The sequence below is a fragment of the Spermophilus citellus genome, assembly GCF_964194105.1.
Source record: "Spermophilus citellus genome assembly, chromosome: 5".
NCBI classification, from domain to species: Eukaryota; Metazoa; Chordata; class Mammalia; order Rodentia; family Sciuridae; genus Spermophilus; species Spermophilus citellus.
The window spans coordinates 167,059,768-167,115,972 of NC_138186.1; the positions used below are offsets into that span (position 1 = coordinate 167,059,768).

General features: G+C 50.4%; 1 protein-coding gene across 1 annotated transcript; it reads left to right on the top strand.

Moving 5' to 3' along the window:
• The first annotated feature begins 7,950 nt into the window (after positions 1-7,950).
• On the top strand, positions 7,951-30,821 carry SLC22A1 (solute carrier family 22 member 1). The gene is made up of 11 exons (XM_081295316.1): positions 7,951-8,394; positions 13,181-13,284; positions 13,721-13,875; positions 16,123-16,291; positions 17,532-17,646; positions 17,813-17,919; positions 20,276-20,490; positions 22,057-22,165; positions 26,444-26,556; positions 29,110-29,209; positions 30,586-30,821. The coding sequence occupies exons 1-11, from the start codon at positions 7,984-7,986 to the stop codon at positions 30,650-30,652; spliced, it is 1,665 nt and encodes a 554-aa protein (XP_081151442.1). The 5' UTR covers positions 7,951-7,983; the 3' UTR covers positions 30,653-30,821.
• Positions 30,822-56,205: the final 25,384 nt, after the last annotated feature.

The following is a 56,205-nucleotide window of genomic DNA, read 5'->3' on the forward strand; positions in this document are numbered from 1 at the left end:
TCTGCACGTGGCCACGGGGCCAGCCCCAAAGCCAAGACACGAGCATGGCTGCATCATCACTTGTAAGCCTCAGGTCCCACTCAGGTGACACCAGCTGTCACAGTGCCTGTCTCAGAAAAGGGCCTGGGAGAACTGCTGGGTCCAGTCAGTGTGGCCCTCGAGTTTCCTTCAGTCTGGAAAGTGTCTCTTAATTTCTGTGACCTTGACCTGTCAGGTCATTTTCCCATCCCACTCAGGCTCTAGTGACCCCAATATGCACCCTCCTCACTACCCCCCCCCACCACTGGGAGGAAGCCTGCTTGCTCCACCCCACCTGGTGGCCTTGGGACTTGGTTGGTCAGGAGGGGTCAGGGAGAGGACCCCTGGGTAACTGCAGAATCATACTTGAATCAGAAGTCTTGTGGGCGGAAGGTGTGCGCTCGCGTAGCAGCATCTCCCAAAGGGTGCCCCCTACACGCCTCTTGATCTGTATGATTTTAACGGATGTACAACAAACACAACAACAAAACGGAAAGGACCTGAGCTCAAATGAGTTTGGAAAATGCTCAATGGAAGTGCAAGCCTTTCTTGCTATGAGATCTTTCAAGAGCTTTTAAGAAGCAGCAGCTGCTGAGTGCACATGGAACTTCCATAGAAATGTGCCGGGGGCCTCCCACAAGGAGTAGATATGTGCAGTGCTGGGAAATGCTCCCCTGGGCAGGGCTGGCTGTCACCCAGAGGCCGAAGGGACTCCGCGGGTCCGTGGCTGTCCGCAGGAGAGCACGCTGTGGGTTCACAAATAAGGGCAAACAGGTATAAGGAGAAGCACTCAACCTCACTGACCAGGAAGGAAGTGCAGATCAGAACCACAGTGAGCTACTTCCTCAGCCCTATTGACTTGGAGAGAAAGAAAGGAAGTGAAGTCAGTGTCTCAGGAGAGACCTGCAGGCCAGGTTCACTGCAGCACTATCCACACGGTATCCATCGACAAAGGAATGGGTCAAAAAAAAGGTGTGCGCACCTACAGCAGGTCTATGCAGCCTTTAGAGAGGAGGTTCTGCCATCTGCAGCAATGAACGAATCTAGAGGACACTGTATCAGGTGAAACAAGCCAGACTCAAGACCATGCCCACCACCTCACTGTACACAGAATATTAAAAACTCACAGAGGCAGAGAGCAGGATGGAGAAAATGGGGGATGTGGTCAGAGGCCACAAGGGTCCCCTGTTATGAGGTGTGCAAGTTGTGGCAGCCACCCTAAGGGTGGCAGCCGTAGTTACTGATACTTGATAGTGCGCTTGAAGTTTGCCAGAGGGTGGACCCTGCGTCCTCCCCACACACGGGGAGGTGATTAGGTGCCTGGTGTGTTAACTGGCTCCTCTGGGGACGCGTTTCACAGGGACGCACATCTGAACCATCACATTAGACACCATAAATGTGTCTGATTTTTATCTGTCTGGATGCCTCAGTAAAGCTGGAAAAGCAAGAGACATTGAGGCCTGAGAGAAGATCAGTGCCTGCGGCCTCAGAGCCCCCTTTCCCCAGAAGCCTCCCCTCTGCCCCAAGCTCCCCCTGGGGAGTTCTGTCCCCTGGGTCAAGCTACCCAAGAGTCGACCTTGGCAGCTGCGCTGAAGTCCAACTGGTGCTTCTGACCCCTCCTTCCCATGTTCCCCTGCATCTGAGAGCCAGGTACAGAGATTGCTGCGGGTCAATTGTGTTTCTCTAGTTATCTACTGAAGTCCTAACCTCTAGGACCTCAGAGCGTGACCGTATTTGGAATCAGGGTCTGTGCAGAGATGATCGAGTTGAAGTGAGGACATTAGGCCACTGTGACTGCTGTCCTTGTGGAAGGAGGAGATTTACACAGGGACAGTGTAGAGGGAAGGTAATGTGAAGGGGCCCAGGAAGAAGACAGGCACCCACAGGCCAGGCAGAGAGGCCCGAGCAGGTCCTGCCTTGCAGGTCCTGCCTCGCAGGTCCTGCCTCGCAGGTCCTGCCTCGCAGGTCCTGCCTCACAGCCCCCAAAGATACCAGTCCTGCTGACACCTCCATTTTGGCCTTCCAGCCCCCAGAGCTGGGAGACGGCTCAGTCCTGTTGTTGAGCCCCAGTGGGTGGCACTGCATTGTGGCAGCCTGGGGAAGCAGGTTCCCCAGAGCTCAGCCTGCCTCACACACCGTGGCCCCTGGGTGAGGAGCCCGGGGCAGTGGCCCTTGGTCCAGGCTGCCCCTGCCATGCCCACTCACTGCTCCTCTGTCCCTCGTGGCCTGTAACCGCCCATTTCATTACGATTCAGTGAAAATGAGATAAAGAAAATCATTTCCTTATCCATTCCAAGAGATGGTCCCAAATATCTTTCATCTACCAGGTTGCATGCTAGACTTGTGACAGAGGTGGCTTGGAGCTCTGGCTCAGAGAAATGACAGGATGAAGGAATATAGTTTTGGGCTTCTCGGGATGGAAAACTGTAGGGAGTACGTATGTACGGCAATACCTCTTATTTGTGGTTTTGCTTTCTGATTTCAGTTACCTGAGGTTAACTGAGGGATAAAAATACTAAATGGAAATTCAATATTTTTTCCAGAAATAATTCTTAAGTTTAAAAAATTTTATAACAGCATATTTCCATAATTTTTCTATTTTATTATTGATTTTCTTTTATAATTCAAAACTTTATTATAGGTATATGCAGGAAAAAAGAGTCCCTATAGAGTTTGGTACTATTTGTGCTTTCAGGCATCCCAGAACATCTTGGAAGGTGTCCTCCATCAATAATTGGGGCAACTGCATGGGAAACTCATGGCAGATGAAGGCTAGTTAGTCACGCGTGCTGTGTAGACACCTCTGGTGCCCTCTCCAAGATGAAGAGGGTGGTCTCTAGTGGCCGACCTTTGCCCATCTTAGGGAAGAGAGGAAGAAGGACAACTTTGAAAATGTTTAACCTACTTGAAGGCCCACGAGGAAGAGGAGGCCAGGGAGCGTTCCTTACATCTACTTCTTAATGGCCTTCAGGTCAAAGTAATCCTTAGGCGCAAGTGACGTGTCTTAGGGTGGCATCTTCCGCAGGAGCTGACAGAATCATGACACAGGGTCACATGTACTCTCCAGGGGGCTGAGGCCGTGGGTACCATGTAACTCCTTGTGACTGGCGTTTAGATCCCCTATTGTGCCCGTGTTAGTCTGCCTGGGCTGCAGTAGCTCAAGGCCATCGGCTGGGTGGCTTACCCCACAGACATTTACTCTCTTGGTTCTGGAACTATTCTCTGGGACCCCCGCCCAGCAATGAACCATGTGAATAGGCAGCCTCAGAGCGTTGGAGATGTGGCCGGAGGGCCTCGGAGAGGGGAGCGGGGATTTAACATGAGCCTCTGGATCACCTGTGTGCTCAGCAAGTAGGGACAGGAGCGTCCTGGGAGCGCAAGACAGACTCAGGCCTGTAGATCTGGAGAGGCAAGGGACACAGAGGTCGCCAATTGTCTCAACTTGCGACTGCAGTCTGGCAGGAGTGGCCTGCAGGACAAGGAGGCCTGGGTCACTGTCAGGATTAGTGGGGAAACTGAGGCCTCAGACCAGGAGCAGCTGGGAGCGGACATGTGCTGGGGAAAGGCAGTGCCTTCGAGGCCCTGGCTGAGACCCCTGCTCCCCAGCTTCTCAGCAGCATGTAACAACGGCCCCCCGATGAGCTGGAGGTGAAGACGCTGTGTTAGAAGGTGCTGGGGTTAAGGATGTGCCCACCACGGCGGTCCCCTGGCAGCTGCCCCTCACCCTCAGGATTGCTGGGTGGGCAGCGGGCCCAATTCCCGGGACCAACTGGCTGAGTCACGGCTGACTTCCCAGCTTGTCTGTTTCCTGGCACCCGGCAACAGTCCTTCAGGCAGAGACTGGTCAGCCCCATGGTGCGGATGGCCACTTTACCAGAAGGCCCCCTGGATTCCAGGCAACACCTAGAGTGGCCTAGGAGGCCCATGCCTCCCCGCCACCCCCCACAGATCTGGGCTTGCCCTTGGACCTGGCTTCCTCCTCTCTTTCCAAGTGACCCGGCTTTGAGTGAATTGATTACTGAGACTTGGTCTGAGCCTGCCACATGACATGGGGCAGGTGACCTGCTGTCTTGGTCTGTTCTGGGCTGTTACAACAAAATATCTGAGATTGGGTAATTTATAAAGAAAAGAGGTTTATTTTGGCTCATGGTTCTGAAGGCTGGGGAGCCTAAGAGCATGGTGCTGGTGATGGCCTGGTGGTATCTCAGGTCAGACATCAAAAGTATAATTGGGAACATGTGGAGAAGAGAGGGGACAGAGTGGGCCGGACACTACCTAACATGCTCTTGCAGTAACTCACCTGTTCTCCAGGCACCTACGTTAATCCCTTCGTGACCCAAGTACCTTGTAACGTCCAGCACCTGCCCTCCTGGCCATGGCTTCTCGTGTGCAGCACAGCGGCCCTGGGTCCAGGCTGCCCTGCCATGCCCACTCACTGCTTCTCTGTCCCTCGTGGGGCAGCCTGCTCACAGGAACGGTGAGTTCTTGGGTGGCCACAGGCCCCGCCACTCATCTCCCTTGAAGTGTCACTTGCTGGGGTGCCTGGCCCTCCTTCTGTGGACCTGCACAGGAAAAGGGAGAACCCTGCAGGGACCAGCAAAAGCCAAGGGTCTGAGCCCACTGAGTTGGTGGGAGGAGCAGCTCCTTCCACAGAAGAAGAGAGGAGAGCGTGAGCCCTACCTGTGGGCCCACGCGGAAGAGGAGGCCAGGGAGCGTTCCTGACGTCACTTCTTAATGGCCTTGGTCAAAGTAATCCCAAGGTAGGCCCCAGTGGCGTGTCCGGGGTGGCATACTCAGCAGGAGCTGACAGAATCATGACACAGGCCCCGGAGCTGGGCCGCTGCTTCCCCAGGGAGTAAGGGAGCAGTGGCATTAGGCCTGGCCCGTGGGGCTGGGGCCGGGGCGGCCGGGTTCCTCCCCCGTAGGTTGAAAGTGGGACCTGCAGCCTGGCTGCTTCCCAGGCACACACCGGCACCCTTCTAAGGGGAGTGGGCACTTCGGGGCTTGGCAGAGGGGGCAGGCCTCCAGCTCTGCGTGCATGCCCGGCCTGTCTCTGTGGAGGGCTTTGCCTGTGCCTCCTCCCTCCCAGCAGCAGCCCACAGGCTGAGCACGTCCAAGGAAGAAGACTCCCAGGGAGGGGGGTTTCAGAGCTGTCGCCCACGCCGCGCTTCTGACCAAGCCAGTGTGGATCCCTGGGCTCGAGGTGCCCACGGAGCAAAGAGACAAGAGAAAGGCACTCCCGGAGGCTGAGTGCTAGCTTCGGTCGCTCCTGCGTCACGTGAGGGCCCTGGACCCGCGCCCATGTCAGGTGCCTCTAGGACTGAAGGGGGAGGGCATGTTCTCTGCCTGGTGGTGCCCATCACCTCTCACCAGCAAGTGCAGGCCAAGGCCCAGTGCAGAGCTGGCCTGACCTAGTCTCTCTGGGAACCCAGGCTGTTTCACAAACCGGGCTCCCAGGAGCCTGCCTTGGGGAGGCAGAGGCATCTGCTGAGGCCCACGTGGGCTCCAGAAGGCATAGGTCTGGTGGAGACCGCCAGGTTTCTCTGAGTGCAGTGTGGAGGGGCCTCAGGACCCAGTCGGCCCCCCACATCCAAGGCAGGGAGCACTGATGAGCTGGGATGGGGGGATTCCAGGATGGAGGCCAGAGGACTCGACCGCCTGGTTCTGTTCTGTCCCGCGGTCAACAGACGCAGGCTCTGCATTTCCCTGAGCAGAGCAGGTGGCCCGGGCTGGAACCCTGGCTGGAGGTGGCCAGCCAGCGAGGCTGCCTATGTACCCCCAGCAGGCCAAAGAGCAGAGGGTCGATTGGCCCATGCCAGCCTCCAGCCCTGCCCTGCTGTGGAGGCCCTGGCCTCGGAAACAAGCTGGGCACGTGGAGCGTAAGTACACAGAGTGGACTCTGCAGACAGGGCAGTGGCACCAGCACAGCTGGAGCCCAGCCAAGCCCACCCCTCCAGGCTGCACCTGTGCTCTGCTGCCCAGGACCCAGGGTCTGCCGGTCTGTCACTGTGTGACCACCTGCTCTCAGTGCCAGCCATAGGCCAGCTTCTGTGGGTGGAGAGCATGGCCACCGGGCAGCTGCACCCTGCAGCCAGGGTCCAGCCAGGGCTGTGGCCTCATCACAAAGGCTTGCCTGGAGAAAGACGCACTGCCGAGCCTACGTGATTGTCACAGGACTCAGGGTCTTGGTTTCTCGCTGGTTATCAGCCCGGGTGCCTCAGGACCTTGCCTGGGCCACTTGCTTCCTCAAGCCAAGGGGAGAGAGGCTGCAGAAGATGCAGTTGCAACCTGTGTGTGTGTGTGTGTGTGTGTGTGTGTGTGTCTGTGTGTGCGTTACTGGGGATCGACCCAGGGGTGCTCCACCACTAAGCCACACCCCTCCTTGGTTTTTATTTGAGGTAAGGTTTTCATATGTTGCCCAGGCTGGACTTGAACTTTTGATCCTCCTGTCTCAGCCTCCTGAATAGCTGGGATTACAGGTGTGCATGTGCCACCGGGGATGGCTGGATGTGCAACCTTATGTGACATAATCACAGAGGTGTCACCGTGACATTTGCTGTTTTCATCTGGTGGGAAAGGTTCTGCACACTCAAGGTGTGAGCACTGGGAAGCGGGGGCTGCGGCCACCCGGCAGGGCCTGGTACACCCTGCCTGACTCCCTTCTACCCTTGCTCAGTCTGCTAACTGGTGAGGTCCATGTGGGCAAACGGGCAGTGTTAGGGGGCTCCCTGGCCCTGCTGGCTGCAGTCACTGCTCTGGTGATTGCTCCTTTACAGGTCTGTCTCCCTGACAGATTGTGAGCTGCTTAGAGTTGGGGACTGTCCCAGCTCCGTGGTTCATGGCCTATCATAGCATTGGACATGCTATGATGTAGGGTTAGGGGTAGGGTTAGGGTTAGGGGTAGGGTTAGGGGTAGGGTTAGGGTTAGGGGTAGGGTTAGGGGTAGGGGTAGGGTTAGGGTTAGGGGTAGGGTTAGGGTTAGGGGTAGGGTTAGGGGTAGGGTTAGGGGTAGGGGTAGGGTTAGGGTTAGGGGTAGGGTTAGGGGTAGGGTTAGGGGTAGGGTTAGGGGTAGGGGTAGGGTTAGGGTTAGGGGTAGGGGTAGGGTTAGGGTTAGGGGTAGGGGTAGGGTTAGGGGTAGGGGTAGGGTTAGGGTTGTGGAATGAACCCAGGTCCCAACAAACAGCTGGTGACAGGTCCTCAGGGCAGTGCTGGACTGCAAAGCCCAGATCTCCACTGAGAACTCTGACAGCGCTCTTGAGTGCCCCTGCCTTGCTCTCCAGGTGTGGGGAGGGCCGGGCAACGGCACCGACCCCAAGGCTGTCAAGAGAAGGAGTGTATCGGCACTCGTCTTGGCCTGAGGCTGGTGTTTCTGACCTGGATGGTCACCGAGTGGCCGGTGGTTCTTCATTACCCCCTTTTCCCTGAGTTTCTGGTCCTAAATCCCCTGAGCCCAACAGAGCAGAGGCCTGAGGGCCTGCACCTGTGTGCGAGGCAGGCCCCACGGAGGTGGCTGGGAAGGAGGCTGTGCAGGCCTGTGGCCCCCGTTAGGCCTGCAGGCTGAGATAAAAGGGCAGTCAGCGCGTCACCAGGGCTTATCAGGTTATAGGAATTTCTTTAATAGATAATCTCATTGGAGGGGCCTGGGGGAGGAGGGCTCCTGGCCTGCTCCAGGCCAGGAGCCCTCCTCCCCCTCTGGGTGGACTCCGGTGCCCTCGGGGCCTGCGCTGAGCTGACTGGTTTCCCAGCAGAGCAAACAGTGGCCGTTGGTCGTGTGCTTTCTACCCTTGCCCTCATACCAGCAAGGGGGTAAAAGGTCGTTGCTAGTTGGTGGCTTTCCAGATGTATCATGCCTGGGCAGAAACTGGATTTCAAACCTCTCATTTCAAAGAACTTTAAAAGAGACACTGAATGCGGCCACTGCAGACCGAGCAGGTCTGGCCAAATTGGCAAGTGTGCTGACCAGCCATGCCCACCGTGGACGATGTCTTAGAGCAGGTTGGGGAGTTTGGCTGGTACCAGAAGCGAGTCTTCCTCACACTATGCCTCACCTCGGCAGCCTTAGCCCCCATCTACCTGGGCATCGTCTTCCTGGGCTTTGCCCCCAGCCACCACTGCCGGAGCCCCGGGGTGTCTGAGCTGAGCCAGCGATGCGGCTGGAGCCCAGCGGAGGAGCTAAACTATACCGTGCCCGGCCTGGGGGCTGCGGATGAGGCCTTCCTCAGCCAGTGCATGCAGTATGAGGTGGACTGGAACCAGAGCACCCTCAGCTGCGTGGACCCCCTGGCCAGCCTGGCTGTCAACAGGAGCCACCTGCCACTTGTCCCCTGTCAGCATGGCTGGGTGTACGACACTCCTGGCTCCTCCATCGTCACTGAGGTAGGCCGAGGTTCTGTATTCAGGGTGATGTGGAGACTTCAGGGACAGGAGATGTACAGCAAGCCCGTCTGGCTCAGTTTCTCAACAGACAAGAGGGCAGGGTCCTGGTCCGTGTGCAGGTCGAGGTGTCGGGCTGGGTCTTGGCCTTCTGCATTCTTTGCCACAAACTCTGGGTGTGGGAGGAGGTGGGGCCTCTGGGAGGACAGCTCGCAGACGCGCTGCGTTGTTGGGGTTCACAGGGAGTCTGAGGGCTTCTCCACTCCTGCCCCCCGGCTTTTCCCAGAGCCGACAACTTCACGGCTGCGCTTCCCCATGGTTGGTAATGTGAAACTCCCCCCACCCCAAGTGGTGACAGGTGACCTAAATGACGGCCACTGAGGTGGTGTGGAGTCGCCTTGACTTTGGTTGATCCCAGACATGCTCCTTACTAGCTGAGCATCACTGGGTAAGTTTCTCAGCCTCTCTGAGTCTTCATCATTGAACTGGGATCATAAGACCTTGCCACACGGTGTTCTGGGATTCAGCTGACAACCGTGATTAAGGCATTATGCTGTGTGCTGCTGTGGGGCAGGGCAGTGGTGTCCAAGGGGCCTTGCTTGGATGATTTAATTGGTTCTTTGAGCATTTTGCTTTGAGAATTTTTTAGTAAAAAGTGACACAATATTTTATCCCTTTAAGGACCTTCTGTGGGCACTTGGTCAACTGGAGAAGCCATAGGCCTAGACCCATTCAGAGGCTGTTAGCCATGGCTTGGCTTTGGTGAGGACATCATACACCCAGAACAGGAGGACACCCTCTCACGCCCGCCCCCCACTGTCCATCGCCCCTCCGGCCTGCTCAGGGCTTCTCAGTCTCCTTCCTTCCACCCCTTTCCTCGGTGGCTTCAGTGCCAACATGTTTAGGGCTCTTCCTGGTGGAAAGGCCAGTGTCCCCTCCCCTGACCTGGTCAACACTCAGCCTGCTTACCTGGGGAGAGCAGGTGCTGGGGCAACTGGTTACATGCTGTTGAGTGGACACCACCACCTCCAGTGGTGGCTAAGTTGCCTGGGTCACCTGCCAGGGGTGCTCCACCCTGTGGGACCCAAGCCGGGACCTGCTGTTCTCTGGGCCAAGACACACTGTGCAGGAAAGGACTCCGTGCAGACACTGCCCAGGCACTCGTCCGTCTGTCCATCTCCAATGAACATGTTCTGAGCTCTCCCTCTGTCCTAGCACTGGGGGTGACCCTGCAAGGGGACAGGGGAGTTGCTGTGAAGTTCCCTCATAGAGTCTGCAGGCTCAGGGAGGGTGTGGTAGGAGTGAGACAGTGTCCACTAGTGACAGCCTCAGTGGGGCCTGGGAGGTGCTCTGAGGAGGAGAGCGCTCAGGCCCCGGAGCCTCAGGGTGATTTGACCAGCAAAGGGGAGGCGGTGGGGGTGGGGAGGGTGGGGGGGTAGGTAAGGGCAGTTAGGAAATCCCAGGCCCAGGGAACAGCGTGAGTCAAGTTCAAGAGTCAGCTAACTTGTGCCACCCCAGGGAGTTATGGAGTCCTCAGGGTTACCAGATAACATATAGGGTACCCTGTTAAATTTGAATTTCAAATAATAGAATTTTTAAAAATTTTTGAGTTGGGTTCTTGCTCTGCTGCCCAAACTGGTCTCAAAGTCCTGGATTCAAGTGATCCTCCTGCCTCAGGCTACTGAGGAGCTGGGGCTGCAGGCACGTGACACTGGACCTGGCTAGATAATGTCATTTTGTTGTTTAGGATAATTATATTTTGGATATTGCACAATACTTTATATTGATAACTGTGGTTGGGAGTTCAGATGTTTCATGGAATGTATTTATGCTAAAAAGATTATTGCTTATCTGAAATTCAGATTTAACAGGGCACTCTGTATTTTTATTTGCTACATCTGGCAAACCTACCTTAAAGCTAAATGAAGGGGTTTGGTCTTATTTAGGCAAAGGAGCGAGACAACCCTAACTAGACCCAGTGAATGGGCTGGAAGCAGGTTGGTGGTGGGACCGGAGTCTTCTGAGATAGGGAGACGCAGGAAGAGGTCAAGAAAAGAGCCCAGATGAGAAATGTCAATCAACATGGTTGTCATGGCGATGAAATGCCACCGTGCTGTAAGGGTATGGAAGTTACTGCGGGTCAGGGAGAAGGAGGGGGCTGCGGGTTCTGGCCTGAGGGGAGCAGGCAAAGGGAGCCACTGAGCCCTGGGCTGAGGACCAGGAGCAGCAGCTCGGCCACGTGAAGAGGCGGTGAGCAGGCTGCAGAAACGGGGAGGAGGGGCCAGAGGCAGAAGAGGTTCACAGAAGCGACTGGCTCTGTGTAGTGAAGGGGCTCCAAATGAGCCCCAAAGCGAGAGCTCTGGTGAGGACTTTGGGAGTCCTGGGACTGTGACCAGCAGGGACAGTGAGGGCGAGCCGCTTTCAGGAGGAGTGTCCACAGTGCTGGACTGAGTCTGCGGGTGCTGGGACTTGTGCAGAAGGAAGAACAGCGAGGGGCAGGAGGCAGAGGAAACCGGCCGTAGCTCCCATTTTAATTCTCCCCGCAGCGGCTCTCAGGCTGCCCTCCCCTCCCTCCCTATCCTGAACTGGAGACTATTCTTGAGGATCGACTGCAGTTATCCCTTTCTGTAGAACTAATTTTTAACCGAGGGTTGCCTTGGACATTGGAACTGCTGGAGGAGGAAGATGAACGACCTTGTTTGAACACCAGGTTCAACTCCCTCTCCAAGGCTTGGGGCCTAGGCTCCTGGGGAAGGGATGTGATGTCCCTGGCTCTTGACTCCCCATCAGGAGGGTCTGCTCTGCCGGCCCTGGCTTCAGCCATAGCCCACACCAGCCCAGGTGGCCACTGCTTCCTCTAGGCCTGAGCACAGAGTGAGAGGGGCCATTCCCCAGCAGAGGTGGGGGGAGGTGGTCAGGCCGCTGGATCCCAAGCCTGCCTAGTCCTGCAGGGCCACCTGCATTCCCACTTGTGACCAGAGAATAAGGATTTTAACGGGGACCCTGGGTGGTTCTTGTGGTGAGGCAATGGAGAACAATCCCTGTTGTTTCCTCTACTGTGCTGGAAAGGGCCCAGTGGATGGGCCTAGGACACCTCCTCTGGCCCTCTTTTGTGCCCACCAGCCTCTCTGTGGGACCAGGCCTGTGTCCCCAGGGTGCATACATGAGCCTGCGTGTGGTGGCACTAGGAACTGATCCCCACAGCTTGGCAGTGTCCACCCTTGCGGGCAGTGGGGTTGGAAGTGAGGCTGAAAGAGACTGGCTTCCTCCAGCCCCAGGGAGGGTCTGGCTGTGCATGAAGCCCGGGCAAGGTGGCCACCAGAGCCTGTCAGGAGGGAGACAGGGCAACTGACAGAGGCACAGACTTGCAAAGATGGAATGAAACCAAAGCAGCGGCCAGGAAGGGATGAGTGAGGCCAGGGGTCACAGTCCCACGTCCCTTTCCACCCTGTGACTTCAGTGCTGTAGAGCACTGTCCCTCTTGATATGGGGGAAGTTGAAGCAGACCCTGGCAGTTGGAGACACACCCTGAGACAGCCAGATAACCCCAGGATGAGCTCTCCTCCTGTGTCCCAGTGCCCAAGCCCAGGGTGCAGGAAAGCCTGTAGGTCCACGGCTGCAGAATGGCAGCCTGGAGGGCCACCTGGGAGAGGCTCCACCGGAAGGTGTGCTTCCAGTCACATTTCAAAGGAAATGAACGTTGGGATTGGTGGAGAGAAAGAGTGACACTGAGCTTGTCACTCCATGGGACAGGACGGCTGATGGCAAGGCTTAGGTTTGTTCCTGAAAGTCCGCATAATGCAGAGTCTTCACTCCATTGCAGAAAACACGTCGCTCACGCCGAGGAACGTATCTGTCGATGACACCGGCCAGCTGAGTTCAGCCTGAGACTCTGAATGTCTGACCCCAGGACAACTTTGGACGTGTGGGGAGGGATAATAAAATACTTTTAAAAATCAGACAAAGCCCTTGAGCTCACAGGGTGAGGCAGGACAGGTCCACATGCCTGTTTCAGATGGGGACTGGGGCTCCAAGTCGCCAGGTGACTTACTGCCATCATGCTCCGCAGTGCTGCTTGTTTGATGGAGCCATGAAGCGGAAGCAAGGAAAGAGAGGGACAGGAGGGACAGGAGGGCAGGAAGCCCAGGAAGGGCGGCAGGAGGGGGCAGGAAGCCCAGTTCCTGCCTCCCCGCCTCTGGTCTCCCTGGAGTCCACTCTTCTATGGCTCGTGTCACGTGGGGCCCTCTGAGTCTCCTCCTAGCTGTCAGATGTCACCCTATGAGACTACTGTGCTGGCCGCCCCTAGATGCCACACTGTCTCACTCCAGCCTCTGTCCCCCTCAGGTGCCACTCAGTTGTGACAGAATGTCCACTGTCCCTGGTGGAATTCATCCAATTAAACACATGGAGGATCCTCAACTAACTCTGGAAAACATCTTATGTGTCTTCTGCTACATTTATTTTTGGGAAAGCATGAGGCTCTATTTTTTTCTAGAGAACTGACCTGGCAGCCACGTCTCCTCTGAGGTCTACCTGTTCTTGCTCCTTTTCCAAAGTCACTTTATCCTTTGACAGTCGACTATGAAGGACAAAGCACAGGACCACAGCTGCTTTAGCGAATGTCACTTGGAGGCTGTTAGAGGAGTGTGTTGATGCTCATTGTCTTGTGTCTTAGGAAACCGTGCAAGGGACAACCTGGAGCTCTCCGAGGGGCCTGGCCTTGTCTGGAGGGAGGGTGGAAGGTGTGGTTCTGGCTCATGTACCCTTCTGTTCTGGGTCCCTGGGGCAGTTTAACCTGGTGTGTGCCAACGCCTGGAAGGTGGACCTCTTTCAGTCCTGCGTGAACCTGGGCTTCTTCCTCGGGTCCCTGGGCATCGGCTATATCGCAGACAGGTGAGTGCAGGCTGGTCCTGTCAACTTCCCCACCGCGCCAAGAGAGGGTTGGGGCAGGGGTGGAGGACATGGCCAGTTGGAGCCCGTTGCAGAAGGTGGCAGAGATGGGACGTGGTGGCAGTTTCCAGCTGCTGTGAGGCTGCCTGGGGGAGGAAGGTGAAGCCATGTACAGGTCAGAGGTGGGGCAGGGGCCCAGGGAAAGGGGAGTGAGTCAAGGTGTGTCACAGCCCAGGGGTGGACGGGTCATCGAGAAGAGGGATGCTGGCCAGGCACACTCCTGAGGCAGGGCCCGTGGCGAGGCAGGAGTTCCACCTGAGAGCAGAACTGGGAGCTGTGTGGGCGCGCGCGCGGCCTGCCAGGCCCAGGAGGGGGGTCCATGGGCAGGTGGGGTGACTGGCCCAGGTCCTCAGCCTCCTCCCACCACTTGTCTCTTCAGGTTTGGCCGTAAGCTGTGTCTCCTGGCGACCTCGCTGGTCATGGCCCTGTCCGGTGTGCTGACAGCCGTGTCCCCAGACTACACGTCCATGCTGCTCTTCCGCCTGCTGCAGGGGATGGTCAGCAAGGGCACCTGGATGTCTGGCTACACCCTGAGTAATCACCCAGGGCTGAGGTCTCCCTGGGCCCAGGGAGGGGGCGGTGGGTGGAAGGGGGCGGGGAGGTGCGCTCAGGGTAGAGAGTCGTGGTAGTTAATTGTGTGTCCTGTGCCGGGGCAGGCGCGGGTAGGTGTGGCCTCCTTTTCTCCTCTGTGGCTGTGGGGGGGCTGCAGGAAGCCGAGCCAGGGGTGGGGGGAGTGTTTTAAGTACGAAAGAGCCAGCAACTCCTTAAAAGAAATAGAACTCAGATGGCTTAAATGACAGTCCAGAGCTAGGAGGAAAGGACAGAGGAGTTTTTAAAAACCCAGGAGTCAACCAGGCGAGCAGTCTGCACATGAGCTTTTCTTTATTCTACGAAGGGGGTCAGAACCGAAAACAGGAACTCCCTCCTTGGGGGAGAGCAAATAAAGGAGTCACCTGAGCCCAGGGGTGGGTTCCAGCGGCCCAGGGAAGCCAAGCCACATTTCTGCTCTTTTAAGAAAAAAACAAATAGCCAGACTCTCCTCTAAGACTGGTGTCCTATGGCTTGGCTTTCCGAGGGCAGTCCACGAGGGCCAGGAGAAACCGTGTTCCTGCCTCGAGAACCACGAGCACTTGGTTACGTTTGGTGGTTCAGCTGACGGGAAGTCCCGTGTGCTCCTCGGGCGCTGCTTGGTGCATGGATAGAGGAGCAGCTGGGGTAGATCCATGCTCCAGCACCGAGCAGCTGTGTGATCTGGAGCAAGGGCCATGATCTCTCTGTGCCTCAGAAGCTTCAAGATGGGAATATGATGGTGCCCTCTTTCCTGGGGTTGCTGTAGGAGCCAGTGCTTTGCCCTGGGTGTAGGGTAGGCTCAGACCAATGCCCGCTGTGCCGTCGCCTCTCCAATGGTCACTGGTGCTGCTTGGCAGGCAATGGTAGGGGCTGGGGTGCTGAGATAGATAAGGTGTCCTCCTCCTTTGGGAGCTCATGGGAAGGCCAGGGGCAGGTGCCAAAATGGGCATTTAGCCAAGAGCCCTCGGAGACTCTGTCCCTCAGTGGGCTTCTCCAGTTGCTCAGGACACACGCTACCTGGCTCTCCTCTTGCTTACTGGTGGCTCCTTCTCATCTCTTCTCTTGGCTCCTGATTGACATGGCAGGACCCCAAGGCAGCAGGCTGTAGTCCTCCTCCATCCCAGACCCCCAGCTGGGCCCAGTGCCCTCCTGCCAGTGGCTCAGGCCGAACACCTCGCAGTCAACACCACATCCCCTTTTCTGCTCCCACTCCTCCAGTCCACCAGTGAACCTCGTATTGGCTGTATTTCCAAAATGCACACAGAACCCTGCCCACGTCGTGACCTCTACTGGTCCACGCCACCACGGTTGCCCCATCGCCCAACAGGCCTCCCGGCTGCACCCACGGCCAGCTGTGAGCAGGGCTGCAAGGTGACCTTTGGAGACAGGCCGTGGCTTGTGGCTCTCCCACGGCGACTTTCCGTTCCACTCAGTAAGAGGCAACGTTCCTGTGATGTCCCGCGGGCCCCCCAGAATCGCCTCCCCCCAGATTCAGCCCCCCTTCACCTGTTTTCCTGATTTGCCCCTGCAGCCCCAGGGTCTCCTTACAGTTCCCCTCCAGACCGTGGGCATCCTGCCACTGGACTGAGCCTCCCTGTCATCTGTGTGGCTGCCTCTCCCACCTCGTCTGTGTCTCGGCTCCAATTCCGTCCATCTGTCCCACCAGCCCTGTGTAAGACGGCCTCTCTCCCGCCACGTTCCTGACCTGCCTTCTTCTTGCTGTTTGTTCCCCCACGGTGCAGACACATTCCAACCTAGTATTTAGTATAAATATCCACCACGTGGGTTGCCTGCCACCAGAACAGGAGACCTCTTGTGCCCCTGAGCATCCTAACAGTGAGAACAGCCCCATCCCCCGTAGACACTCAGCTGTGCAAAGCTGATGGTCCCCGAGAATGTCCAGCTCAGCCTAGAGCTTCTAGGGGAAGACGTGGGAAGAGAGGCTGAGCCTAAAGCCCAGGAGAGAAACATGGAAGGAGGAGCCCGAGAAAGGGTTGTCGGAGGGCACAGGGCAACCCGGCCCCTGGGAGTCTGGGCTGGGCCAGGTGGTGGAGGTAGGCAGAGAAGCTGGGCAAGCAGCAAATGGAGGCCACACAGAGAGGAGCTGGGAGCAGGCTGGGCCAGGCTGGGGCTTGGGAGAAGAGGCCAATGGGAATGGGCCTCTCGGACCTGCCTCCCCCTGGGGTCCAGCGGTGACTTTCTTTGTTTCAGTCACAGAGTGTGTCGGCTCAGGCTACAGAAAGACAGTGGCGATCCTGTACCAGGTGGCCTTCACCGTGGGGCTGTTGGGGCTCTCTTGGCTGGCCTATGCCATTCCCCACTGGCGCTGGCTCCAGCTGGCCGTGTCCCTGCCCACCTTCTTCTTCCTGCTCTACTACTGGTAATGTGTCCCCCGCAAGTCTGCACAGCTTCCTGCTCTAAGTCCTGTCGCTCTGGGGCCAGGCTCGGTGGGACGGAGGGCCCCTGTCACATGGGCCACCTTCCAAGGAGCCATGGTGTCCATATGGGTGAGGCGGAGCTGCTCCCAGAGACTGTGCCCTGGGCCATTTCTGCCCTCAGGCTGTCCTGATGTTGCCAGATGACCCCGATGGCATTGGGAGCTGTCCTCAGACAGAGCCAGTCCAAATCCACACCCCCCAGATAGACGGGAGCGATGCCACAGTCAGACTAAAGTCCAGGAGCACAGCGCTGCCTGTCCAGCCCGAGGCTTCCAATGAGCACCTTCCAGAAACACGAAGCCCAGCTGCCCGCGCTGAGATGCCCTCAGTGGTCCCTTCTCATGGCTGGGTGAGGGGGCAGGTTTCCAGGTGTCGCTCCGCAGCCCGGAGGAATCTTGGAGATGATCTGCCTACAGTGTCTAGTACAAGGAACAGGGTCATTTTACGACCAGGGCTCTACCTCCTACAGCCCTGTGAAGCTCCCCTGACCCCCTGTCTACAAGTAATACTGGCATTGACAAGGCTCTGACACCCCTCTAACCCAGCCACATAGTAGGTATTTGATCTTGGTTGAATCGATTTATGAACGAATGAATGTATGAATGATTGAAAGGCTGCTCAGGGTAGGGTGTCCCTGGGAAACGTGCGCACTGTGTCACTGTGAAACAGAACTAGTCCAAATGAGGTGCTGTTCTTAAGAGCTGTGAGCACCTTGTAGGGTCTGGCAGGAAAACCAGCTCCACAGAGAAGTGTCATCGTGGAGGGAAGAGGAAACAGCAGAGGGAATATCTGTGCACCTTCTGCCACGGTTCTGCTGAGGGTGGACCTGGAGTAGACCCATCCTCTCCGGGTGAAAGCTGGCCCCCAAGATTGCTTGGTGATGGACGGAGGGGGCCCGCTCCTGGAGACATGGGGCCCTGCTCCACAGAAAGAAGACTAGTGGGGGGCTGTGGTCCTTCTCTCTGTGAATCTTAGCAGGTGACCTGAGTCTGAGTGACCCTCAGAGCTCATGCCAGGGCCACACAGGCCAGCACACAATAGCCCCGGGCCTCATGCACAAGCAGTTGGAGGCATCACAGTTCCAACCTGGGGAGGGGGTGGCTCGGACAACTGCATCCTGTCCTCAGCATTTAGTCAGGTGAGCTCTGGGGAATGCCACCTGGTGATGCACTGTGTCCCTAGGTGTGTGCCGGAGTCGCCCCGATGGCTGCTGTCACAGAAGAGAAACACTCAAGCAATAAAGATAATGAACCACATCTCCCGGAAGAATGGGAAATCGCCTCCTGCTGACCTACAGGTGGACCAGGAAGGGCTCCCACTTCCCGGACTTGGGCCCTCTGGGGCTGCCCGGGGAAGTGGTGGAGCTGTGCTGGAGGTCAGGGTGGGATAGCCATCAGTGGCCGTGGCCCCCCGGGGACCACCCCACTCACAGCTTGGGTGAGTGATGATCTTCTCCCTCCTAGAGCCTCTCTCTGGAAGAGGACGACACTGAGAAGCAGAGCCCTTCCTTCATAGACCTGTTCCGCACGCCCAACCTGAGGAAGCATACCTGCATCCTGATGTACATATGGTGAGGCCTTGCCCCGCCGCAGGCCAGCCTGCGGCGCTGCCCCCACGTGGGGTGCAAAAGAAAGTCCCCAGCGTCGTTCAGGTGTAGAGAGAGCAGGGCGAGAGGCCATCTCAGAACAGTGGTCAGCTGTCAGAGAGCTCCGAGGGGCCTTCTCTCCCGGGGGGGCTGGGTCATGGGGAAGGCCCGTTTGGACAGGAAGGACAGTTACTGGGACCGTGGAGTGGCAGAGAGGAGCTGCAGCTGCCTCAACTCTACGAAGCCTCCTCTGTGGGGAGCAGCGGGTCTTGTCATCGTGTCGGAAGCTGGAGGGATTGATGACATCAATCAGGAAAGCTGAGCCCTTCAAAGGGGAGACCCCTTTCTTTTCTCACATCTAAAAACCGAAGGACCCTCTTGAGGGTCTCTCTGTGCCTTCATTAGCCATTGGTTAGAACTCCCGTGCACTCCCGGCATACCCCTTGCCCACGCCAGGGTCTGCTCCTCTCTCAGTGGCTGGCATGGGAAGGGACCCAACCTGTTGGATTGGCTCCTCCATATGGGCGTCCCTCAGAACACAGTGATTCTTAAGTTGCTCTCTGACACAGGGTCCTCAGCGGTCAGACCCCCGGGGAAGTTCCTCTTCCCAGTAGCAGCTGCTGGCACTAACACAATAGGCTTTATTTGAAGAAGGAGTCGACTTAGTAGGGCAGTGCCTGGCACATGGTAGACCCTCAGTAAATATTTGCTGGAAGTTGAATGAGTAACTGCTGTTCCACGGAATCCACCCAGGGTGTTAGATACTGGGCTCGCCCTGCCCTGCCCCTGCCTCGCACTCACCAGCCCTGTCCCTGAGTTTGCCCTGGGGTCTTGCACCCAACCTTAGAGTGAGCCCTTGCAGAGCCCCGTGTAGCTGGTGGGTTTCCGTGGTGCCTGATTCTGCAGCCCCTCTGTGGGCAGCCTGCAGACAGGATTGATGGCTCACTCACCTGGACTGCTCAGCTTCCCCTCCACCCCAAGAACACACCCCTCAAGGCGGCATTTGACGCCTCTGTTTCGGCCACCCCCAATCCAGGCAAATCTCGATATTGGCTGCCGGCCCACTCTGCAGACTTCCCGATCCACTGAGAATAGAGCCAGGTTTCTTTTTCTGACCCACAAGTGAGGCTTTATGTGATCTGGCCCCTGACACCTTCTCCCACTGTCCCTCCTAGGCCCCACCTGCTTCTCTTCATTCTGCAAACTGGGAATCTGCCCACCACTTCCTGGCTGTGTTTCCTTTAGAAAGAGCCTCAGTCTCTCTGTGACTGTGTCCTCATCAGCAGTGGAAGCAATAACAGTATCTAGCTCATTGGGGAATTAAAGAGATGCTCTGTGTAGAGCGCTTGGAACAGTGTGGGGTACAGATACAGCAAATGCTCAGTGAGCACAGTTTTTTTTGTTGTTGTTGTTGTTATTTTAAAACGTACATGCAATTCATGGGTTCTGCCTGAAGGTGGCAGCCCTGCTCATTTATCACCTGGTGTGTGGACAGGCAGATTCAAGTTGTAGGTTCTTTTCTCTTGAGCCGGTCTCCTCATCAGCAGTGTGTGACAGTTTCTACTTCACTGGCCAAATGGCGCGGGGGGTGGCTCCGGTTCCCTAAACTCACCAAGCTACAGGTGTGTGCATTCTTTTTGTTTGTTTGTTTTCTTTTTGACCCTTTTGTCCAATCAGCAATGACAAGAAACAAAAGCCCTGCAAGTATGGCTGAGGCTTTTATAAAACAAGGGGCACATTAATTAGGAGCATCAGTTGCCATCTCAGTTTTGGGGCGCACAGGCAATTTGCATGCTGGGACAAGACCAGGATTTCTTATTGACCAAAGGCTCCTTGAACAATGTAGTCACAGATACCATCTAAGATGCTCTAGTTTCCAAAATGATATCTCCCCAGTGACACACAGCACCCTCTGACTGGACTGGAGAGTGGGCAGTTTAGGAAGGCCCCTCCATCTGTGTCTGTGTCCTGTGACCTACAGATAGAGGGCCCTGCAGGGGCATGGGAGCAACCAACAGTGCCCGTTAAAGATGGTGCTGTGAGGTTCAGGGAGCGTCCTGTGCAGGTGAGGCTCTGTGTGCCCCTCCGCCCTGTTGTGTCCAGGATCCTTGACTTTGTTACCATGGTGATGACGATGGTAACAGCGAAAGCTCATAAGCATAAGGCATCCTCTCACATCATTAAAGGAATTTGTCTTCAAGGGCCCTTTATAGCCCTCTTTTTGCATGGCTCTAGAACATTCTAGGCCAGTGACACACTCTCTCCAGTGGGTGGGGGCTCCCTCCCTGAGCTGCTCGTCCCCTGCAGAGCTTGCCTTTGACTGGGCTCTCCTCTCGCCCAGGTTCTCCTGCGCTGTGGTCTACCAGGGCCTGGTCATGCACATGGGGGCCACCAGCAGGAACATCTACCTAGACTTCTTCTTCTCCGCACTGGTTGAACTCCCTGCGGCTTTCATCATCCTCGTCACCATTGACCGTGCTGGCCGCATCTACCCTTTAGCCTTGTCCAGTCTGATGGCCGGGGCAGCCTGCTTGGTCATGCTGTTTATCTCACAAGGTGAGTGGCCTGTGTTCGTTGTCTTCCAGGGAACTGGGCTTTGATAAGCCCCTGGAACAAGAACAAAGGGTGTCACCTTCATTCACCATCTTTCTTTAACAATTTAAATGGGGGTCTGACTAATATATAATGAGCACTTTATAACTGTGTGGTTTGGTGAACCTGGACCGTGGGCACCCAGGCTGTCCTTCCCGCACCGTCACACCAGATCCGTGCAGCCCTGCCCGCCCGCCTGCCGCCCTGGCCTCTGTGGACGCAGATCAGTCCTCCTGTTCCTGAGCAGCTCAGCCATGTGGCAGGAAGCTGCCTTGCGGCGGCTCCTCCATGCACATGGAGAGGAGAGTAATGTAGACCCACGAGGAGAGAGATTCAGGCAGGGAGCAGCAGGAAAGGGGACGGGAGGAGAGGGCTCAGCCTGGAGCTCGGCTGGACTGGCATTGGGTGGCAAGCATCAGACGAGGTCCCTGTGAGCCAGGAGACAGCAACCGTGGACGGTACCCCAAGCACAGCAGGAAAGCACTGGTGGCTTTGGGTGGGAGTCGCGCAGTCTTTCCTCTGACTGCTGTAACATGTGGCCCAGCCAGCAGGGCAGAGTGGACACACTGTTCTCTGAGGGCAGCGATGCTGTGTATGCCCTGGCCCCGACCCCCGGGACCATCTCCTTCCTCTTTTGTTTTGTAGAAGCTGGGTCAGGAGGGGTCTTTCCCAAGGCTCAGCCTGGCTTCTCGGGGGCAGAGAGCAGCAGAGGCCCAAGAGTGCCCCTGAGCTGTGTGTGCGGTGAGCAGCCTTGGCGCTCCTTGGGAAGCTCACGCCAACTGAGTGAAACCAACCGAGCCTTCCCTACGTCACCAGCGTCTGGTGCCAGGGGCCAGGGTAGTGCAATATCTGTGACCTCAGGGGACTTGTAGTGAGCCAGTATCGCTCAGGGCCACTTGTACTCTGGTGTGGGGGCAATGTCGGTGATAATATCAGTGGTGATTAGGGATCTGTGTTCTTTCCTGGGACGCCCATTACTGTGGTCACCCCCAGTGGGAATGGGGATTCCAGCAGCTGTCCGGGGCTCACTCCCTAATCACCCTCCCTGTGATTGGCAGAAGCTGTTTAGGTTGGAAGCAACACTAGATAGAGGACTCCATCAGGGCTGAGCCTGGCGGGAGCTAACTTACCTGCTGGGATGTTTCAGGATGGCTAGCAGCAGCGCTGTTCTAGGATGGACAAACCTCAGCCTTTAAATTCCGCAGTCACGGGGGGAATTTGACACGTTACCTGTAAGACTCCTAACCACCCGTGAGCTGTGCGGCTAGCATCCACCCCAAGGACGCCAACAGCTTGTCTAGGTCGGCCTGCTGACGGGAGGCCAGCGGAGCCCCCAAACTCATTCCTGTCTCTGGGGACAAGTGGAGTCTTCCCAGAGGTGTCACCTTCAGGTTCTGAAGTCTCCGGATCTTAGCGCACTTGTCTGAAAACGAAAGGGTCAGAGAGGATGCCCTCGTAGTCCAGCCCAGCCCTCCAGGCCTTTCCTCTGTGGCAAGAGAGTGCCACCCTGGTGTCCCTCTGTCTCTGCAGACCAGCGCTGGCTGAATATCGTGGTGGCTTGCCTGGGCCGAATGGGGATCACCATTGTGCTGCAGATGATCTGTCTGGTCAACGCAGAGCTGTACCCCACCTTCATCAGGTGAGTGCGTGAGGTGGGGGGACATCATCCCACCTCCTGCCAGCCAGGCTCACGAGGACCAAAGTTTGTAGGACGTCTCCCCGAGCGCCCCCAAGGGTCGGTCAAGTTGAACATTGGGTATTGCTAAGAATGCATGCTCAGAGAGGTAGGGTTGGGCGTCAAAGAGAAGGTTCCGGGTTATGGGAGAGAATGTGAAATGTGGGTACTCGTGTCAATTAAGGGCAGGGGGCATGCCAGGCCCTGTAAACAGGCGGCACAAGAACAGAGGCTTCTGGGTTGGAGGAGGGAGCGCTGGGCAAGCCGCGGGGCTGCTGAGCTTAAGTATCCCATTAGCACTAGGCGGTGGTGTGGGTGTCAGCTGCTCTGTTACACGCTGGACTAATAGTGACAAGCCTTTCCACAACTATGACCCAGGCTACCTTTACAGTTGTTATTGAACATCCTCCTCCTCAGTTTTACACAAGAAGCTGAGGGTTAAACAGGGAGAGGGACTTCCAAGGTCACACAGCTAGAGAGTGCAGGGCACTTTCTCCTCTCAGACATGTTACTGCTCTCTAAACGAGGAACGTCCAAGAAATGTAGTGAAATATGAAATTGACCATGGTAAACCTTTTAAAGTATTCAGGTGGGTGCCGTCGGAGGCACTCACATTGTGTGGTCAATCTCCAGAGCTCTTTCCACCTTGCAAAACGGTGACTCTGTACCATTAAATAGCACCCCATTCCTCCCTCCCAGCCCCTGGCAGCCACCATTCTTCTTTCTGTCTCTACGATTTTGACTACTCTAAGAACTTCATCTAAGTGGAATTGTACAATATTTTTATGACTGGCTTATTTTACTTAGCATAACGTCTTTGAGACTTATCCACGTTGTAGCACATGCTCATCTCTCCTTTTTAAGGCTGAGTAATATTCCATTGTGTTCAGAACATATTTGTTCATCCATTCATCTGACCTTGGAAGCTTGGGTTGCTCTCACATTTTGGTGTGAACATCAGTGCACAGATATCTCTTGGAGACTCTACTTTCAATTCTTTTTTTTTTAAAGGAGAGAGAGAGAGAGAGAGAGAGAGAGAGAGAGAGAGAGAGAGAGAGAGAATCTTTTTTGTAGATGGACACAACACAATGCCTTTATTTTTATGTGGTGCTGAGAATCGAACCAGGTCTACCACTGAGCCACAGTCCCAGCCCTCTACTTTCAATTCTTTTGGATGCCTATCTAGATGGGAAATTACTGGAATTATGGTATAGCTATGATGTCCCCCAGACACTCCTGTGTTCATGAAGGTCTGAAATATCAGATTACGAGAGCTGTCACCTGAGTGGTGGGTTAATCCAGTTGGTGAATGATTAAGAACTTGAAGGGGTGACTGTACGGGGGTGGGGTGACTGTGGGCAGTGGGGCCTGGTGGAGGAAGGAGTCACGCGGGCATGCCTTGGAGGGGGTGAGTTTTGTTCCGGCTCCTCCCTCTCGGCCTCCTTGCTGCCTGCCCGAGCTCAGCAGCTTTCCTCCTCCACACCCTTCTACCAGGGGATGCTACCTCCCTCAGGCCCAGAGCCCTGGAATCAGCCAGCCACGGACTGAAGCTCTGACCTTTTCCTCCTCTAAGTTGACCTTGTCAGGTCTTTTGGTGAAAGCCGGCCGCGGATCCATGGTAATCTATTTCTTAGTTTCCGGGTGACCTCCGTCCTGTCTCCACGACAACTCGCCCGTTTTATGTCCCACCTTGGGGGCCCAGGGCTTCAGTTTCTCCTGGTCCCACCAAGGCCTATTTCCTTTTTCTTGATAGCAGCCGCCCTGATGGGCTGAGTGGGTGACTCACCATGCGTTCCATTTCTTCAGTGATCAGTGGTGTGGGACATCTCTTTACCCACTTGTGGCCCGTTTGTGTGTCTTCTCTGGAGAAAAGTCTGATGCAGTGATTTCCCCTTATCAGACTGGGCCCCGGGCGGGGGCCATCTTGCTGTCGTTGTTGATTGTGGCTCTTTATATATTCTGGATCTTGGGGCCTTATCCGATGTATGATTTCCAGACATTTTCTTTCATTCTCTAGGTCGCCTTTTTATTCAGTTATTTGTGTCCTTTGATGAACAGAAGTTCTGGATCAGATAAGCTCCAGTTTCTCTCTTTTTACTTTGTTGCCTCTGCTTTTGGTGCTGAAGAATTTTTTTTTTTTTTAAAGTCGGGCATACATAGACTCAAATTCATGCTTTCTGAAAGCAAGTTTTGATGGCATAGATAATTAATCTTTTTAAACACTGCCATGAAATACAGACTATTTCCAGCGTCCCCCAGGTTTCTTCATAGCCCTCTGCAGTAAGTTCCCTTCTCGCTCCACCTCCAGCTCCTGGCAGCTGCTAATCTGACTTCTGTCCCTCTCTTGTCACCTTTTCCAGACTGTTCTGCCTTGTGGCTCTTTTATTGCCGTGTAGCTTACCAGTGCCTGGACCTGCTCTCTTCATTGCCCTGGTCATGGTTGGACTTGGACTCCTTCCTGTTTGGGGGGATCATGGTACACCTGCTCTGAATATCGGTGCACAGGTGTTTGGATGGACATGTTTTCACTTCTGTGGGGTAAAACTTAGGAGTGTGATGCTGGGTCATGTGCTCTGTGGGGGTGCCCCACTCGTACTCCTGCGGGCCGTGTGTGAGACGTCCAGTTACTCTGCGTCCTCAGGGGTGTTTGGAAAGTCGGTGTTAAGCCACTCTGGGAGGTGGGGTGTTATTGTGGCCCTCCTTTTTCCTACTCCCTAGTAACGCCAAGCACCTTTGCATGGAATTATTGCCGTCTGTATCTCACAGGACTTGGTTTTAAATGAAGATAATTTTAATTGTAAAAGTAGCCGTTTTATTTGATGTTTTAAAAACTGCCATTATCTTAACCTGACTTGTGTTAGAATTCAGTTTATTACCTTAAGCTTTTTTTCCTTTGCATAAATTACTCCTTTCCCATTGTGAACATATCAGTGGCTTCTAAGAAAATTCCAGATCCCAACCTCATCTTACACCTTCACAGTTCTCTGAGTCCTTGAGTGATGACTCTGAGTTAGTCATTCTTTTTTCTGCCTGTTCCTGTATCAAAAGGCCATGTCTCAGACTCTCATTTGTATAGTGTTGCTTGGACTGAGGACAGAAATGAAGACAAACTAAACGGAAAACCTACACTGGCAGTTCTGAGTACAGAGTCTAAAAACTTTGGGACAAATAATTCCATTGTTATGGCCACCAGTCCCAGGGGATTGAGTCAGAATATAATCTGTCAAAAATGCTGTATTAGTCAGCTTTGTGTAACTGTAATAAAATACCTGAGATAATCAATTTAATAAGATAAAAGGTTTATTTGGCTCACAGTTTCAGAGGTTTCAGATACAAGCCTGATCAAAAAGAAAATCTCTCCTATCCCAGAGTGTGGCCAAAAGAATATTGTCACAAAGCAGATGAAAATTGTAAACAGATATGCTACCATAAAATGCAAAATATTAATGAGTCAGTCATCTCTATAAAGTAAGAGCTTAGAGCAAATGTGTACATTCCTGGGAGATTAGATGGCAAGATAATAGAAGACACTGAAGCCACTCAGGGAGGAAAAAAATGAAAAAATTAAAGCATTTAATAAATGAAAGGCAGCTTGAGAGCAGTATAAAGGAGAATAGATACAGGAGGACAAGACGCACACAGAGTTACAAGATAAAGTGAAAACATGCAGAATTTAGAAGGCCTAGTGCTTATGTAAGTTAATGTTTTTTATATTAGCACGTTAATATGTGTACACACACACACACACACACACACACACACACACACACACACCCCTAACCAGTGTGCTCCACTCCCAGGCACCAGGGCTGACATGAGCCTAAATCCTTTAGACCTAGTCACCCAGAGATGTGTCTTCACCTCCCAGTGACAACAGGTCTTGATCCTGGACAGGAGGGTGTGGAACTGAGGGTCGGAGCAGGGGCACATGGCTGGTGACCTTCATCAGGCTTCGATCAATTCTTCATGGTGACGCGCCTGAGAGCTGGTGTCTGGTGTGGAACTGAGAAGAGGCCGGCGGGCAGGGCATGGCCCTCCCCCTTTCCACCCTGGGTGACACCCCCTCTCAGTCTGACGTGTGGTCCACAGGCTCCTCCTGGTCCTCGCAGTTGGCCCCAGGTGTGCTGAGTGCTGTCTGGGCGGCCCCAGGAGTTGGCACTTCCCTGGGCTCTAGGATAAGAAAGACGGAATCTTGGAAAACCAAATCACAGGATGTGATCTCTGGATTCTCTGTTTCCTCAGGAACCTTGGGGTGATGGTGTGCTCCGCCCTGTGTGACGTGGGTGGGATCTTCACCCCCTTCATGGTCTTCAGGCTGATGGAGGTTTGGCAAGCCCTGCCCCTTGTTCTGTTTGGTAAGACCTCATGAGCCTGCGCCCCCTCCTTCGCAGCCTGCAGGGCACAGTGTGGTCCTCGATGCTCCCCGACCCTGGGAGGATGGAGCACCCTCTTCAGCTGTCTCTGGGGAAAGAGAAGATACAATTTCTAGGAAGTGGCCAGAGATTTATATCCAGTGGCTCCCAAATCCAGTCATTCATTCCAGGGCAAGATTCAATGGGACTTTGAACAGCCTCCTGCTTCCCGTGCATTCAGTGGCTAACTGCATGCATTTACTGTGAGCGCGGGAGGTCTGAAGGTGCTGAACCCACCCCTTCTGCTTCTGGAGCTTAGAAATGGAGACAGGACCTGAGACAAGTGGGAATCAAAGTGCCGTGTGGGCTTCACTGCTGATAAAGTTGGATAGTGAAAGAGGAGGGAGCTACTCCTTCTTCCCCCAGCCTTGAGCTCAGGCCCTCCAAGACCTGCTTACCGGGTTGGTAGACAGCAAAATGGCTATTCTTGGGCAGAGACCTGCCATGCACAGGTGACAGCAAGGGGGAGAGGAGGGGTGGGAGGAGGAGAGGGGGAGGGAGGACAGAAGGGAGAGGGAGGGGGAGAGAAGGACAGAGGAAGGGGGAGAGAGGAAGGGAGGGAGGAACATATGTGTGTTATGCTCTATACCCATACCTATCTATCTACAGATCTATAGATCTATCTATCTATCTATCTATCTATCTATCTATAGATCTATCTGTCTATCTATAGATCTATCTATCTATCTATCTATCTATCTATCTCTGTATCTATAGATCTATCTATCTATCTATAGATCTATCTATCTATAGATCTATCTATCTCTCTATCTATAGATCTATCTCTCTATAGATCTATCTATCTATCTATAGATCTATCTATCTCTCTATCTATAGATCTATCTATCTATCTATAGATCTATCTGTCTATCTATCTATAGATCCATCTATAGATCATCTATAGATCTGTCTATCTCTCTATTTATAGATCTATCTATCTATAGATCTATCTCTCTATCTATAGATCTATCTATCTATCTACCTATCTATAGATCGATCGATCTATCTATCTATCTATCTATCTATCTATCTATCTATCTATCATCTATCTATCTATAGATCTGTCTATCTATCTATAGATATATCTCTCTATCTATAGATCTATCTATCTATCTCTCTATCTATAGATCTATCTATCTATCTATAGATCTATCTATCTATCTATAGATCTATCTATCCATCTATAGATCCATGTATAGATCATCTATAGATCTGTCTATCTCTCTATTTATAGATCTATCTATCTATAGATCTATCTATCTATCTCTCTATCTATAGATCTATCTATCTCTCTATCTATAGATCTATCTATCTATCTACCTATCTATAGATTGATCTATCTATCTATCTATCATCTATCTATCTATAGATCTATCTGTCTATCTATCTATAGATCTATCTCTCTATCTATAGATCTATCTATCTCTCTATCTATAGATCTATCTATCTATAGATCTGTCTATCTATCTATAGATCTATCTATCCATCTATAGATCCACCTATAGATCATCTATAGATCTGTCTATCTCTCTATTTATAGATCTATCTATCTATAGATCTATCTATCTATCTCTCTATCTATAGATCTATCTCTCTATCTATAGATCTATCTATCTATCTACCTATCTATAGATCTATTTATCTATCTATCTATCTATCTATCTATCATCTATCTATCTATAGATCTATCTGTCTATCTATCTATAGATCTATCTCTCTATCTATAGATCTATCTATCTCTCTATCTATAGATCTATCTATCTATAGATCTGTCTATCTATCTATAGATCTATCTATCCATCTATAGATCCACCTATAGATCATCTATAGATCTGTCTATCTCTCTATTTATAGATCTATCTATCTATAGATCTATCTATCTATCTCTCTATCTATAGATCTATCTCTCTATCTATAGATCTATCTATCTATCTACCTATCTATAGATCTATTTATCTATCTATCTATCTATCTATCTATCATCTATCTATCTATAGATCTATCTGTCTATCTATCTATAGATCTATCTCTCTATCTATAGATCTATCTATCTATCTCTCTATCTATAGATCTATCTATCTCTCTATCTATAGATCTATCTATCTATCTATAGATCTATCTATCTATCCATCTATAGATCCATCTATAGATCATCTACAGATCTGTCTATCTATCTTCTATCACAACCGTCAACATCGAGTCTCACATTCTTCTTGAGGCACGTGGCTCCACATTCCCCGCTAACCCTTGACATCAGTCACTATGAAGCTCCCTTCTTTTGTGGAGGTGCACAGGCACCTTTTGTTTCCTTCCTCTGGCCTTCCCCCGGCTACCCCATCCTTTTCTTTCCTGAATGTCCCTTACAAGGTCTTGACAGTCAGCCGGGTCTCTCCGCCCCCTCCCCGTAGCCTGGACGTCTCTGTGGTGGCTGTGACCCTTCCTGGAGGTGGAGGTACCTGTGCTCTAACCCTCCTCTTGCCATCTGTCTCATTGAAGGGGTGTTGGGCCTGTCGGCCGGAGGCGTGACACTGCTTCTTCCCGAGACCAAGGGCGTTGCTTTGCCTGAGACCATCCAAGATGCCGAGAACCTCCAGAGGTGAAGTCCGCGGTGCTGGGGTGGGAGATGTTAGCCCTGCCCTCTAGAAGGGTCACGGTATCACTCCACACACTCTCTTTCTTCCATCTTTTCTTTAAAATTCATTTTTTATTAGCTCTAATCAGTTACACATGACAGCAGAAGCTTTTTGATTTGCTGTGCACAAACGGAGCACAACTAACTATTCATTTCTCTGGTTGTACACCATGTAGAGTCGCAGCACATGTATACAGTCAGACATGGACCTAGGGTGATGATGTCTGTCTCATTCCACCGTCTTTCCTACCTCCATGCCCTCTCCCCTTCCCGCCCTCCCCTTGGCAGGATCAAATTCCTCCATTCTCCCCACCCCCACCCCCATTATGGATCAGCATCCACTTGTCAGAGAGAACATTCGACTTTTGGATCTGGGGATTAGCTTAATACACTTAGCATGGTATTCATCCATTTACCTGCAAATGCCATGATTTTATTCTCTTTTAATGCTGAGCAATATTCCATTCTGAAAATATACCACAGTTTCTTTATCCATTCACCTATTGAAGGGTATCTAAGTTGCTTCCACAGTTTAGCTATTATGAATTGAGCTGCTATGAACATTGAGGTGGCTTCGTTACTATACTATGCTGTTTTTAAGTCCTTTGGATATAGACAGAGGAGTGAGATAGCTGGGTCAAATGGTGGTTCCATCCCTAGTTTTCTTTCTTTTTTTTAATTTTTTTTTTAGTTGTAGATGGACACAATGCCTTTATTTTATTTATTTATTTTTATGTGGTGCTGAGGATCGAACCCAGGGCCTCACATGTCCTAGGTGAGTGCTCTACCACTGAGCCACAACCCCAGCACCTGGTTCAGATTCTTTAGTGATTTTTCTTTTTTTTTTTTTTTTCATTAGTTGCTCAAGACAATACAATGATCTTGACATATCATACATTTGACTCATATAGGGTGTGAATTCTCATACAAAAAATGGCTTGAAGTCTTGATTCTTGTAATGGAGTGTGCTTTCATAGAGTTTCAGATTCTACTCTTAAAGCTCTTTAAAAAAAGAAAGAAAGAAAGGAAGGAGAGAAGGAAAAGAAAGCAAAAGTCCCAGTGAAGCAGTTAATCTCTCAGACCCATTTCCAGGCTCAGTTCCAAGGATTTTGTAGCCAGACACGGGTCCCTGTGCAGTAGAGAGTGGTCCCTGGAGTCATAAGGACCTGGGCCTAAATCCAGACCTGGCCTTGGCTCCTTGTCAACCCATTTTCCTCGTTGCTTGCTCTCCTGGGTCTCTCTGTATGTTTGAGATACTCTGCACACAGCTTTGCAACCCTAATGGAGATGTTGACTGCTTCTTAATTTTGACTTTTAATTTCCATTTCTGGTTGCCACAGGAAAGCGAAGCCCAAAGAACACGCGATTTACCTTCAGGTCCAAACGTCGGAACTCAAGGGCACCTGAGAGGGAGCTGGCTCTGAGAAGAAAAGGCAGACCTGGCTCAAAGGCCTTGACCTCTCTGTATTTTCCCCTCAGACTTGCTGCCCCCAAATTAATATCAATCCTATAGAATGGTCTGAGTGGGCTCTGCCATACTTTGTCTTGCTTTTTTAACCTCTGTGAAGCCCTGGTTATCTTTTACCTATTTATCCATTTCTAGTAAGAACTGCTGGTTTGGTGGGTATCAAGCACTTAATCACCTAAAGTATTTGAAGATCCAAGAGAATTTAAATATTGCTATTAAAAGACCTCTGTAGCATTTTTTTTCTAGAATAACTATTGCTTTATTCACACTCTGGAAGAAAATGCCTTGGCATTTGTGGGTTTCCATGTGGGCAAGAGCATTTCAGTGTAGATTATTTGGCTGGAACTGGTTTTTAAACATGGTGGCTCTTCCAGCAAATTGTATCCCAGTTATGCTTAAATATGTATGATGGAGGAAAACATGATCGTCTTGTGGAGTCCAGAAGCACTAATACCACATTAGGAAGATGTTTCTGTCTCCTGTATTCCAGGAACACGTGACTCGAAGATACTCTAGGTTTGGGTTCTTGTTGGTGATTCTTGAAGGTGAACCAAATTGCCTCTGTGAGATAGCTTGTGAACTCACCCAAAAGAGCTCACTTTACCACAGGTTTTGTGCTCCTCGATGCTGTGCAGTGAGTGATCTTGGACTGGAGGACACAAAAACTTCCATTTAAATTTTATTTACCTGTGAGACAACCCAAAAGACAATGTATAAGCCAGTTCCCAGGAGAGTTCCTACTGGGACTGAAGAAATGCAGGTGGTTGTATTAAAAACATTCATAGCCTGATCCAGCTAAGCCATGGCCACAGGCCGCAGGCCGAGAGACCAGGGGAACTGGACCAAGCGTGAGCACGCTGGCCGGCTGTTGAGGATGGACAGGGCTGAGGCGTAGCTCAGTGGTGGAGCACTTGCCTGGTGTGGGTGAGCCCTGGGTCCTGTCCTCAGTGCAGGGGAAAAAGTATGTGGGATAGAGGGGAGAACAGACATTGCTACTTGGAAATCTACAGCTTTGCCCTTGGCCAAAAAAGGCCCATCTTCCTAGTTTTGGGTGAAGAGAACGTACAGATCACAGTGCTTCATCCCAGCCTCCCTCCAGCAAGGCCCACTGTGTCAGCACTTTCCGACCCTCATGATGACGGGCTTCACTGGTAACAAGTGTGTAAATTGTAGGCTTCTCATAATATTTTTCAAATGTGTATTCAAAGCATCCGTCTAATGTGTCTTGGAATCCTCTTGGCAACACCTCGAGGAAGGCTTTACGCACAGAAGTGTCATCATTAAAACACCCCCAGCCTGACTTCCTGCTGCCCTCTAGACCTGTGGGACTGTCTAGGGCGTGGGCTGTTCTTGGAGATGAGGCCCAGCAGAGCCGACTTAGAGGGCAGGCAGCTGGGGCACGGCAAGGTTTGTCGGAAGAGTGAAGTGTGTCTGCGGAGGTCTTCCTCCTGGTGTCTCTGTCCATGCTCTCTGGGGTGGGGGGGGACAGAGGGTGATTCCAGGGACCGACTTGTGCACAGAGAGGGCATTGGGGACCCGCCTCTCCTCGCCTTCTCACCGTCACTGCCCTCCGGCCAAAGTCAACCTAGATGAAGGTGGGTGGAAGAGGGGTCATCTGGAGGCCCAAAAATGTTGGTCAGGGGGACGGATGGCATTGAACACTCAGAGAGCCTGGCTCTGTGACTCAGGCACCAGGAGACATCAAAAGCTCCTGGTAAGCGTGTTACCCAACATGCCTGGGCTCCTCACCCGGTCTCCAAGAAGCCCATCTACAGCAAGTGCGGCAAACTGTGTGTGGGGGGGGGACCTCACAGTCACTGAGGGGCCCAGAGGGCAGCCAAGGTCACAGTCACTGAGGGGCACAGAGGACAGCCAGGGATGGGGGTGACAAGCACCAGGAGCAGACAACCACCTCTAAAAGTGGGTGGAAGGAGTGCAGGGTCCACCCACTGTCCCTTCCCTGGTCCTGCCCCAGACCTTTCCTTCGGTGTCTGGAGCTCAGCCTTCAGCAGTTTCTCTGTGGGCCTCGAAGGCTCCCCACTGTGGTGGATGGAGTCAAGCCCATGTTGGTCATTAAGCAACAGGTTTGTGGACCACTGGCCAGATGAGGGCAGAACAGGGCCTCAGCAGGAGTCTGGAGGTCCAGGACGCATACATGTCTTAATGCCGGGGGGTGGTGGCCCACGGAGGAAGCCGTCCTCCCAGCCTTGTCCTGCGGTCCTAGGTAGAGATCAGACTCAATCATGGGCCTCAAATCTAGGTCTTCTGGACCAGATCGCAGGAGAAATGTAAGCTTTTTTGGAAACAAAACAGGAAGGAGGGGGCAGGAACCTGCTCCAAGAGTGAGTTCTCAGCTCCCAGCATTCCCGACTGTGTCCCCTGCCCAGGCGTGGGCACCGAGGAGGACAGACGGGATCTAAATCCCCTGGGTGGTGTTCAGAGATTCCATCCTGAGCCCTGGTGTCTGGGCACCCTGTGCTGGCTTGCAAAGCGTGCTCTTCAGCCTGGAAGGGAGGCGCCTGTCCTAGTTTAGGCTCATGTCTGAGAATTAAGTTTTTTAACTTTCTGAGCCATTCTTAAAGGGACGTGCGTGTGCTTTTGAGCTACCTACACATCCACACATGCCACAGACCATACGCAGCCACATGCATAAGGCTGGTGGTGTCAGGGCTCAGAAAAGAGTACCCCAAAGCATAGTGTTTTCTTTGTTTTTGTTTTAAAGAAAAACCAAGTTCTCTCTGACTTTCTCCTGCCTTTCTGCCTCTCAGCCTTTCTCCCCTGGAGCATGAAGGGGCTCTCCGTGACTTTCCCTGATCTGACCCTTGATGTTGCCGTGGAGGGCAACATCATGAGCCCCTCCCTGGAATCCCATCGACAGACAGAGAAGAGTAACTGGAATCACAGGAAAGGAGACTTGAGCTCAGCCCCTACCTCCCTCTCTGAGGGTCCCCCGGGGGACCGTCGGCCTAACAAGACAGCCTTTGTTTCCTGGGTATCCTCCCCACCTTCCATGTCCAGTCACTTCCCCCAGAAACCCAACCCCGATTCTGTTCCTTTGCTTAGGGCACTGTGAAACTCGGACCCTCTGGCTCTTCTTCAAGTCCTCCTGGTGAGGCTGCCGTGAGTGTGCGTGTGGTGACGTTGCAGCCTTTCCGCCGGTTAATCTGTCCACTGCCAGTTAATTCTAGAGACTCACATTATCAGACTCTGGAAAGAGAAAGATATAGCCCCCTTCACTGTTGATGCAGGCATTGAATTAACCCCACACTCCTCCTGAGAGGGTAAAGCCTGCTTTCTCGACTCACCTCACGGTTTAATTAAAATAAATCGGAGACTCTGGTTGCCCGGGAGTGGAGAAATGGCAAGATGGCAACCGAAAACCATAACCGCGCAGATTCACTCAGAACAGGGGCCTGTCCTCAGCACCTTACTCCACCCCCCGGTGATGTTGGTAGCATCACCTAATTGGAAAGAAAAGGCACCTGGGGTGCAGAGCCCCGTGGCTCACCCCGTGTCCCCAGGTGGTAAGCAGGAGACCTGTGTGCCCTCCAAGTCCATCTTTAGCCAAGAAGCTGTGCTTCCTCCTGAGGTCCAAGCAAGCAGCCTTATGAGCCATAGCCAAACAACAAGTCCAGACCAAAGCACTCCTCTCCCGGGAACCCCGAAAGCCCTCTCCGGGCTGGCCCGAGCGGGAGGTTCTGAGGCGGCTGCTGCGGGTGATCTTGAGAGGCCTGTTCTCTTCAGAGCTGTGGTCATCAGGCAGCTCTCTGAAACTGGGGCTGTGCAGAGTTCTCCACGATTATTCTTAAATGGCAGTTTTTTGATTCCTACTTCTTTTTAAAAAGTTAAAAATTCCAAGAAACATACAAAAAAAAAGAAAAAGTCATTTCAAATCTCAGCACCTAGGAAGGTCCTATAGGAGAATGAGAGTCGCCGCACTGCCCACAGCCTGGCCCCCAGGGAGTCGCATGGACAGTGCGGGAGCTGCCCCTTCCTCTGTCCAGGTGGAGCACGTGCATGGAGACAAGGTGGGGTGGAGTTTGGGGACACAGGGAGGTGTGTAGTCTCCACACTCTCCCCTGCCACCTCTGGCCACTACACCAGCAGCCGTGGCTTGGAGCTGAGCAGTCCCAGGAGAACCAGAGACTCCTGGCGAGGTTGCAGTTGGGGCCGAGCGAGGTTCAGAACAGGAGGAAACCAGCTGCTCTGGGTGGGAAGACAGCAGAAGCCTGGAGAGAGGGACTGAGGACTCGGTGCTGGTCTCTGAGAAAGAGACCAGTGGAACTGGTCGGCTCTCAGCTCTGCTGATCCTTCCACCCAGCTCCAGCGCCCAAGGGGGTGGGACTCTGGGTTTAATTTGCCTAAGAATAATCAAACTCTCCAGAACAATGTACCTGAGGAACTACAAAAGCAAGAAAAAGCTAAACCTAAAATTCATAAAAGGAAAGAAATAAAGACCGGAACGGAAACAAATAAGAGGCAAAACAGAAACCAGAAGATTAATGAAATGAAAAGTTGTTTCTTTGAAAATATAAACAAAACCAACAAAACGTTAGCGAGGCTAAGAAAAAACAGAAAGACTCAGATAAAATCAAAGATGAGAAAGGAGAGATTACGTGGGATACCACAAAATACGAATGTGAAATTTTGAGTATGAAAGACCTCTAGAAACTACTGAGGAATTATATGCCAACAATTTGGAAAGCCTAGAAGAAATGGAGAAATTCCTAGATGCATACAACCTATCAAGACTAAATCAAGAAGAAATAGAAATCTAAACAGACCAATAATGGCTAAAGAGATTAAGTAATAAAAAGTTCCCTTCAAAGAAAAGTTTAGACCAACTGACTTCACTGCTGTATTCAAAGAACTAATACTAATTCTTTAAAAATCACCCTAAAAGATGGAAAGGAAGAAACTCCCCCAAACTCATTCTATGGGCTAACATTACCCTGATACTAAAACAGACAAGGAAGAAACAGGAAGGAGGGGAGGGATGGAGGGAGGGAGGGATGGAGATAGGGAGGGAGGGAGGGAGGGAGGGAGGGAGGGAAGGAGGGAGGGAGGGAGAGAGGGAGGGAAGAGAAAGCAAGAAAGCAGAAAACTATAGGCCAATATCCTTGATAAATATAGATGCAAAAATTCTCAGCAAATTACTAGTAAACCAAATCCAACAGCACCTCAAAAAGAATGGGATTTTTCCAAGAGCTGCAAGAATGGTTCAACCTATGCAAGTCAATAACCACACTGCATGAAATCAAGAGAATGAAGGGCAAGAACACATGATCATCTCAATAGACACAGAAAAAGCATTTGATAAAATTTTCCATTCCTTCAAGATTAAAAACTCTGAACAAATTAATCATTGAAGGAATGTACCTCAACACAATGACAATTGTATATGAGGAAACCACAGTTAATATCATACAGAACAGGGAAAAGTAGAAAGTTTTTCCTCTAAGATCTGGAACAGATCTGCACACTTTCACTTTTATTCAACCTTGTACTGCAAATTCAAGGCAAGTAATTCAACAAGAGGAAAAAAAAATAATGGGTAACCAAATTTGAAAGGAGGAAGTCAAGTTGTTCTGGCTAAATTGATCTTATATGCAGAGAAACCTAAAGACCCCACCAACAAACTGTAACAACTGATAAATTCAGTCAAGTTGCAAGATGCAAAATCAGCTAAAAAATGAGTAGCATTTCTATCACCAACAATGAACTAGCTGAAGAAGTCAAGAGAGGAATCCCATTTACATAACTACAAAATTTAAATAGAAAAAAACACATGGGAATAAATTTAACCAAAGAGATGAAAACATAGAAATTCTGATGAAAGAAAGTGATGATCACAAAGACACACACACACACACACACACACACGAAAAAAAAAAAAAAAGACATCCCATGTCCATGGGTTGGAAGATTTAATGTTAGTAAAATGTACAAACTACCCCTAAGTGATCCACAGATCCAATGCAATCCCTATCAAAATTCCAATTGCATTCTCCAAAGAAATAGAAAGATCTAATCCTAAAATTTGTATGGAACCACAAATAGTCAAAGGAATCTTGAGAAAAAGAACAAAGTTAGAGGCATCACAACACCTGACTTATAAAACCTATTACAAAACAATAGTAACCCAAACTGTGTGGTACTGGCATAAAAACAGACACAAAGATCAATGGAACAGAACAGAGAACCTGGAAACAAATCCACATATTTACAGCTAATTAATTTTCAACAAAAGTGCCAATAACATACATTAGAGAAAATATAATCTCTTCAATAGACAGTATTGGGAAAACTGGATATCCACATGCAAAAGAATGAAACTGTATACCTCTCTCTCACATCATATACAAAAATCAACTAAACATGGGCCAAAAACTTAAATGTAAGACTAAAACCGTGAAACTACCAGAAGAAAATATAGAGAAAACACCTCAGGACATTGTTCTGAGAATAGGTTTTTGGATAAGATCTCAAAAGCATAGACAACCTACGTTGCAAAAATAAACAGACCTTAAGTAAAATACAAAGTTTCTTCACAGTGAAGAGATCAATCAACAGGCTGAGTGACAACCTGCAAAACAGGAGAAAGTATTTGAAAACTCTATGGTTAATATTCATGACATACAAGAGACTCAAACAACTCACCAGCAAAGAATTCAATAACATCAGCAAATCAACTGATTAGAACTTTCTCAAAAGAAGATGCACAGATAGCCAATGGTTTATGAAAGGAGCTGAACATCTTCATCAGGGAGATGCAAAACAAAACCACAATGAGACATCATCTCCCTCCTATAGAATGTCTATCACCATAAGACAAAAAAAAAATTAACAAACACTGATGAGGATGCAGAAAATAGAGAATTCCTAACTCTGTTGGTGGGAATATCACTTAGTTCAGCCATTATAGACAGAAATATGGTAGTTCCACAAAAAACTAAAAGTGGAAGTACTATTTGACCCAGAAACCCCACTACTGGGTATTCCTCCAAAGATGTCCACACTCCCACGTTTATCACGGCACTGCTCACCATAGCAAGGTGTGGGATCAACCTGGGTGTCCCCTGATGGATGAGCACACAAACAGAATGGGGTGTATATACACAATGGAATGTATCCAGACATAAAAAGAATGAGATCCTGTCATTTACAGCATCATGCGTGGAGCTGGAGAACATAAAGTGAAGTAAGCCAGGTACTGAAAGATAAATACTGCATGATCCCATGCCCGTGTGGAAGCTGGCAATGTTGGTCTCATGGAAGTAGAGAGTGGCGCAGTGGTTACCAGAGCCTGCACGGGCGGGGGGCGGGGCAGAGAAGTGCTGTGGATAGGTACGAAGGTACCTCTAAAGTTCTACGGCACAGCAGGGTGACTGTGGTGAATAATTTATTGTGCATTTAGAAATAGCTAGAAGGGAGGGTTTTGAATGTTCTCAACATAAAGAAACAAATGTTTGAGATGATGGAGATGTTGATTACTTTGATTTGATCATTACACATTATATACAAGGATCAAAATATCAAGCTGTATCCCAGAAGTAGGTGCAATTATTATGTGTCAATTAAACATTTTTTAACGAGGTTACATCTTTTGCACATTTAATTTTGCAGTCTGAGAATTCATGGAGCCGTGCCATGCATATTCCTTTGCCCTGTTTTTTGTTTAGTTTTTTTGTTGTTGTTGTTCTTTCCGTCTTAGTGTGCGAGGATCTGATTGTTTGCAGTGACCACAGAGCAACACACTAAGTGCCAGTGCTCATTTAACTCTTCCTATTCTCTCTTCCTGGAACGTGTCCTCCTTCACTTGAACGTAGACGATGGGTTTGCTTGACCCTCCCACTTCTGTTTGCCACATCTGTTCATGTTCATCCTTAGGTGTGGGAAGCTGTTCTCGCACGTGATTGGGCACCTCCCTGACTGGGTGTGAGGCGTTCCGGCCAGGCTGTGTCAGAACTTATCCCCACCCTTTTTAGGTGCGAGAGCCCATCCGTGTGGGGGGTGTGACTGACCATTGACCCTGAGACCAATCACTGACCCTGACCTTGGAATGCTGCCCCCCTCGACCTTCATTGGATGGAATTTTCCCCTGAATTTCTTGTTCCCCAGTAAAAGACCACTCTCTGGCGTGCTCCTTCTTCTCTCCTGCTGGTCTCTTGTGTAAATCTCACTACCCCACCAGGTAGCTCGAGGCAGGAGCCGGGAAGGGCCGTCTCTGAACTGGTCAAGAAAAAGGTAAATTGAGTTATGTGTCTTTATTTTGATCTCACTAGTTAACTTCTATGCTTAGGACCTCTAGCATGAAGTGGTCAGGGTGGAGGTCATCCGCTCACTCACTGTCCAGTTCCGCTGCACCAAGACAGGGTGTGCACCACCTCCCAGCCTGGGCTTTCCTTCCTGCGGCAGCGCCCTCCTCACTCCAACAGGACGAGGGCAGACGGGCACGGATCCCAGGTGTGGTGCGTGCTTATGGTGCTGGCCCCACTGCAGAGACCACCACTGTTTGGTGGCCCAGGATGTCCCTAAGTGTGTCCCCCTCCACCAGACCCTTCCATTCTCCATCTTAGCACCTTGTGCTTTCTTGTGTTCATCAAAGTCAAAATTGTAGAGAATCTTCCTCCGTGCCTCCAAATATTTTGTGCACAAAGTACATTGTTCTTGTTCTACCCAATCCTGTTATCTCACCATACAGATCTATTACACGTTCCGTTACACTGCATACTGCACCACATGTAACATGATCCTGAACAGGCAAGACTGCATTTGAAATCACTTAACAGGTCCTCTGTCCAAACAAACTCTAAGAGTGAGTCCTCTCAGGCAAGCACTCTCCTTTTACCTTCCAGTCCTTGAGGAATGTGGACTGGAGGGGACCTTACTGCCTCCGTTGCTGCTGTCCCCTTGGAAGGCACACGGTTGATCTCAGGGTCTAGATGTCCTTGGCAAACAAGAGATTTCAAGGTCAAATGGTGCAAAAGAAATTTACAGCTTGTTTTCGTGGCTGTCACAACTCCTGGCAGGTGACATTGTACTGAGTCTTGGCTTCATCCCAGAAGGAGGGACGATGGGTCTTCCACGTTGGTGGAAGAGCAGCTGAGACAAGAAGTTGGTAGTGGGAGGCCCAGTCCCCTCCTCTTCATGAGGGATTCTCTTTTTGTCCTCATCTGGCCCTGGACGGAGGGTCTGGACTATCCAGAGGATTGTGCTTGGTCACACAGCTGCGCTGATCTAGAGAGGCCCTTTCAGTTTTTATCTATCCTGAAGGGACCCTCTAGCTGTGATACTGGGACTAAGCCCTGTCCCCCTTCCTGATCTAGAATGTCACTTGATGCCCCTCATTTTCCGTCCCCACCACTTCTTTGTCAAGAGCTGACGGTACTTCCTTTCTGACCCTCAACACCGAGCTCTCTCAAAACCAGCCTCTGCCATCAACTAACAGCTTGTTAAACTGTCAAACTGTTCAAAGAATGTTTTGTTTCTATCTGTTCTTATATCTTAGTCCCAGCCATTAGTGTTATTAGTAAAACCTAGAATGGCTCTTCAGTAAAAGAAGCTCTTCAAACTTTTGAAAGTGGACTCTAAGGCTCTGTGACTTCATTTTAGTCTCAGTCCTTAGTAGAGCTTTTAGCCAAATGTCTTCAAACTATAAGTTGGATATCTCTAATCTGAAATTCCCAAGTCTGAAATGCTCCAAACCAGAAACTTTTGTAGTGCAAACATCATGCCGCAGTGGAAGATTTCCAAGACAGCTCATTACATATATGCAAATATTCCCAAATCCAAAAAAAGATGAAACATAAAAACTATATTTCTGATCCTGAGTATTTCAGACCGGGGATGCTCAATTCACCCCCATCTGGTCCCTTAAAGACCAGAGGAATGTGGACTCGAGGGGACCCTTACAGACTGGCCTTCACTGAGGGTCCCCTTCCAGCACAGGAAGGAGAGGAGCCTTGTTTTTGCTTGTGTCTGTGACCCTCAGGAGTCCCTGGCAGTTTACGCCTCACAAACAGCTATTCCAAACTCTCTCCCTAAACCCAAGCATGAAACCCCTCTGCTTGTGCCAGGCATTTCTTAGCTAATGGGGATGCAACCATGAATTTAAAACCAAGGCAAACACACACTTCTGCCTCTCCGGTGGGGAGACAGATAAGAGAACAGTATGTAAACGACATTGTCTTTAGAAAATGACAGGCCTTGGGGACAAGAATAAAAGAGGGGAGCTTCGCAGTGCTGTTGCTAGGTCTGGGGAGGAAGGGTGCTGTGTTTTGTCAGGACTCCTGAGTCTCAGCCACTCCCAAGCTGCCTGGGCAGGGATGAGCAGTGGGAAGTTGGCTCTGCAGCCTCGGAGATCAGCTCTGGGTTGGGGAGCAGCTTAGATGGCCACAGGAGACAGGAGGAGGAGGAACCACCAGGAAGGAGAGGAGATTAGGGTTCAGAAAAATCCCAGCATGGGAGAAGGAATAGGGACCTTCATAATGAAGATCTGGGAACACTCCAGAGCCGGCAGTGCTCACTTGGTGGCTACTGGAAAAAAGAGGTATTCACTGCCCCATTCCAACCGGAAAATCGAGTAGAAAATGAGCCTGACACTTGGGAAGGCTCAGTTCTGACCAGCAGGTTAGGGATTGCAGCACACCCTGGAAGGTCTCTTGTCTCTTTGGGGGAGATGGGGCAGGGGATATTTATTTTCTTTTACTTCTCATGTTTATATACAAAAAAGGGAATTCCTACTTCACTCCCAAGAGAGGAAAATTTTGAAACAGTTACAGCTAGTGTTTCTTGACCTCCTCACTTTCTCACATTTGTGTGCCAAGCGCGCTGTCAGTTTAAATAATATCCTGGTAGAAACATAGAATGTCTTTAAAATTGCTCCCTATTCCTCTGCACGATGGCCAGTACTTAGTGAGCTGACGTCCCTGTACTCGTCAAATTGTTCATGGTGAAGGGAAGTGAGGGATGAGAGACCGGTAAGTGAGAAATGAAAGGCGGAGACCAGGCAGAGACACACACGAGAGTCTATTTGTCAGAGCTGACAGATAAAGGCCATCTCTCTATAGGAGGGAGAGGCAACACAGGCGTGGGTTCTGGACTAGAGAGCTGGTTTATAGTTTGATTAGAGAATTTTTGGATCTGGCCTTGAACCAATCTAATGAAGAAGGGGGCAAGCATTAACAGAAGGCCTATGACAAGGAGTGGGTTCAAGAAAGGACGTGGCCACTGGAGAAGGGGGTGACTTAGCTGCCATCCTTCAGCAGAGGAGAGCTGTTGTTTCCAATGTTCTGGGTCCTGTTGAGTTGTTTTATCTTGTCCTTTACTATACCAGATTGATTGACATAAAGACAGCATTCCTCCTGTAGGGACAGACAAAGTCCACCTTTTTCAGCCATAAAAAGATGGCCCCTTCGATTCTGCTAAAGAATCAAGCTGGGACTGTATGATTAGTATGGCTTGTGCAAGTTGCTGTAAATCTTCTAGAAATTGGAATGGTAACTCCTGGTAATGGTCTTCCACCAGGGGAACCTGTAGAGATGGAAGGCCGCAGTGGGTAAGGAATGTAAGCCCCTGTAGGTGAGGAGATCCTTTAGGTGATGGGGAGCCAGGATGGTGAGTGGGGCCCCAAAGTGAGTTTCTTTGGCTTGTTAATGAGTAGAGAGGCTGTGGCCAACGTTCATAGGCAAGGGGCCCATCCCCAAACAGTAGGGTCAAGACCCTTCGATAGATAAGCCACAGGGGCAAAGGTCGGCCCCAGCATGTGTCCAAGGACCCCCTCCAGCCACCTAAAGGTGAAATGGGCGTGTGAGATCAGGGAGATGGAGGGCAGGGGCCTGGAGGAGGGCCTGCTGGAGCCTGGTGAGGGGCTCTGTCACAGAGGCAAGAGGGGTCCAGAGAGTGGGCCCTGGGCCACATCATATAGAGGCGTAGCCAATATAGACTAGTTAGGAATCCAAGTTCTGGGGAATCCTGCCACACCCAGAAAGGAGAGAATTTCTTCCTTAGTAGAGGGCGTTGGTATATTAGTGATGAGGCCCTTTCTGTCAACCGTCATGGCTGTGTGTAGGGTCAGGAGGAGGCCTAGGTCTGTTACCATGGCCAAGGAGAGCTGTACCTGGGATGGAGAAACCCTATAGTCACAGGCAGAAAGGAAGTGAAGAGGTTTACAGGTGTCCTGATGGCTGATCTCAAGGCAGGGACTGCAAAGAAGGAGGTCATCAACATACGGTAGCACCACAGGCTGAGTGAGATGTGTGGCGCTGGGTCCTTAGCCAAGGCCGGCCTGAAGGCATGAGGGCTGCTGGGAAACCCTGGGGGAGAGCTGTCCACGTCAGCTGAGTGGAGTAGTGAGACTCAGGGTCTGTCCATGGGAAGGTGAAGATGTCCTGAGAGTCAGAATGGAGGGGAGTGGAGAAGAAGGCATCTTTCGGGTCTAGTACTGAGCAGTCAGAGGTCCCAGAAGGAGTGGTGCAGAGAGGGGTATAAGGGTTGGTGACCACGGGGACAGCTTGGGGTGACTGCAGAGTCGATGGACCAAGCCATAGGAACCATTCGGCTTTTTTACTGCCAAAATGAGGGTTTATAAGGGGAGTGAGTAGGCCTGAGGAATCCCTCTTGCAAGAGGTCTTGGATGACAGGCTGCAAGCCCAGGGGTTTTTGTCAGGAGAGCGGGTGTTGTGATGGGGCCAGAAAATGGAGGGGGTCTTTGAGATGGGTGTGAATGGGCTCGTGGTGTGAGGCGAGAGAGGACTTGGAACATCCCAGACAGGAGGGTCCACCTGGGAAGGGGGAAATGGGAGGCACTGGCAGAGGGAATAGGGGATGGTCCTGAGGTCAGGGTGAGGGTCAGGGGAGCAGCAGGCGAGTCTGGATGGAAGTGTATATGAGGGAGGAGGAAGGTGCAGCGTCCGACTTTGTGAGGATGTCCTTCCCTAGGGGACCAGGGCACTGTGGAATGACAAAATGGAAGAGTAAAAATTAGACAGCCAAAAGCGCAAACCAGGCTAGATGTCTGTAAGGGTTGGTAGAGGTTTGCCCTCTACCTCACAATAGAGGTCACAGAACCAGTGGTAGCGCTCAGAACTCCTGGAGGACTGAGAATGTAGCCCAGTGTCTAGGAGGAAGGAGACAGGCCCACCTGAAATACGCAGAGTGACCCTGGGTTCCCGCAGAGTGATGGTAGTGTCAGGTGATGGGGACCTGGGCCTCGTCAGTCCTCTGCAGCCAGTCCTAAGAGTTGGAAAGGGGAACCAGAAGGGCCAGATGGCCAGGGCCACTATGGGCTTGGGGACAGTCAACTGCCCAGTGTCCCTCCTGATGGCATTTAGGACAAAGGCCCAGAGATTTGTGAGGCTTGGGACATTATGAGCTCAGTGACCCATCTGACCACATTTAAAACAGGGTCCGGGAAGTCCTGAGGGACCCTTCTGCGGCCAGTGGAAACAGGGCTAGATGCTGAGGCCAGACAGATGGCTTGATCGAGCATCTGATATTTCTGCTTCGGGGCCGTCTCGTCATACACCTTAAAGGCCACTCCCAGAACCTCACTTGGGAATTAGGGGTCCCCTCTTGAGGCACCTTAGTTTGGCCTTAATATTGGGGAGCTCTGGGAGAAAAAGTAGGTCGTTAGTATTTGCCTCCCACCTGGAGTCTCAGGGTCCAGATCAGTATATTGTAATAAAGCCTTGGTCAGGCGGTCTAAAAGTGTCCAAGGGTTTCCTTTCTTATCTTGGAAGATTTCCTGGAGCTTTTCATAATTGATAGCCTTATGGGCTGCCTGTCTAAGTCCTGCCATGAAGTAAGTAAATTGGTTTCTACTAGTTACTCTTCTAGGCGAATTATAACCCCAATTGGGGTCCCAATCAGGGACCACTTCCGGGCCAATCAGATGGGCAGGAAAGGTCTGGTGAACCTCATCAACATAATTTCTAGCTTGCTCCCAAACTCGCCTGCACTCCTCAGGCAGGAGGGTGTTAGACATGATCAAATGGACATCGTGGAAGGTCAAATCATATGATTGAGTCAGATATTGAAACTCTCTGATATATGTGGTGGGACTTGAAGTACAGGACCCAAGCCACTTTCCTTTCTGTGAAAGATCTGACAAAGAGAAAGGCACATGAACCCAGATTACACCATCAACCCCAGCCACCTCACCTAGAGGACAAGAGTTGTGGGCTGGGCAGCGGCAGCCCGGGAGTGTGTGGTGGGAGGAGAGAAGGGTGGAGGGGCCAAGGGGACAGTTGCTGTGGCAGCTTCATCAGAAAGAGAATCGTGGTATGGCGGGGGCTCATCGGCTGGGTGGAAGGAGGAGGAGTCCTGGGCAGGAGCTTCTGTCCCTTTGGAAGCAGGCGTAGGGGAGGTGAGAGCTAAGAGGACCCATGCAGGAGAGCCAGAGTTGCAGAGAGAGGGCTGAGAATGTAGGGAGGAGGAGGCCCAAACGTATGATATCTCATTTTTCTGAACGCTCACAATAGTTGAAAAGATCCTGATAACATTGGGATTCAGAGTGCCATTAAGCGGACATTTCGAGTCATTATCCAAAGGGTATTGAGGCCAGATCTGATTGCACAAGGGGATAAGTTTTTTTGGAGGTTTAGGTCCAGGGTGAGAGAGAGAGACTCTAGTTTAGCCAGGAGGCAGCCTAGGGGACTATGGGAGGGAATGGATGAGGAGCCGCCTATGGTGAGACATGGGAGGTGAGTTTAGAGGTGAGTGTCCCCCAGTCTCTGGTATCACCCAGTCCAGAGGACAGTTACGCTCAGGGGGTTGTCACCACTGCTGGGTAAGCGATAGGGGCAGGGCCCACAGGGGCACTTTGGCACCCAGTCAGGACTACACAGGGGCAGAAGCTGTAGGGATTAGCCAAGGCCAAGAGGTCTCACCAGGAATAACTCCCAATCACCCTCAGTGGCTTTTCCCAAAACCCAGGACCCAAATAAAAGACCCCCTATAGACGCAGTCAACAGTAGGGATCAGCCGTAGCTGTGAAAGCTGTGACCACACGGTAATCCTGGGAGTGCTGGACGATTGACGGTCACTTTTCGGGACCTATAGGTCATTTAGGTCGACCAGAGACAGGGGTCTTACCTGGAATGTCCAGGGGTCGGTGCAGAGAGGGCTTTAGGCAGAATGGAGGGCCTGGTCCCATGATGGAATTCAGATGGGGGCCCGGGAATGCTCAGTGACCCTTGAAGAGTGGAGTGGGCACACCAGGGAACCCAACCCCGGGTTTTGGCACCAAAATGAAGGGAAAGCAAGGAATGAGAGATGGGTGAGGGAGAGATGAAAGATGGAGACTAGGGAGAGATCCACACGAGAGTTTGTCAGAGGTGACAAATAAAGGCCATCTCTCTATAGGAGAGAGAGGCAGCACAGGCTTGGGTCCAGGACTTTTATGGGGCAGGCTCAGGAGTCAGAGCCGGGTGGGTCCTAAAGCAGGTGATTTGGGGTTGGGTTGGTATGAGGGAGTGGTGAGTTTTCCCTTGGGCGGGAAAGTGAAACTTTTTCCTTAAAATGGTGGCCAAACAGATGCTAAGCAAGGACCTTATACATGGTCTTTGTTTTCCTTGGATGTTTTAAGATTGCTGAATGATAGCCTTTTATTAAAAAATAATAAAATAATAAAGAATAAAATAAAAATGAAGATTTATAAAGCTTTTGATAATATTTTAAGTCAGACGTGGATTGGTGGTGGGAAATGAAACAAAATTAATAACAAGCTCTTTTGTATAAGAGAATGATATGGATGAGAAGAAAAGTTGACAGTTCAGATAGCTGGATCTAATGGATATGCCGGCATGTGCTCATGACTTTGAAGATTCCCAGCACCCTCCCACCCAGCTGTGGCTGCCTCTGATAAGGCTCTTTCTACTCCAGAGCCTGTGTGCTCCCAGATTTAAGTTTCTACTGCATAGTTTACTGAAAAAGAAAAATAAAAAAATTAGGATGACAAGAAGTGAAGCTGTGATTAGGCCTAGGGAAGAGAAAAGGCAAAGTTCAGTAAGACAAGCAAATGTTTTGGCAGAGCGAGCGCTTAGATGTCCAGGGTGGTGTTGAGACGACACGGATGCCTAAATACGGAGGAGGTTGGCGGGTTCCTGGCAGCCGAGCAGAGACCATTCCACATCATAAAGAAATCATAATGGCCATTTGGAACAAGCCGAGCCTATAAAAAGGGTCACAAGTCCACAATACTCAAAGGAATAAGGAACAGCATGTGTGCCAAGGAAAAGCACACACAGGGTTGCAGTAAAGTTTATGACCGTTTTGTTAATTCAACACAATGCAGTGAGTTCTCTGCTCAAGAGCAGCTTAACACCAAAGTTGGTCGTCCTAAAGAGCAAACAGATGAAGAGAGAAAATGATGAAAACATGCTTCAAATATCAATGTCTATGACTTGATCATTTCACATGAAAATATATCAGCCACCAGAATTAAGATGAACTAGAAACCAAGGCCAAATCTTTCAGGAACTCAGTCTGAATGGAAGATGACAGATTAGAATTTGGAATATAAATCTGCTGGGTCCACATGGGGGAAGGGGAGATGGCAGAGAGAGGGGTCCCAGAGGCCCTGGGTGTCACCCAACGATGACTCTTATGTCCACATTCAGCTGTTGCCCAGCCAGTCACCAAATTGTGCCTTGGGCAGAAATAGTCACAGAGCTGTTTATTACTCTAGAAGGTTGGAAATAGTATTTAAAGGGATACAACTGCTTAGCCCATTCTGAAAGCTTGGGATTCACTAGACATCTCAACTCATCACCCTTGGGATCACACTCCCAACCATAATTCCAGTGGTCCCACAACAGCCACAGAGGATTGGTTCTGGGACCTCTGGGTACCACAAGGCCTCTGGTATTCCAGGGCCCAAACCACAGGCTGCTCTCTTTGGAAGAGAGATTTCTAGGACAAAGGAGACAAAGGCTGGCACCACACGCCACGTGTTGACAGGAGACAAACGATTGACCACTCCTCCCAACCCCCAACCCCAGTGGCTAATTTAAAGTAATTGTGTAACCATGTTACACAAATCTTAGGGACATCAAATCTTATGTAACATCAAATCTTAGGGAGTCTGTAAGTTAATTTCTGTATCAAGCCAGAGTTTATGCCTTCATAATCTCAGCTGCTGGAGTGGGTCCTGAATTCTTAAATGTCAACCTTTTTCAGTTTTTTTGTCTCTAGCAGAAACAGGAGCTCAGAGCAGACCTGCTCAGAGGTTCCAACCCCCAAGCAAAGGCTAAAAGAAGAGCAAGTCACATGGAGATATTGTTTGGGCATTTCATTTAATCTGGAAAAAAACCCAAGCAAATGGAATCCTTTAATCAGGATCAGCCTCTTGATACCATGACATCTCCATCTTTTTTTTTTTTTTGGAATGGAGATTGAACCCAGGGGCACTAAACCACTGAGCCACATCCCAGACCTGTTTTGTACTTTACTTAGAGACAGGGTCTCACTGAATTGCTTAGCACCTGGCTTTTGCTGAGGATGGTTTGAACTCGTGATCTTCCTGCTTCAGTCTCCCGAGACGCTGGGATTACAGGTGAGAGCCACTGCGCTCGGCTGATGTTTCCATTTTATTGTGAGCAAGAGAGTCAAAGAGCTCTCTGGCCCAGAGGTTGGTGTCAAGCCCGACTAGTAGTGGGCCTCAAAACACGTGGGAAAGGAAAACTGCGGCAGATCTAAACTTTTCTATTTTCCTCAGGTCTCTGTCCAAAAGGTCGTCCACTTAACAGCCCATGAGTCTTGTATGGCAGCATTGTGTGTCATCAAGAAACGCTCCAGAAAACCGTCTCACCTCCTGATTCTGAAATAAAAGATATCTATCTGTTTATCTATCCATCCATCCATATACCTGCAAAAAAGGAAATAAGCAGAGAAAAAATAATCAAACATTAATAAAATTTCAAGGGTTCAAGACAAAGTGACAAACCTGAGATGTCATAGCAAGTGGTTCCTTCTAAAAATGGAAGAGAGGAGAAATCCTTAGAAAAATCTCTAACTCATGTTTTCACCAAGATTCTAGAAGACAAGGAAGTCATAGAAAGAGAAGAATTTGCTGATGAATACACTGCTTTTAGAGGAAAAAAATCTGGAACGGCAACAGAGGAAAAAAGAATGGGCTAAACATAATGGAAACAAAATTATGGACTTGGGAGATAAGCTCGAGGAGCTCTGCTAGAACTCGGAGGAAGGAGGCAAAGATAGACGTGTCGAGAGGAGAGAAAGGCGGAGAGCAGATGCAGTAGGCACCAGGTGCACAGACAGAGGAGGGAAACGTGGAGCTGCGCTTCCATCTGATTTGTCCCCATGCTCCAGGTGGAGCCCGACCCCACGGGAGCAGGGTGGTCCCAAGCAGGCTGGGAGGGAAGGGGCCGGGCACAGGGGGACGCACCCATGCTGATCTCCAGAGTTCAAGACCCACAACACCTAATTTAATCAGACCAAAGTTACCCTGAAGCCTGGGGACAGCCTTGGGCACCCTCAGAGACTGAAGTATTCCATCAGTACCTTCCAGTTAACATCAAAATGCATCTGAATCATTCATGGGAAATAGAACCACTTGAACACTAGAATTCCCCAGAGGTCCACATGCACATCATTCGGTTTGGGCAAAACCTTCTAAGCCTAAGATGCATTATAGGAAACTCTTTATGAAAACAAGTTTAGATTTCTCCACTTAATTTTTTTAAAATTTCTATACATAAAAAAATACCCAACAAAACTCAAAAAGGCCATTGATCAACTTCAATAAATAATTTGAAGATAACATGTAATTCCAAGAGTTAATAATACGCCAAAGACTCTTACCTATTAGTAAAGAAAGTGGAATGTCCCCAAAGGAAAGGGGGCAGAGGTCACTCCAGAATAAAAAGGAAATTAGCAATAAACACAGACATGTGTTCAACATCCCTACTCAGAAATGCAGACGAGACAGCTATGAGATGCTAATTTTGATTTCGTGTTTGTGTGTCCATCTGCTTGTGTGGGTGTGGGAGAGAGAGAGAGAGAGAGAGAGAGAGAGAGAAGGAGGTCAGGACAGCATGGACAGCATGCACTCTGCATGGAGATGACACTATGGAAAAGCCACCTTCTCTGGTGGAGGTTATGAGTGAGCCATGCCATTGACATAGCTGGGACATGTTTGTGTCCTTCCACAATGTCAGCATTTATTGAATCACAACAAATCCACAAGTTGTATAACTTTCATGGTTTTAATTCACCAAGTACTCACGGTTCACTTGGTAGCCATGAGTAGGACATCATTTTATTTTATTCCATCCCAGTCTCAGTTACTAATCTCAGTAACACTCAAGTCACAATTTACCCAGTGATGGATAGGCCACAGAACAGCTAAGAGGTAGTTACAGGGTTTCAAGAGTCAAGAGGCTTGTCCCGGGAGAGGGTCCAGATGGCAGGCAGTTACAAGGAGGGCCTCGAGGAGCAGAGAGATGGAGCCGAACTGAAGCCCTGGGGACAGAGTTGGGAGTGAGCTGCATTTCCCAGGGATTCTGATGAGATGATGGGCCTGTGTGTGCCACCATACTGCTGCCTTATGTGTCTCTCTCTGCATGTTGCAGGTGAGGGCTTTGCATCATTTGGTGACCTGATGTGTCTGATAAGCTCACCAGCCTCATGTTCCTGATATGGAGTTGATATGCCCATATGTTCATGTGCTTCTGACTTAATCCAATAATTCCATAGCTGGCAATCTTTGATTAGTAACACCATTAGTGTACTTTGTTCCACATGATTATGCTGCACAGCAGGGGGTTATTCTTTTTTTGGTACTGGGGTTTGAACTCAGGGGCACTTGACCACTGAGCTACATCCCCAGCACTATTTTTTTGTTTGTTTGTTTTTTGCATTTTATTTAGAGACAAGTCTCACTGAGTTGCTCAGTGCCTTGCTTTTGCTGAGGCTGGTTTTGAACTCACGTCCTCCTGCTCAGCCTCCCGAGACGTAGAATTACAGGTGTTCTTCACCGGGCCTGCCTGGATTATTCTTTTGGATAAGTTCTTTGTACATCCAACATCTGGTGATTATCTTCCTGCCCAGATAAGTTCCCAAGTCATTCTGCCTCAGTACTTGCATTCAAAATGCAGTAGCTCATGGCAAACAGCTGCTTTTCAAAACGGAGGGACTCTGGGCTCCGCTGTACTACGCCACATGGAGTGACGGACGCGGGGACTGCCCAGCCTGCTCTCCACAGTGCAATTAGTTGGCAGCACACTCTGAAGGACAATCTGGTGTACACAGCAAAAGCCTTAAAATGTGCAGACACAGCTAGTGGGGGGGACAGCCTCTAATTTCCACAACACTGTGCTCCGAGCACCTCTCTACTGCTCAACAATGGGTGCAAGGGAAGGTACAAGGCTCCGAGCCAAGGGCCGTTCAAGTCCCTCCTCCTTATTCACAAAACGCAGTGACTTATGTGATTTCTGCTTCAGGGCTCCACCACGCCTGGGGCTGCATTTAATTAGGGCTCAGCCTTTCTCATCTCCCCCTCTCCTGGAGTACCTGGAAGAGTGGCCCTACTGGTGGAGGTTGGCAGGTTTCCCTGAGACCCGGCTTCAAAGGAGGCAGAGAGGAGCCCCTCTCTGGAGTGTCCCTTTCTCCGCTGGTCAAGCGAATTACTCCCTGGGTCACTCCACAGAGAGCAGTGCCTAGAGCAGAGGCACTTTATTTTAAGAGGTGCTTGAGCTGAGATCATGACGTGGTGGTGTCTGACCTTGGCCGGCTCATTTCCCAATTAGGAAAGAGAAACAGCCAGCTTAGGCTTTGGAGGAGTCCCCTGGAGGCACTGTGGTCAGTTTCCCTTGAAAAGCCAGACATGGACATGTCCCCGACCTTCTGCCTTATTCCCTTCAAGCGGCTAAAACAAAATACTAGTTAATTTTGTAAACATCAGAAATGTATTGCTCAAGGTCTGGAGGCCGGGAAGTCTAAGATCAAGGCACCAGCAGACGCGGCCCGGGCAGGCAAGGGCTCTCGGCTCACAGGAGGCTCTGTCCTCTTCACGTGATGGCAGGACAAAGGCCCCTGGCCTCTTTGCAGGTTAAAGCAGGAGATCATCCACACCCACCAGAGCAGGTGCTTAACAACCGCATCCAGGAGGAGAAGCAGAGTCCCTGAGACCTGGGCTTGTAGAGGAGCCAGCCATTCAGGAGGCTCCCCCTGGGCCTAGTCACCTCTCGAAGGCCTGCCTCCTAAAGTGTCACCATGCAGGTTAGGTTTCAGCACATGAATTTGAGGTGGACACAGACACTCAGACAATTCTATGGCTGAAAACCACACTTGTCCGTGTTGCTGGTGGTGAGAACACATCTCTGTGCACCTGGTACCCACCTGTGTTCTTAAGGGCTCTCAAGGAAGAGCCTGTGGAGGTGGCCGGTCTGCTGGAACTCTGTCTTGCCAGGTTGGTCCTGGCTGGAGGACCCCACCAGGGCATACTGGGACATGGGGACTCTCCCCTGGTGACAGCCACCTCTGAGACAAGTCAATATCATAGTCGTGTCCCATGGTTGGTGGTCAGAGACTAAATGGCTTCTGAGCATGAGTCATTGTGAAATACAGTTTGCACAAATGAATGCTGTCAAACAAAATCGGAGAAAACATGTTTGTGGCTTCTATGGGTATGAATAGGAAACCAAAGAAAATGTGATTTATTAAATTTTTAAAAATGAAAGTCTCTGCTTTTTCTGGAGTGTGATTCTTGAGGAGACATGACGGTTTTCTGGGAGGCCTGGGGCTCTTTGCTGGAATGGCCACCGATATAGTCACATAAACTCAAATGGTCCAGCTAGAAACTGGAATCCTCTTGTGCTATTGATGGAGCGTGGCCGTCACTGCAGAAAACAGCAGAGAGACACCTCAGAAAAATAAAATAAAACTACTGTGTGATATAGTAGTTCAGCTTCGGGTACATACCCCGAAGAATGGGAGGTGGGTCTCAAAGAGACATGTGCACACCCGTGATCACAGCAGCACTGTTCACAAGAGCCAGAGGGTGGAAGCAGCCCAAGGGTCCACTGACCGTGAGTGAGGAAGGAAGCACGGTCCATCCACACGGTGGAACGCTGCCTGAGAAAGGAGGGGCCTCTGATACATACTCCATCATGGATGGACCTCGGGGACCACAAAGACACCCATACTGTCTGAGTTCACTTCCAAGAGGTCCCTAGGGTTGACAGATTTACAGAGCTGTGACATCAGTGGTGCGTGCCAGGTGGGCAGGAGAGGGGAGGATGGAGAGATAGGACTCAATGAGCAGAGTTTCAGCTTTGCAAACTGAAGAGAGTTCTGGAGACAGATGACAAGGACCACTGCACAACAGTCTGAACGTACTCAATGCTATGGAACTGTGCACTTCAAAATGGTTAAGGTGGCCAATGTTATGGTGTATTTGCAATTTTAAGAAGTATGAGCTAAATGCCACCCTGTGCTCTGGTGAGTTTTCTCCATACGTGGCAAAATAATCTGAAATAGCAGGTAAGACAGGTTGTTTTCCAAATTCCTGACTTCCACCTGGTGAACTTCTGTTCATCCTGCACGTATCCGCAGAGACAGCTTCCTCCAGGATGTCCTCCTGAATGGCTCCTCTACAAGCTCAGGTCTCAGGGACTCTGCTTCTCCTCCTGGATGCTGTTGTCAAGCTCCTGCTTTGGTGGGTATGGATGATCTCCTGCTTTAACCTGGAGCTGTAACTCCTCATTCGAGGGTCCCCTTTAGCTGGATTCTATGATGCAGGGGTAGACCCTGCGTGTTCTATGTCGTATCGCACAGCAACCGGCCAAGGAGACCACAAGGGTCAGCCAGATCAGCGCGGCTGAGCATGTTGACAGAACGTCTGTTTTTGCTTTTATCCTGATGATTTTAATCCTATTTTCTCCTTGTGCTTTGTGCCCAGCCGAGGTGTTTCTGTAAGATCTGCTGGTAACGTTGAGAGTAGCAGTTCCGAGACAGAAGCTCCTAAAGTCATGCCTGATGACTCACTCAGCCACCCTGGTGCCCACCAGCACCCCTGACGGGCATCTTTAGTGGACTCTCATGTTTTGGGGTACTGCCCTGCTACATTCCTTCTGGGCTTCCAAGGACCTAAATTAATGTGAGATGGCTACTAGTGTCCTTCCAGTTGGTTTCTTAAAATATCCTTTGCTTTTCCAAGAAGGGAAGATACTCCAACCTTGGATCTCATGCCAGACACGGGTAGGTCCACTAGATTTAGACTGAGGCCCATGGGGGCTGGGGTCACAGGGGTCTGTAGGTCAGGCAGGGCTTATGTTCCTTCTTTTTCTGTGTTTTACTCTCTCTTGCTTCAGTCCCATCTGATCCTATTTTTTTTCTGGGGGGTGAGGTATTGGGGAGTGGACCAGGGACACTTAACCACTGAGCTACATCCTCAGCCCTTTTTTTATTTTTTGAGACAGGATCTCACTGAGTTGCTTAGAGCCTCACTAAGTTGCTGAGGCTGTCTTTGAACTTGCCATCTTTTTGCCTTCTCATCCTATCCTGATGACAGCTTACCCCATAGTCAGACCAGTCCTGCAAGGCACCAGACATTTAAAGGTAATTTGCCTTATTGTAGCTTTAATCCCAGAATCAACTGTCAGAAGAGTTACTAGTTTAGCTCATCAGAGCTCGTCACTGAAAACCTTGTTGGTGAATGTTGCTTTTTAATAGTTTCTAGGGATAGCAAAAATTTCCTTGCTATCTTTTTAAATCTCATTGACGTACTTAGGTTGTAATATGTGTAAGTGATAATTCAATTCAGTTCTTAACACTTGAAATTATATCAGAGAAATAAGACATGTTATTCTAAGACACATTTTAAAGTCATTATTACCAGATTTTTACTGTCATCATCATCTGGTTTGGATGAATAAAAACAAACAGTCTATTTTGTGTGCTTGCTTTCCAATTTTTAAGGATTATCTTGTTTTTGGGTCAACTGAATTATCATTGTTTCCTAACATGTCAAAAGGGCTTGAGTCTTTGATATCCAAAGAACTCTCAAGTAAACACTTGTTGTTGTTTTTTTTTCAGGTAAACATTTATTAAGTAACAATGCTTCATTTTTTCTTTCCGAATAAGAACTTGCAAGATCTTTCCTTGGTGACTAACAGGTTTGACTAGTAAGGATGTCGTACTTCATTCTGTTTGGGGGAAGAACCTTCAACAACATGGAATGGGAGATACTCGCTAAGGTTATTGGGTCAAACATGGTCAAGAAAGATTTGTAAGTCTATATAAGTATAATGACATGAACACTCAAATTATATAGCCCAAAGATAGAACTGCAGGGGTTTAAAACCCCAGGTGACAAATTATAAAGGAAAGATGAATTTTGTGAAAGATGAAGATGTTGAATCAAAAGCCAAACGTTGCCCTTGGGTACACAGGAAGCTTCTGCTTCTGGCATCATGGAATAGAGGATGAGAAAAAGAATCTTGTCACAAACCCAAAGAAAAATGGATAGAAAGAGCAGAAAATAATGAAATACAAAAGGCCATATCAATGAAGCCAGAAGTTGGCTTCTGGAAAAGACGAACAAAATAGACAAACCTCTGATGACATTAGAGAGAAGGCATGAATGAATGATGTCACCGTTGAAAAGGGGGCGTAATTACAGAGCTGGGTGGTTATGACAATAAGAGAAGACTCCACACAAGTTACGTCAATGCACTGGAAAACTCGGTGAAATGGACAGACGCCTAGAAAAATCTAGCTACCAAAGCTGTTCAAGAAGAAATAGAAGCTGAAATCTTGCTAGAGCACTAAGGTGAATAAGTGAGTGGACTGATACTTAGAAAATACAAGAAAGCACCCGTGATGTGGATATCGTTAGAGTGCATTGTCCAAAGTTCATGGGCTGGGAGCCCGTCACTGGCATGGCCGTGTTGACAGGTGGTGGCACCTTAAAGAGGTGGGGCCTAATGGGAGGTAATTATGTCACCAGTGCAAGTCTTCAGCAGGGATTGATGCTGGTCTCACAGAGGGAGTGAGCTGTCTCAAGAGCAGGTTGTTATGAAGCAAGCCCATGTATGTGCTTGGCTCTTCTGCAGGTGACTGTTTTCCTTTCCATTTTTCTACCATGTTGTGATGCAGCCACGGTCCCTTGCCAGAACACTGGTGCTAAGCTATTGGGTTGCTCCATCCATCAGAATTGTGGGCCGAATGAATCCTTTTAGTTTATAAAATACCTAGCCTCAGTTATTTTGTTATAGCAAAACGGACTAAGACACCCAGCTAGATAGGCAAGCCAGTCAACAAGTTTTCAGGGAGCAGATTTTGCAACCCTTTGCTGATATTCCCCTACAAAGCCACCATTGTCTTTATTTGTGTGCTAATCTGAGCCTGCTAAGAAGCAAATACTAAGGTGAAATGAAAAATCATGAATTTATTAGGGGAAACACTTGTGCTATAAAATGGGGTGGAGCTGGGGGAGGCTATTCCACAGTGATGCCAGGGAAGGAGA

Excerpts from the sequence above, each read along its gene's own strand:
- SLC22A1 (XM_081295316.1), top strand. The coding sequence starts at position 7,984 with ATGCCCACCGTGGACGATGTCTTAGAGCAGGTTGGGGAGTTTGGCTGG. Across the intron at positions 20,491-22,056 it reads CATGCTGTTTATCTCACAAG|ACCAGCGCTGGCTGAATATC; the intron begins GTGAGTGGCCTG and ends CTGTCTCTGCAG. Across the intron at positions 29,210-30,585 it reads GATGCCGAGAACCTCCAGAG|GAAAGCGAAGCCCAAAGAAC; the intron begins GTGAAGTCCGCG and ends TGGTTGCCACAG.